This window comes from Onychomys torridus, chromosome 14 (genome assembly GCF_903995425.1).
Source record: "Onychomys torridus chromosome 14, mOncTor1.1, whole genome shotgun sequence".
NCBI classification, from domain to species: Eukaryota; Metazoa; Chordata; class Mammalia; order Rodentia; family Cricetidae; genus Onychomys; species Onychomys torridus.
In genome coordinates, this window is record NC_050456.1 from 80,197,641 (window position 1) to 80,268,122 (window position 70,482).

The 70,482-nt window shown below is 48.4% G+C and overlaps 4 protein-coding genes across 7 annotated transcripts in view; 1 reads left to right on the forward strand and 3 right to left on the reverse strand.

The window, feature by feature from the left end:
* Positions 1–1,520, reverse strand: part of LOC118595305 (protein AHNAK2-like) — a 23,473-nt gene extending 21,953 nt beyond the window's left edge. The window contains exon 1 of the mRNA XM_036205660.1: positions 1,466–1,520. Coding sequence (XP_036061553.1) covers positions 1,466–1,520 — 55 coding nt within the window. The remainder of the gene's footprint in view (positions 1–1,465) is intronic.
* A 6,266-nt stretch (positions 1,521–7,786) lies between these two features.
* On the forward strand, positions 7,787–15,383 carry Clba1 (clathrin binding box of aftiphilin containing 1). The gene is made up of 5 exons (XM_036206655.1): positions 7,787–8,674; positions 9,822–9,967; positions 11,217–11,346; positions 13,464–13,580; positions 14,665–15,383. Exons 1-5 carry the CDS (start codon positions 8,255–8,257, stop codon positions 14,824–14,826), a joined length of 975 nt encoding a protein of 324 aa, XP_036062548.1. The 5' UTR covers positions 7,787–8,254; the 3' UTR covers positions 14,827–15,383.
* Positions 15,384–19,045: 3,662 nt separating this feature from the next.
* On the reverse strand, positions 19,046–30,104 carry Cdca4 (cell division cycle associated 4). Of its 4 annotated transcripts, none has more exons than XM_036206210.1 (3): positions 29,898–30,104; positions 21,755–21,964; positions 19,046–21,081 (listed from the first exon to the last, which is right to left on the reverse strand). In XM_036206210.1, the coding sequence occupies exon 3, from the start codon at positions 21,073–21,075 to the stop codon at positions 20,362–20,364; it is 714 nt and encodes a 237-aa protein (XP_036062103.1). In that variant the 5' UTR covers positions 21,076–21,081; positions 21,755–21,964; positions 29,898–30,104; the 3' UTR covers positions 19,046–20,361. The 4 variants fall into 4 exon arrangements, with proteins under 4 accessions (XP_036062103.1, XP_036062104.1, XP_036062102.1 ...); XM_036206211.1 differs by lacking the exon at positions 29,898–30,104 and adding an exon at positions 29,404–29,891; XM_036206209.1 differs by lacking the exon at positions 21,755–21,964.
* A 26,406-nt stretch (positions 30,105–56,510) lies between these two features.
* Positions 56,511–60,860, reverse strand: Gpr132 (G protein-coupled receptor 132). The gene is made up of 2 exons (XM_036205572.1): positions 60,833–60,860; positions 56,511–57,637 (listed from the first exon to the last, which is right to left on the reverse strand). The coding sequence occupies exons 1-2, from the start codon at positions 60,858–60,860 to the stop codon at positions 56,550–56,552; spliced, it is 1,116 nt and encodes a 371-aa protein (XP_036061465.1). The 3' UTR covers positions 56,511–56,549.
* Positions 60,861–70,482: the final 9,622 nt, after the last annotated feature.

A 70,482-nucleotide genomic window follows, 5' to 3' on the forward strand; every position in this document is an offset into this window, starting at 1 on the left:
GGGAACCAGCAGTTAAAAGAGAGAAGAAACACCCTCGAGTGGAGGCACACCCTTGTGGAATAAGGTACAGCATGTGCATGCGGTGGTCCCTCAACCGGAATCTAAGGATAAGGAAGCCACTTGTGCACACTGGAGACAGAGCGTCCTATGAACCTGGGCTTCTTCGCTCTGGGGAGGCCAATCCGCAGTGACATGGGCCAGGGCCAGCAATGGGAAAAGAGGAGAAAGTGGGGGTCCAACACTCTCCCACTGCTAGTGGGCTAGTCAGGGCCCTTGGGCTCCCATCTGTATGTGGGAGAGTCTCAGCAAGAGAACTCCTGGGATAGCAAAAGCCAGTTCTCAAAGAGTCCCAGGCTCCAATCCAGCCTCAACCCACACTGGACAAATAGGCCACAGGAAGGGCTATGGCAGCTCCACTGAGTGGAGAAGATGCCAGGCAGGGCCACCCCTCTGCATAGCACTCTGCATCATGGGTGGCCTCATCGCCATAACTGTCATCAACTTGTTTTCTTCCACAGGGAGGGGCTCCAGCCTGTACCAGTGCAGCGCCTCTGTCCCAATCCCCTAGCCAGCGGCTGGCCAGGTGCCCTGGGTGTGGCCAGGCTGCTGCATAACTGACCCAGAGTCTGAAGGACAATTCCTTGCTGCCCCACCCTGCCCTCCAAGTCACTAGAGGTAGGTCCAGGACGAGGACCATCACATAAAAGCACCAGGTACCCACTCTGCAGCAGATGCTCAGCAAGAGAGGCACTGGCCATGGGGTGGGGTCAACCCCCTTGATTGGAGCAACAGGACCCTACTCGGGCCCCTTAGGAAGGAAGCTCCAGACCTCAAGCCTAACCCTGCCCCAGCCACACCTAGTTGGCCATCCATATACATAGTAGCCACACAGTTGGCCATCCATATACATAGTAGCCACATCCAGCACAGCACATAAGCCTGGTAGCCCCAATCTAAGCCCTGGTCTAGCCAGGACGGTCCCCCCAAAAGCAGGTCAGAGGCTAGATCTCTCAGGTCTCCTAGCCTAGGACTGATGACTGATCACCTGGGCCTCTTCTATCCAGTATGAAGCACACATGCCTCTATAGCCGCCTTACTGGGCAAAGCAGCGTCCCAGGAGGTTACAGGAGGACCGTAATGAAAAGGTGAGATAGGAAGGGACAGCGAGCAAGTCCGGAGTGCAAGGAGCCACACAGAGGAATGCAAACCCAAGAAACAAAGTGAGCAGCAGAGATGGAGAAAGAAGTGAGAAGAACGAGGCAGGCACAAGTACGGGCGAGATGCAGAGACCCACAGAGCCAGCGAAGGACCAAAAGCACGGGAGACCCGCCCGCCAGCCCCCATCCATCTCCTGCCCTTCCTCCCACGCTCAGCTTGTCCCGCACTGCGCGCCCCCGTCACGCCCCGGCGCCCGCAGAGCCCACCCGCCCGAGGGAAGTGGGCTGCAGGCGGGGGTGAGGCGCACCGCTGCCGGGGGCTCCGGGCCAGGTGGGCAGCACCACGTGGAAGCAGTCGCACATCTTGGCGGCTGGTGGTGCGGGCCGGGCGGCGGCCCTGCGCGTCCAGTCAAGGCCAGGAGCTGATGCGCCTGGAGAAGGGCGGAGCCCACAGCTTCGGTACCCTGTGCTGCCGCGGGCAGCCGGGCTGTGACTGCGGCTTACGAGCTTGGGGTACCTCCAGACCTTGGCTACCGCCCCGCCCTGGTCCGCCCAGCCCGCGCTGACCACTCGGCAGAGACGGCGCGGGCGGTGCCGCCGGTCTCATTCAGCCCATTGGTTGCCGAAGCTGAGGCCCCGCCCTATAACGGACCCGCCCCGTCGGACCCAGGCCCCTGTCGTCTGCCCTACCCCCAGCTGACCTCATCCCCTCCCTCCTCCAGATTGAGTTTCTAGGGCAGAGATTTGTCAAGTTCCTCCAGGGGCCACCAGATCCCTGCACCCGGAATCCAGGGCTTCCTTGCAGTGGAGCATAGGCAGTCAAGGGAAATGACAGCTTGCGATCTGAGCTCCTCAGGAGAAGATGGGGTCCAGGGGGCAAAAGAGAAGAGACAGTAAAGCAGATGCAAGGACAGGCTAGAAGCCACTAGTTTGGACATGGTGCCCTGGGCAGATCCCCCGTAGGCCGTCCAGGAGAACAGCCAGCATTGGAGCCATCCTACAGCCCCAAGGCAGGATTTGTCTTTTCAGTGTTTTTTGTAAAGAGCCTGGCACCTGGGACCTGGCCATGACAGGACTCTCCTGGCTTGGCCCCTGGGCTGCACGACAACGCAGGTACAGTGGGGGCAGTGCTGGATGGCTAGGGAGGGCTCCTGGAAGGTCCTGGCAACCTAGGGAGCTGTGAGCAAGACAAGTGTGGGAACTATTCCTGTCAGTGCAGAGACAATATGGGTTCTCAGGATGGGCAAGAGAGCAGGTACTGAACATGGCCTGCTGGGACTGTTGGGGGCTCCAGGTCGAAGCTTGGGGGAGGCATTCTGAAAAATCAAGAGCTGCTGGACAAGGGCAGTGAGGTTGGGTGGGATGCTGACAAAGAGGACTGGGTAAGGGCTTGATGGGAGAAGGCAGGATCTCACCAGCCTCTACCTGGGCACCGTGCAGGAGGGAACACATTTGGGGGAGAGAAAGGCCCAAGTTCTGCTTCCACAGAAGCAGAGTTGGCTGACCCCAGCCTGGTGCAGATCTGAGGGAGAAAAATGTCCCAGACAGTGCACTGGCTGTGCCAGGTGGACAGAGAGGGAGGTATGCACACCACTTTTTCTAGGGTAAGAAGATGGGGTGGGAACCAGGGGAGGCTAAGCCACAGCAGAAGAGCCACACAGACACAGGAACAAAACCATGTACTCAGGCCAGCACACACACCACAGGCCACCTTGGATTTGTCCCCGTATACTCAGACATGCACACACACGCACACACCCCCAAGTGTAACAGGACACAGATGTATGTGCACACTGGTGCACACAGTCTTAGGTACAAGCGGGAACTCCCCACAGAAGTCAGGGCCCAGGTGAGCCAGTGAGCATTGGGATGACTCACTCTCGGCAGTTCCCGTTAGCTGGGCTGCAGTGCTAGGCAGCCTGCCAACAACACAGGTCAGACAGACACCAGGCACTGCTGGGAAGGAGCCTTGGCAGCCTTCCCCTCCAACTGAATAGGCCTCAGCCCTGCCTTGGTGGGACACAAGTCCCACCGTGTCCCCGGGGAAATGCCCTGGATGAAGAACACTACCTTGTCTCTGGGTATAAGGGCCTCTGCGTTCTGGGGTACATCTCGGTCTGCTGGGTAGGCTGGAAGGTCTCAGTCTGTCAGTCCAGTGTATCTGAATCTAGCTTCAGGATCCAAGAGCAAGGGCCTGGGAACAAGGCATAGTTTTGTATAACCAAAGACCTTCGAGTGCAGACCCAGCTATGTCCCTTGTCTCTCGGCAACGTCGTTCAAGCAAAGTGGTCAGATTGTCTAGCATGATCCACGTAGGGCCGTGGTGGTGCCCATCAGCTTTGGGGGGATGTGGATGTTGTCCAGGCTACCCCAGTTCAAACAGACCTAAGGCTATCATGTTAGGGGCACAGGACTGGGTAAGGGGTACCTATGTATGTATGCCAGCACTCTCTCATTTGCCACTGTCAGTATGAGTTGTGCTTGGTCATGAGGCCTCCCTTGAGACACCTGAGACCCTTTTGAGCTTCCTCCATGGGGCCTGTACACCCTTGACCTAATGAGAAGGTGACCATGCATGAACCTGGCCGTGCATGGTCAAAGCGTCTGTGTCTGCTCTGGGGCTTGAGAAAAAGGCAAGGCTGCTCACTGCCATACTGATTTGCAGCCTTCAGGCTGCTTCAGGGTTGGCTCAGGCCCCAGATCCAGGATGTGGGGTAGGAACCCAAGGGCTCTCCCTTCCTTCTCTCGCCCACTCTGACTCAGGGCTGGATGGACTGCAGCTTGATGTCAAGGCAAGGTGAGGCCTAACATGGGGAGTCCAGCTGCCGTCTCCTGGAAGATCCCCCTTGGACTAGAGGTCAGACCAGACACTGTGAGGGACAGACACCTTGGAGTATCTGCCTAGAGAGCTTTTCCACCCCAGGGAAGAGCCAGAGAGAAAAACAAGACCATGCACTCACACCAACACACATGCCACAGACCACCTTGGATTTGTCCCAGTATACACAGACACGCACACACACTCCTGCACACACACTCAGGCTCATGTGCACAGAGATGTACACACTCCTGAGTAGTGATCCTGGGGCCTCATGGTTGTGGCTGACTCACTATGCCTTTGGCAGCCCCTGTTATGGAAGCCCCTTACCTGCATGGGTGGACCAGCCACAGTCAGACTCTCTCCCCAGGGCCCAGCTAGACCCCCCTATCACTACTAGTATTCTGAAGCCTAAACCTAGCCATGGGGTCACAGTGAACAGCAGCAACGGTAGGGGACCTGCTCTGCTCCGTGGGCTGTCCCTTCCCCCAGCCAGAAGCCTGGCCATCTTCTGCTGCAGAGCGATACACTGCCAGGAGTTCCCGTCACCACACTCCGGCCCCAGCCTCCTCCCCATGTCCTCCTCTGGGAACAGATGTCCTGCTGGGGAAAGGCCCCTGCAGCAAGTCTAGCTCAGGACTTTATACCCCCTCCCCAGCATGTCACAACCACGCCCAGCACGCAAAGGCTTCACACCTCCTCTAAATGTCAGCTCAGGGGTGTTGTGCAGCTCTGTAACACCCATGATCTTTCCCCCCAAAAGCTGGGTCCCGGGGACTGGAGGTAAAGAAAGGATGGGATCTGATGTGGTCACGTCTATCTCATGCTCTGCCCCTCCCCCCCCCCCCCGGCCTGACCCAATGCTCCACTGCCTCTCCAGGAAGGCTGACCATGATGCCCAGAGCATCAATGATTGATGTATCCTGCAGCAGCCGCAGCAACATGGCAAAAATAGTTTTGCTATCATCATGGCCCTGCCCCACCTCAGCCCACAGGCATGCAGAAGGTAGCGGCATCTGTGACCACTCTCCCTGCGGCCACCCCACTCATCTCAGTCCTTTGCTTAACTCTTTGTTCAGACCATGAAGAAGGTTCCAAGCCTTCAGGTCCAAGAGGCTGAGGGCTGTCATAAGTAGGTGGGAGCCCCTTACCCAGAGCCCTCCATTTCCATGACCCTGCCTCAACTTCCTCTTCCTCAATGCTGAGTACTTGTCAGGTCTGGGCATGGTCCCAGGTCCTCCCAACCCCTGCATCCAAACAGCTCAGCACACAGCCAGGATCAGGAAGCAGGGAGATGGGGCATACTGGAGTGTTCTGCTGCCCCTATAGCAGTAGAGTAAGCAGGTCCACCTGGGACTTGAGAAAGCTCCGGACTATACAAACCACAGGCGCAGAAGCAGGCATGTGACTCTCCCACGTCACTGGAAGACACCAGTGGTTTCTAGGACAGTCTGTTCAACCGGTCCTTACCATCAGGTGACCTCCGGAGGCACCAGGTTGACTGCAGGCTTTGGGCGAAGCAACACTACCCTAGGCAGAGGAACTGGGGGCTGGAGAAGGAGAAACAGGTGAGGGGTAGAGGGCTGTTCGGGCTCTGCCATTTCGCAGCCCCACGGGCCTCAGCCCATCCTCTCACACCTTAACTTTAGGGGCCGCTCTAGCCCAACCTGCCCTAACTTAACCAAGAAGAGCTGCTGCCTCCTTGGCTACCTACCCAGGGCTGTCTGACCTGCCCTTCAGTCAGCACTAGGCACCCCTCCCTCACGGCGGCCCTTCTTTAGTGGGGTCCCCAGGGGTCACCCAGGCCTGTCGGTCACCACGTTTGCTGCAGAAATATCACTAATGGACTGGGCTAAAGTGATCCACACTTGTTTTGCTGCCCCCCCCCCATCTCCAGCAGCACAGGCCTTCACACACATACCTCTTCATCCCCTTCTCTCCCTCCTCCTGCTAGATAGATAGGTCACACCATTTAGCCCAGGCTAGTCTCAAACTCACTATGTAGCTTAGGCTGGCTTCTAACTTCTGATCCTACTCCATCAGCTTCCCCAGTGCTGATATGACAGGCCTGTGCCACCACACCCAGGGCCTCCTTATAAGGACTTGTTTCCCCGGGGCACAGCTACAGGACCCAGGACTGCCTCCACATCTCCAGATCTCCACTTGAACCTCACACAGCAGATCTATCCATTTTCTAAGGTGTCATATCCATGGCTTCTGGGGATTAGAATGTGGACATCTTTGGGGAGCATCATTCAGCTGACTCACTGTTCACACAGGCACCCCAACCTGGGCCTGTGACTCCAGAACTAGACCCTTGTGTATCCTCAAGTCTTCCCTCCTACCTGACAAAGCTGAGGCCTAGACACACTCGGGAGGTACTGGGGGCAAGAAGTCTGCTCCAGCCCCACTCTTTTTTCTTTTTTGGTTTTTCGAGACAGGGTTTCTCTGTAGCTTTGGAGCCTGTTCTGGACTAGCTCTGTAGACCAGGCTGGCCTCGAACTCACAGAGATCCGCCTGCTTCTGCCTCCTGAGTGCTGGGATTAAAGGTGTGTGCCACCACCGCCCGGCTTTTTTTTTTTTTTTTTTTTTTTTTTGGTTCAGCCCCACTCTTTTTCCCAGTCTACTTGTCCCACTTTGAGCCGGGCCTCAGTCTTCCTTTCTCCTTCCAGCTCCCTGGACCTCAAGGACAGCAAGGGCAGTGGGCAAGGGGAACTGGAGCAAATGGAGAGGAGGACCCACTGGGTCATAATGAGGCCAACAGAAGCCAGTGTCTGTAAACACAGACAGTGTCTGACCCCATCCTACCGGGCCACTCAGAGCTGGAATGGCTCAGCCAAGACCTAGTCCTGAGCTCTCTGCCCGTCTCAGAGAACAGTGCCAGGCTGGTCTGCCCAAGGGAATAGGGAAGGCTGTGGTCCAAGATGCAGAGAATGATCTCATCTTGTCACTTTTAAATCAAATTTTCCAATAGTTCTGAGGAGGCTGGGGATGCAAGACCAAGTGATTCATGCAAGGGCAGGGCCCAGGGAAGTCCAGGGCAGGGGGAAATCTGTGTATGGAGGATGGGGCTAGAACCGGGTTTAGATGCAGGCCTGACCCACCTGTTTCCCAGGGGAGGTTGGTAATGGCTGCTAGTCCAGGAAGGCTTGGGTAGAGATGTGACACACTGCAGGTTGACTTCATGAACCTCAGAATGGGGACAGATGGGAAAGGGCCAGGGATTTCTGTGCCTGGGGCCAAGGCTGGTTCATCGGGGCCCTTCCACACACAGCTGGCCCTGCTCTGCTTTGAGACTGGCTGGTGACCAGGCCCAGACTGTGAGCACATGAGAGAAGACAGCGGCTCTCCTGATGACAGTAGACCCTCATCCTCACTCAAGGGAGAGTGGTCTGAGATTTGGGCTAAATCAGAGAGACACTTTTTCCATCGTACCCATGTGGCCTCCAGTCTTGAGAAACCATTCAACAAGAGCACAGAAACCAGGCCCAGGCAGGGTGGGAGGGTGCAGGCTGAGGGGCCAGCAGCCTGGCAGTGGCTTTACTCCTGGGCCAGGTGTGCGACTGCAGGGGACACATCGAACACATAAGCACCTGGCGCCATAACAAAATGAGAACCGCTCATTTGTAGGGCGGAGGAGGCAGGAAAGCCGGCCGGGATAGCAGGCTGCATCCCACTAGCTGTGTAGTCATGACCCTCGCCTCTACTCCGCAAGTTGCGGCCCCGCCAGGGTCCAAATGGGGCGGGGCATGGGCGGGGGAGCTGTTGGCCACGCCACGCGGCGGCGTGCTGACGCCACGCGAAGCACGCCGGAAGCCTGCGGGCGCGCACCGTTGCCGGGCAACGCGCGGCGCCGGCTGCGGGCTAAGCTGGCTGTGGGTATCTCCCGGCCGGGCGCCTGGAGGCGCGTCGCGGTGGCTAAGGTGGGCGCGCGCCTTGTGGGCCTCTGGGAGCCCAGGACCTCCTCCGATCCGGCCTTGGACCTGGTCTCGGAGCCCATGAGACTCCCGCCTGGGACGCGATCCTCGAGCTCCCTGTCTTCAGCCGGTGGCCTCGCAGACCCAGTTCTGCGGCCCGTCTGTCCTCAGGCCTTCCTTGGCCTCTCTTGTTTGGCCCTAGGACACGCCCCCGTGCAGGACTGGCCACCCGCGCGTGCCAGGGGGGGTCGACTCCACAGAGGCACGTGAACACTCCCAGGAAGCCTTGGGCAACTCCCGCTCAGCAGTTGCATGTTTTCTGAGCAGCTTTCTTTCGGGTCGGCTGGCCTGGCCACACCGAGATGCAAGGCGGGCTGGAGATGAGGAGAGAGGCAGTGAGTGACCTCGCACAGGAGCCTGGAGAGGGGTCCCTCCACCAAACAGCCGGAGGACAGAGTGGTGACGGTGTGGAACGGAGGAGAATCTGCTGCGATGGTCCCCTGGCTCTGCCTGACGCAAAAGCTGGCAGCTCCAGTCTGGAAGAGGGTCTTCCCGCCTGCACACTCAGCTGTCCACACCCGGGGGAGCTCAGCGGGGGGTGGGGAGAGTTCCAAGGCTTCCGGGAGTCTTCAGCTAAGTCTGAGCAGTTTTTTGAACTCCTGGGAAGAGCCGCACAACAGCAGCCGCTGAGAACCCCTTCAATCCCAAAAGAGCATGGTTCTTGCCAGGTGCAGCAGGGTGGACCCTGGGTGACAGGAACAGCTGCTGGCCCGTCTTCAGAGGTATTTCTGTGGTTGAGTGGAAAGTATTTTGTATAGCCATTAGAGTTTGCCCAGGCTTCTGTGTGTTGAGGGCGTGAGGGTCTTGCCAGCCTTTGAGCCCCCTCTCCTGGTCTGTCTTTTGCTGTGTGGTTGGCTGTTCTCTGCTTAAGGGGGGGCGGGGACAAGGAATGGAGGGCTTGGCCAAGGGACTCCGAAGAAATGAATCTGAACAAGGCATCGTGGGGTCCAAGCTCGGCAGCTTTCTCTGAACTTTCTCCTGGGGCCTGAGGCTGCACTTGTATGGTCCCGTTCAGGGCACATGGGGAATCCCGAATGTGCAGGCTTACAAAGTCTCAGACCTGAACGTCAGAGCGCACAGTTCAGTTTTGAGTACTGAACCAGGTCATGCCAGTCCAGGGTCCTCAGCCCTCAGAACTGACCACACCTTTGCCTCCGTGACTGCCTCTGAGCCCTGCCTTTCAGCCATTCTCCTCCCCCAGTGGCTCGCCCCAAACACGGGTGAACAAATATGGTACAAGTAGAAAGAATGGAAGGAAAGGGTGCTGCTGCTGGGTAGACACTGCTGGTGAGGCCTGGCTCCTTGAACCTCCAATGAGGACCATTATTACTGTAGTCAACTGCACCTTAACATTTGTTCTGAATCGAGGACTTTCTCCACCATGTTAGAAACGTCAGAAAACATTTGTGCATAACAGGGATTTTACATAAAACACTGGATGAGTGTAGGAGTGTGCTGAGCTGCTGCACACGGGCATACCTAACACTCCCAAACACTTGCCAGCCCCCTCTGCTACCACCTGGTTCAGACCCTGTCCACACCTCCTCACCTAACTCAGGGCGTGTGCAAGGTCAAGTATGTTTCCACTGCCATTCCCGTGGACTTCTCAGCCCCTTGACATGGAGACGGGCAGTGCTGAAAGTCCACCTTCTCCACACGTCCTGACAGAGTTTGAGGTGTGCACTCCTTTCCTGAAGCCCATGGCTTTCACTGTATTTCACACAACCTGGAGATTCTGAGGAGTAATATCAGCAGTGATGGCAACACCAACTGAGCATGCAACCAGGGACAAAATGCATTGATATTAAAGTCAATTATTTGGAATAATGTATACAATGCTCCTAACATTGGAATGTTCTTTCTTTCCAGTCCATTCTCAGCTATGAGAAGGTTTTTAGGTTTGCGTTTCAAGAAGTCCCAGTGGAACGGGCAACTGAAGACATTTGCTCTTTAGACCATTTCTTAGAAATGAGCAGTGAAGAAAATGCTGGCCTTGCATCTGTGCCTAGACTGTGGTAATGAACTTAGATTGGAACCAAGGGTTGTCAAAGCAACTTCATTTTTGTCTCCTAAAGTGATTTCACAAAGCTTTTTGATTGTTCCTAGAGAGTATAGTGTCCCTGTAGCCACCTGTAGACCACAGTATTCTAGAGGGACCAGCATTCCAGATGGTGCTCCTGGTGTGGCCTCTCAGGGCTGCTGCTAAGGACTTGGCTCAGTGGCAAGTTAGGACCCATATGACCCTCAGCCACAGTTATAGGAAACACCCCCAAGAGCCATCACTGACCTTTAGGTTTACCTTGTGTGTGCTTCTAGAGAAAATCACACATACAGTAGTGTCTGGCTGGCCACTTGTTGGGGATGTACTCTCAACTGACAGTAACAGTGTTAAGGGGCCAGAATACTAAAGAGAAATTGTCTTGAGACACTGCATGAAGAGAAAGTATGGTGAGCAGGCTGTCTGCCACCCAAGGCTCAGGGAAAGCTAGCTGGTATGCTTTGGGTTTCTGCATGCCTGAGCAGGCCTGGGCATTGTCAGAGCTCTGCAGACTCTGGACTCATCTATCATGACCACCATGTGGAGCCAGCCCAGAACCTGCCCAGAAGACCCTCCACCAGGGCCTGGGGATTTAGGCCTGGAGTCCAGGGGCTATGACCAGCAGTACCCAGCTGCCTGGTGCTCCTATAAAGTGTAGCCTATCAGGAGCACCTGCCTCAGGGCAGCCCCAGCTAGAGGTGGATGTGCCAATGTCAAGTTCTTCAGAGGCCCAGGTGGCCCAGGTGTGAGGGGGGATGGGTATTGCTTTAGGGTGGAACACTCTTGTATGTTCAGAAGCATGTGAGTGTTTGGGAAAAGATGACCCAGCATTTGACACATCCTGTATGGCCTTGCAGTTACTGGGTGCCATTTCACTTCTCACAGGCTGTGCTCATGGCACACAGCACTAACATGGCCACAATCAACATTCCCCTATAGATTTCTTCATTGACGCTCCTGAGTATGCATCCTGTATTGTATGCACCTGTTCTGTGACCAGTACAGTTGTAGACACTTGAGTGAATAACACCAATAAATGTGGCCTCAGGGCTTCTCCAAGAAGATACATAGGTAGAGGACATGTTGTTAATAAATGTTTGGGTTTACAAGAGAGGAGCGCCCAGTCCTGAGTCCTCCTGAGCCAGTGCCTTCTGCTGTGGGGCTGGGCTTCAGTGTGTGGGGGGAAGTCTTTCAGGCCCCATGTTGTGACTGCATCTTTCTCCCAGCTCTGAATCTAGGAAACTCTGGAGAGCTCTTCAGAACACCGACTCTGCATCTGCTTCACAGTGTCTCTGGAGCGAATCTCACTGTCGGGAAAACCTCTTTCCTGTCCTTGGGGTAGATGCTGCTCAGAAGGTAAGGAGGCTTGCTACTGTGCTGACATGCCAAGCAGAATACCCAGAGGGAAAGAAGATTTACTTTGGCTCATGCTTTAGCTACGTCAGCCTGTGGTGGGCTGTTTCCATGTTTCTGGGCCTGTGGTGAGATCAAGGGAATCACAGAAGCAGAGAGGAGCAATAACAAGCAGGGACCAAGGCAAGACAGAGCCTCAAGGACACACCTCCCATGACCCACTTCCTTCACCCATTGGTGGATTAATACATGCATGAAGTTAGGGCCTCAGGATCCAAACACTTCCAAAAAGCCGTAAGCTGGCAATAAGCCCCCAGCACAGGAGCCTGTGGGTTTTGGTTTGTTTGTTTGTTTGTTTGTTTTGTTTTGTTTTGTTTTGTTTATTCAAGAAACTGTTACAGGGAGGTGGAGACTACACTGTGGCCAGTCACGCTGGCATGGCACACTTTGGAGACCACTGACCAGGGACAGGGTGGGTGGTGTTAAATACAGACTCTGTAGTAAGGATACCTAACTGCCATCAGCACTGGGAAGACCATCTTCCACAAGGTTTTGATTTACTTCTCAGACTGGAACAGGGCAGAGTTGGGGAGGGCAAGGCATGGCATGAGGGTAGTGGGGTGGGATGTCCTATTGCTCTGGGGTAGCATGCTGTCCTTAGATTCATGTGCGTGACGCCAGCAGGAGTATACACCAGCAGGCATGAGGAGACAAGGTGTATGTGGGTCAGGGTTGCATGAAAGGAGGTGATACCAAGTCATAGCAGAATGTAATGAAGTGCTACCCTGTCTGTGGTAGGCCTCTTGGGAGCCGCTAAAGGAAACAGAAGCAGGTGAAGAAGAAGGATGGGCAGGAGCCAGGTGCCTGCCAATGGGGGTGCATGTAGAGCCGGGGCTACAGCAACACACAGAAAGGGTTGGGAATGAGGGCAAGTTCTGCATGGATATGTGGCTTGTGTGGGGTCAAGCACATTTGAGACACCTCAGCGATGTAGTGGGTGTATACCTGAGAGGTGGTTTAGGTGGGGGGTCGAAGCCATCAGGTGCCCCCTAAACATATGGTGGTCCCAAGAGGAAAGCCTGATGTTTGAGATGGGAGCCAGCTGAGTCCACGGCAGAGCAGCAGGAGAGAAAGGCTAAGGAGGTGGCTGGAGAAAGCAGTGGGCAGTGCCCAGGGAAGCATGAACATGCACAGGTCAAGCTCCTGAGTTTCCAGAGATGCTACACCTCAGAGCCAGAGGTCAGGTGGCCAAGATCTTCTCATTCTTAAATATTATGCAAAGCTTTAACTAGAGAAACTTAAAGAGGCAAAGAAGGAAGGAAGCTTGGCCCTAGTGAGGGCAATAATGTGGGCTGGTTACCTTATCAGCCCAAGGTCATCAGGCTGGTCAGGAAGTGAGTGAGGAATTAGAGGAGAGAAGGGCACCCTCCCAACCCCTTTCCCACCCACACCCCACATAGGAGGTCAGCCTGACCTTATGATGCAGGAAAAATTGAACCTGAAGGCTGGAAACAGGGTTCCTGGGTGTCAGGCTCCAGAGGGACAACTCTAGGCAATGGAGGCAAAGGGGAATTCCTGGAGGTGACTATGAAGATATTCTTTTTCTGTTACTGTAACAAAGTACCTAACACCAGTTAGTTAATAACATTCACACATTCATGTGAGTCATAGTTCTGGAGACTGGAAGTCCAAAAATATGGTGCTGATACCTGCTTCAGCATCTTGTTCCATTATAACATGGCTCAGCATCATGAGGGAAACACAGCAAGCATGCCAGCTCCAGCCTCTGCTCATAAAGCCACTAATGCCACCATGGAGGCAGCATTCTCAACCTCCTCTAGACCTAATCGCCTCCCAAAGGTTCCCTACAAATGCAGTGAACTTAGGAATTCGGTTTATAACACCTAACTTTTAGAGACACAGTTTAGCCACATCTGGAAGGTTGTGGAGCACCCCGGTTCTTGAGGCGCATGAACCAGGTGATGTTCAGCAGGTGGCAGGCAAGGGTGGGAGGGAGGCCATGGGTCTGACCCTCTGAGGGACCCAAAGTATCCAGAATTACGATTACTGTGATCTTAGAATGAAATTGGCAATGCTGTAACAGAGGTTTCTTTCCTTAGAGCCTTTCTGGAGGCCAGGGTCATGTTCTAGAAGGTTCTGACCTCAGAAAGCCTGAAGAGCTGCTGGCAGTCAGCAGTTTCCGCCTACACCACTGCAAAGCTCTGATTCAGACCAAGGTGAGCAGTCAGGAGCCCCATCCCTCAGAGTGCCAAGGATCATGGACTGTTAGTCAAGAGCATCTGACGACCAGGATGCGTGTTGAGAGGCCAGGGTAGCTGTAACCATTGGGTCAGAGGCTGGCAGAGGTTGCTACAGGTCTGAGGAGCAGCACTTCTCATGCTGAGGGTCCTTCTGCAGCCACCCCATCAATCCATTGCAGCAGGGCCCAGCAGGAAGAGGGGTGTGCACAGGAAAGGGGCCTTGTTCCTTCCCCTCTCTTTTACCAGGGAGGAAGAGCAGGCCTGTCTGGACTGGATCTTGTACCCACCTTTAACCAGACATTTCAGGAAGGGCTCTCTGTATGTGTGCCCAGGAGACAATCAGTAAGGCAATGACTGGAGTATATGCCACAAGGATCTGCTTTGTAGTGCTGGGAAGAGGTGGCAGGAGGGGAGGGCATGGAATACAGCCCTGTGTCTCTGTGGAAAGCCAAGCATCAGGGCACAGTGTGGTGCCTGGGCCCAGCTGAGGTGGGCTGCTGCCTTGGTTGATATGTGGGGCAGATGATGGGTTCTATGGCACTCAGGAAAGGGCATCATTATGATAACAGGGCATGATGCCAGAGGTCCCAGAAGAGTGCTGCAGTGGCCTTTAAGAAAGAAGACAATTAGATTGTTCATCCTTCACCAGAGTACTTGGAGGATGTCCAGCAGCAGCTCTGAGGGTGGATATCTGTGAGGTCCACCAGATGGAGTCTGGAGTCAGGAGTGCAAGGGCTGAGGTGGTAAGATCCAGTGCGAGGGCCAGGAACACAGGAAAACAGACTCATCTGCTTTTGGACAGCAGGGCAGTCACAGAATTGTAAGAAACCTGGCCTGGCCATATGGGAAGTTATGTGGCAGTAACTAGATACAGGGAGAAGAGGCCAGGGGCAGAGTGGATAACTTCTTGTAGCCTCTGTCCTCATCCCTCTCGATGGTTCTCTGGTTGAAGTGCACATTGAGGCCAAGAAGGGAATCCCGGGGGCCCCAGGATGTGCAGGGAACCTATCCAGGTTTCTTTAGTGTCTGATCTAGTACCTGATCACCACTTTCCTCTCAGCTCTCAGGGACATCTGGCAGCAGACAGGGCAGCCTGATTACCTACAGCCTGTTTCTGAAGACACCACTACAAAGAAATGGGCACTACATCACCATTCCACAAAAAAAGATCTTTACTCCACGCAACCTAAAAATGGCATTCTTTAATAATGATGTCTGCTAAAAGCAGGAACACTTTGTACCTATATGAGATATTTTACACTCTCACTGGTTTTAGTACTGAGAACTGTTCTATGGCATTGTTTCCCAGATCCATGTTCGTTTCCTAGGACTCTGTCAACCTGCTCTATCCTAATGCACTCAGATCTGATGGGGTGCACAGAGGTAATGTCCTAGAGCAGAGCCAGTCTCCATAGAGTTTCTGGGGATACTGTAGGCTGGCACCAGGTGCCCAATGACCCCTGCCTGGCTCATAGTTGGATCCATGAGTTCAGAAGTTGGGAGACAGCTACTCATCACTTGAAGGAACCCACCCTGGCCCTGGCTTCCCCCGTGCTGTTTCCTAAGATGTTAATGCATACCCCTGTGCTGGATCCTTCCCTCACCCAGCAGCCTTGAGACAAGCTTTTCTCTTGAGTAGAATGGTGAGTGGGAAACCACACTGGGTGTCCCAGGGGACTGCTGGATGAGCATCTGCTGAGAGAACTTTTTTCTTCTAGGGGCTTACACAAGCAGGTAGCACTGAATTTTGTAAACTTTTATTAAAAAGAAAGGACTGTATAAGCCTGTGTTCTTATTGACTCATTAGCCCTTGGAGATGCTACTGTAGGGCTGACTTGCTCAGGAGACAGTAGCTTCACTATTGACTGAACTGACCAAGTTGTCTGGAACCAGACAACAGTCTAGACAGGATGTATGGAGTGTTGGAACTGCTCCCATCAGTAGAGGAGAAGAAAGGTGCTGTTGATATATCTGATCCTTGTACTCAGCCACCACTAGGTGACATGTAGTTTGAGGCTTATAACAAAAGGACAACCCATTATTTTTCTTTTATGTGGGGAGGGGGTGTTTGTTTTGGGGAGGGTGCCAGATATTTAGGAAATGCTGCTTTAACTTTGCATTTTCAAAAGGCAACAATAGCCAGCACATGGCCAGAGGAAGCTACAACTTCCCTGTGGCTGCAGATGCAGAGGTACTGCTGTCTGGAAAGGAAGCAGTGTGTAAGTTACTCAGACTACCCAGTAGGAAAGATAACTGGAGTAAAAATGCTTCTAAAAAAACGTAAATGAGGGCTGGAGAAATGGCTCAGTGGTTAAGACCACTGACTGCTCTTCCAGAGGTCCTGAGTTCAATTCCCAGCAACCACATAGAGGCTCACAACTATCTGTAATGAGATCTGGTGCCCTCTTCTGGTCTGCAGGGACACATGCAGGCAGAATACTGTATACATAATAAATAAATAAATCTTAAAAAAAACCAAAAACTTAAATGAAAAAAAAAACATGCAAATGGCCAGTAGGCATATGAAAAACATGATGGTATTACCATCATCAACCATAGAGAAGTGCACAGGATAAAGATGAGCTGGCAAGGACACGAAGAAATATAGATGAGAACAACTATTATGGGAAACAGTATAAAAAGTCTTTTTAAAACAACTACCATGTGATCCAGCAATCCTACTGCTTGGGGGCATATCCAAAGGAAGGAATTGTCTGGAAGAGCTGTTTGTACCCTGTTCAGTGCAGCCTGGTTCAGTGTCCAAGATGGCGTCATCTGGGTTGTTCTGCATTGGATGAGTGGATAAAGGAAGAATACTGTCTATCCAGAAAAAGATGAAACCCAGATACTGCAGCAACATGGATGAGCCCAGAGGACATTAGGATGAGTGGATAACAGGTGCAGAGACAAGCAGATGACTCTTCCAGGGGGGTCTTAAAAAGTGAAACTCCTGCAGTCTGCGTGGCAGTTGGCAGGGCCTGGTGGGGACGGTGCCCACCACAGACAGTGTCAGGTCAACATTCAAGACTCCTGAAGTGGGAACCCTGGAGTGTTTAACAATTAATCACGAAGCTGGGAGTGGTGGTACATCCCTTTATCCAGGCACCAGCCTGGTCTACAGAGTGAGTTCCAGAAGAGTCAGGCCTATGCAGAGAAACCCTATCTTGGGAAAAGTGAATGTTCTCAGAAATCACTGAAAAGACTTAGCATTCTCATTACTCAACTAACTGCTGAGGTGATGCTTTCAGTCACCAGCTCCATTTAGCCATCCTAGACATCTGAAAACACCATATGCCTAAATGTATGTAATTCCTGTCCACAAAAGCAGGAATGAACAACGTAAGGCAGAGCATGCTGCAAGTACTCTGAAATGCACTCTGCTCTTGGGCTCCTAGCAGCTGCCGTGGGGTGAAGCTGCCAGGCCCTTCTCAGAACACATGAATGCTGAGAGCCAGGGGTCCAGCTACCTGGGACAGCCAAGCCTGAACTGAAGACAACACCTGAACAGCACAGCACAGGAGCGCAGCAAGTCCTCCGCAAGGCCCTTGCCCTTCCCACTCTTCCTCATCAAGAAGTGGGCTTTGAGACATACAGGCAGGAGCCAATCCCCAGCCTCACTCAGGCTCTGGCCAAACAGGAGGTAAGAGGCTTAGGTTTGAGGCTTACTTGCCTGTTAGCTTTGCTTTGGGTGTCACTGTGTGCCTGGCTCCTGTTCCTCACCCTTCTGCCCTCCTCAGCATGGTGACTAGTCCTGTTTCATGTCTTGTACAGAGCTGAAAGGGCAGGGTGGGGCCTTGGCAGAGCCTGAGCCTCCTGGGGGCCGGCTTCTATCTGGCCTGCTTCAGCTTAGGGGCAGCAAGGGTTCCCGCTGGGTTTGTGTCCTGCACTCTGCTCTGCTGTCACACTGGTGGGGTCAGCAGTGAGGCAACATGCATGGAGCATGTAAGAGGGCAGGGGTCAGCACAACACTGCTGTCAGTCAAGTGTTCTCAATCAGCTGGACAGTGTTCCACTCACCACACCGCAGCTGCTTCGAAATTAACTGTCTGGAGGGATGCAGTGGGAACTGAAGGACAGGTAGAGGATGCAGCTCATATATCTATTTTATACATGTAGTCATTTCATCCCTCTTCCTCTGAACCCTTCTTCCCCCATCTCCTTACCTCCATGTCTTTTTTTAATGTGACTTAATTAAGTTGCACAACCATGGGAACATTATTGGAGAATGGGGACCACCATATCAATGGCCACACTACTTAAGAAAATGATACTCCCTCCCCCAACCTTTAACTGAATAGATCAGATGGGTAGAGCCTCATGGACCCCACCCTATCCCTTATGAAATGTTGGGTCCGATCTGGTACACATTTGGGGTACTTTACAAAAATGAGGTACATGCAGTCCTAAGCATGAAAACCTTGGGATAGCTCTGACCTGAGTGCCTTTGAGCCCCGTCTGCACAGAAAGCAGCTGTGGGGCAGGCTGCCAGGAGCACCTACATTCCTGGCCTGCCACTGACCATGCGGTTACTCAGAGGCATACTGGCCAATGATCCCTACCACAGGCCTGCCTTGATACTACCTAGATTAGCTTAGAATTTCTGGCAATCCTGCTTTCTCAAGTGCTGAAATTTTTAACACTGCATTCCTAGTCAAGTATGTGTAAACAAAATTAGTGAACACATTGGAAATTTGCTGCTAAGCAGTGGTCAAATGTATATCTAATCTAAAAATGTCACCCAAAGGTGCTTGGGAAATTCAGCAACTATACTCTTGGGGCTTGCTGCCTTCTGAGGTCATTCTAAGGTCCAGGCAGAAATGTAGGATGTGGCAGGGTGAAAGGTCACTCAGTCTCAGGTCTCCCAACAATTTTCTAAAAAAAAGCATCTTAAAGCTGACACACCTCATTCTCCAAAGATCTTACTTTTTAAGGCTGCCAAGCACACTGTAGCTACCAGAAGGGGCAGAAATGCTTTAAACAAGCAAACCCTGTTTTAGAGACTGGACAGACTGCTCAGCTGTCTGTGGACCTGAGTCCCATCCCTGGGCCCATAGGGAAAGCTGACTGAGAAAGATGTCCTCTGACCTCCACATAGGCACTATGACAAATACATCCCACCATAAATAAAATGTAAAAGAAAAAGCCTGCTTCAGGTTTATTTAGTAAAACACACCCTTTTCAACTAGCTTTTGTAAGGACACAAGATCACTGTCACAGACCAGGGCTCAGCCAGTCTGTACAGCTTTTTAGAGTCCTTAGGCCCAGGAAGGCAGTAGGGGCTGAAAGGTAAGGGAGAATTTTGCCTTGGGAGCCATGAGATCAGGAAAATAAACCCATTGCCTGTTTAGCACAAAAAAGTTCTTTTGCCTACATTACAAAGCATATAAAATGCTGAAACCACTGAATGCAAACACAGTAGAAGGATTAGGAGGGAAGAAAGTTCAGAACACATTCCATTTGCTGGACACTTTTAATAGGTTTACATTGTTGATATTAAAGAATACTTAATACAAACAGGAAAAAAAAAAACAGCAACAAAAAAACCCTCTTAGGCTCAGGCGGGGAAATCCAAAAAAGCACATGAGAAACAGGAAAACATGCATGGGGAGAGGAGTCTGACACATGATCAGGTAGCAGAACCTTGAGATCCAAGTAGACAGCATAGGGGCCACTCTAGGATGAAGGGGCCCTAAAATTATATGAACTCAGGTTGTTTTTAACTTGAAGATGTTCGAGCACCATTTTAGAAGCAAGCAAGCACGGGTGTTCCCTACTGAGGACATGGGTGAGGGTACCCTTTCCAAGCACAACCATGCCTGGTACCCAGCAGCCTCCATGTACACACTTGACATGGAACAGGAGGCGCTGGGTGTTGTTAGGATGTCATGTCTTCCTGTCACACACAGTGCTGTGCTGGGAACCAGAAAATGGCCAGGGACAAGACCTACATAAGGCACTGCCTAAGATCTGGTGGTCTACTTTCCAGACATCTGACTTAGCCTTCAGTGGCATTTACATATAAATAGGCATAAATAAAACCTTCCCGCAGGCTGAAGCCCAGGAAGACAACACTTGCAGAACAGACCCAGTGAGGGGGCAATGGAGCCGCGCATGCTCATTTCAGGCACGCTACTAGAATGCAGACCACAATGGAGCCTCTCATGTAAACACCTGGCCAGCTACATTTACACTGTTGCCTTGGGATTTGTAGAGACTCATCACCAAAAAAATACTTTCTATTTAAACCTTAAAAATGACACACACCAATTGTAATTATTTAGGTTATAAATGTTTCTAATGTAGCAGCAAAGGATGTTTGTAGAAAAAATATACTTTTAAGAAAATAGCTGAAAAAAATCTAAAGTATAAAAAGTTTAAAAAATATATCTTAAGACAAAATATTGCCCAAAACATATAAAACTTAATTTTAGAAAGTTTGCCTACCTAATTTAAAATGGACTAGACACAACTGTGGCACACCATCCTCCACAGTGATCCCACAAACAGGAAAATGAACCCAGGGCCCAAAAGCCTTCAGAGAGCTCAGTTCCTGGCAATGGCTTGCTCTGTCCTCAGGGATATAGTCCTGAGGCAGCTCCAGGGCTGCAGCCTTGCAGAGGAAAACCTGTCCCAGGATATTTTCAGAGTCAGAGAGTCAGAGCCCCCTTAGGGACAAGTGCTTGTCTGTCTCTGGATCATAGTACATGTGAGCTCTGTGAGGTGTGTGGCCTTGTCCTTGGCCCACCAGGGGCTTCTTCTCAAGTCTCCACCAGAATCTCTACTACATGGTCCAGCTCAGCCAGGTCAGACTTGCAAGTGGAGCTGGGAGGTGGGGCAGCTGCAGCAAAGCCCTCAAGGCCACTGCAGAGACTGGGCTTGGTACCACCCATCATTCCTGTTAGCACCGTGTCCAGGTCATAGTAGGAACTGTCCACATCTGAGAAGAGTTCCTCCACTGAACTTGGGTTTTTGTTCTCCAGGGTCTCAAATATCTGGTCCAGTGACTTCTGAAAGCTTCCCCGGTTTTCTTGGGGGTTGTCCATCTCCCAGAGGCTGCTCTGAGGGTTCCTTTGCCCCTGTGCTGAGCTGACTATGGGAAGCTCGGAAGCTGAGCTTTGCAGGGGACCATCTTCCAGTTCAGGATTGGGTTGCTCCCCGTCAGCTCCCCTGGCTGTACGACACAGGATCTCTGTGGAGACGAGGCGGTCAATTGGTGCCCGTTCTACATTCTGGGGTGCCATCCCATGCCACACACCATCCCGACTCATTTCCTCCTGGATCTGACGGACTGTGTTGGCGATGAGGACTGAGCGGCAGAGGTTGGGCTCCACTAGCATGTGGCAGAGCTGGAGCTTGACCAGGGACATGTCTAGGAGTGACTGTCGCTGCAGGCTATAGGAAGGGACAGTGCCAAAGCCTTCTACTCCCTCTTCCTGGTCACCGTATTTCCTCTTCAGCCCTCTAGCAAACATCGTGTCCTGTGGGGACCAAGGAAGACACCATTTAGCACACTTCAGCCTCCTGGCTGACAGTACTGAGGGCAGTTTCTAACAGCTAGAGAAGTGACAACAAGTACCAGAGACACCATCTGGGAGGCTGCTCAGTCAGCCAACAGAGCTCCAAGTTGTAGCAAAATCTCCATCACCAGACAAATGAACACAAATAGGAGAAAGATATTATTTGTATAAAGCAGTGTTGTTGCTTTGAGATAAGTATCTTGCTATATAGCCCAGGCTGGCCTTGAACATGTGACCCTCCTGCCTCAGCTTCCCAGAGCTGAGATTAAAAGAGTACACTACTACACCCATCTACAGAAATGCATTTGAAAGAGAATAAAAATCTGGGTACTGGGATAGGAACTTATATTTGTGTGACAAGGTCTTTTAGCTGCTGAGCCATCTCTCCGGTTTTTAACTTTTTATTTTAAACAATAAATTTGAAAGTAAATGCCAAGTTGTTCTTAACAGAATCTCCTAAGTATGTAAACTTTAGGATTTCTTTACAGACACAAAAAGGCTACCTTTTCTTCTTCCTTTCAAAGTCACAGACCTTTACATAATTTATGTGACCTCTTGAGTATTTATTCCAATGAAATGAAAGCTAAGGTTCATGTAAAACCTTGTACAAGAATGGTCATAGTACTCTACTCACAGTTGTCCCAAACCGGAAATAATCAAGTTGAAATGACCGGAGCTCCCATTGGAACTACAGACCAGAGAAAAGCCAGTCGCCAGTCTCCAGAGGCCACACCCCAATCAATTCCATCCTCCTTATACTCATGCAGGAGATCTCAGGAGAGAACATGCCTGGACAAGTGTGCTGGCCGCACAGTGCCCAGCTCCCAACACATCCCATGCAAGCCTAAGTGAAAGACAAGTGAAGAGAGGAAAGCAGAGTCTCAAGTTCTTTTGCAACTTCATATAGAAAACTTAGAATCTCGAGATAAAAAAATTAAGAGACCTAATGCCAACAGCTTCTTTTTTTCCGATGCCCAGGAAAGCAAGCTGCTGTTCCTGCCCATGCCACCCCTCAAGTTTTATCATCTATCTCATAGTGAAGTAAAGGAGCTTACCACCAAAGTACAAATACTATCAAGAGAGGCCAGGCTCAATTCCCAGTACTTACATGGTGGCTCAAAACCATCTATAACTTAAGTTCCAGGAAATCCAATGCCCTAGTCTGACCCCAAGAGCATCAGGCATGAACATACATAAATACAGGTAATACACAGAGAACATAAGTCTAAAAAATAAAAGAATGTTTCATGAGGCCAGGGCAATAATGGTTCAGCAGGTTAAATGCTTGCCACACAGTGAGGATCAGTGTTCAAATCCTTACCACCCATATAAATGCTAGGCAGGTATGATGGCTGAACTCTAATCCCAGAGCTTGGGAGGTAAAGATAGGGGATCCCTGGAGCAGGATAGCTCTGGACTCAACTGAGATCCTGCCTCAGTAATTAAAGTGGAGAGCAAATGAGCAAGATATCAGACATCAGCCTCTGACCCCCATATATATACACACATACATGCACATAACACCAAACACAAAACAACTAAATTGCTTCTGGTAAGAATATTCAGGGTTATGATGTTTTTGAACCAAGGTCTCACTAGGTAGTCCTGGCGAGCCTGGAATTCACTGGGTAAACCAAGCCAGCCTCTGCTTTCCAGGTACTGGAATTGTAAGGTATGTGACACCATGCCAGGCAAATTCTTTCTAAACTTCTGTTCGATTTGGAGCTGGAGATGGGGATCCTGATTCTATTCCCAGCACCTATATAATGGCTCATAACCATCTGTACCTTAGTATCCAACAGACACCCTCTTCTGGCCCTCTGGAGGCACTGTGTGTATATAGTGCAGCCATACATGCCGACAAAATACCTACACACATAAAATAAAATCTTTTAAAAACAAATAGCCAGGTGGTGGCAACACACCTTTAGTCTCAGCACTAGGGAGGCAGAGCCAGGTGGATCTGTGAGTTCAAGGCCAGCCTGATCTACAGAGCGAGTTCCAGGACAGGTACCAAAAACTACACAGAGAAACCCTGTCTCATAAAACAATAAATAAATAAACATAGGTTGGGATTAAGCACTTGGTCCCCAGCTGATGGTACTGTCTGGGAGGTTACAGAACCTTTAAGAGGTGAGGCCTTGCTGAAAGAAATGCAAACCTGGGACCGGTTTCGAGTTGTATAGCTTGGCTCTACTTTCCATTCTCTGCTTCTGTGTGTGTATGACGTGTGATTACTCTGCTCCCTTACTACCAGGTTGGCCTCAGCCTTCCATGATGGACTAAAGCATCCCTGCTATAACTGCAAGCCCAGACAAACCATTTCTTCCCTAAGTTGTTCTTGGTCAGAGTATTCTATCACAGCAACAGAAAAGTAACTAATATAACTTTGCATTACAGAAATTTCCGTTTTGGTGGTGGTAGTGTGTTTAACAGGCTGTTCTCTCAAGAGATCCTTCTGCCTCAGCCTCCAGAGTGGAGGGATTACAAATGTGGGTCCTTAAGTCTAAATTAGATTTTTTTCAAAAAAAAACAAAAAAAACAAAAACAATTACATGTTTAAAGCCACTTGGCAGTGTGTGTGTGTGTGTGTCTGTGTGTAAAACTGCTAAGTTTATTGAGAATTAATATACCATGTCAAGGGCTCGGCTGTGGTGGCACACGCCTTTAATCCCAGCACTTGGGAGACAGATGCAGGCAGATTTCAGTGAATTCGAGGCCAGCCTGGTCTACAAAGTGAGATCTAGGACAGCCAGGACTGTTACACAGGGAAATCCTGTCTCCAATATATATATATATATATTTAGGCAAACTATATCAAGAAACCCTAGATTAGGTGGTGGGAAATCCCAAAAGTTCCTTTTTGTTTCAGAGTTATCTCTAGAATTTCAACTCTTCATGATTTAACACAGATACCAAACCAAACTTGCTCATGTTATGAATTAAACCGTTTCACAGACAGAATACCTAGCTGCCCACTCTGACCCTGAGAATCTGAAAGACAACCCAACTGGAAGGCAGACCGGTCCCAGGGAGTGCAGTATGGCCAACCAGAAGCTGCATGCAGTGGGGAGAACTCACAAAAGGACAGAGAAGAAAAACAAATGGGCTCCTGAACTGGAAGTTTCCAGAAGGTGGAGTACAGGCTGAAGAGAGAAGTCATCAGTGGTGCAAACTAGAATACCAATCTCTAAGATAAAAGATGCTCACTGGAGAGACTGGCATGACTGTTATGAGATAAACAACTGCTTTCTGTTTGCATCTGCTCCACAGGACAGAATTCATACCTGGTACTGTGAACCTGGTCAAAGGCCCATGATGCCCAAACTATCTTTTTTTTTTTTTTTTGGTTTATTTGTTTTGTTTTTCGAGACAGGGTTTCTCTGTGTAGCTTTGTGCCTTTCCTGGAACTCACTTGGTAGCCCAGGCTAGCCTCGAACTCATAGAGATCCTCCTGGCTCTGCCTCCTGAGTGCTGGGATTAAAGGCGTGCGCCAACAACGCCGCCACCGCCACCCGGCCTATCTTCTAAATATATTTAAACCCTTGGTCAGAGCAGCTTCCACCATTTGCAAAAGACCATATTTAATGCAGAATAAGGAACTAGTGAGCGCTTAGCCTTAAACCAGACATCTGTATCAATGCTCCTTGGCTCCAAGGCTCAGGAAATACCCTGCAAGTGGGGCACAAAGAATCTAAGAGGTAGATGGAGAGTTTTGTGAAGTAATAATGTCTAGACATGACATGCTGCTACACACATGAAATCACAGCAGCTGTGGTTATGTGCACAAGATGGGACCCTGTTAACACTCCTTCACAACTGAGGGGAGGTGCTCAGGAAAGGTGGCCAGGGAAGGGAGCCACCAAAGGTTAAGTTGCCCGTGCTCCAGTAAATAACTCCTGCCCATGGTCATGCAAACAACCCTGATCAAACTGAGCGTCACAAAACAAACAAACAAACAAGTTAAGCAGGCTTCAGAGACTCACACTTCACATGTGGAGACAGATCAATGGACATTAAAGCCAGTAACACATGCTTTTGAACCTTGTATTCAGGAGGCAGGATGATCACTGGTTTAAAGCCAACCTGGGCTACATTGACACCCTGTCTCAAAAAAAAAAAAAAAAAAAAAAAAGTTAATACTGAGCACAAAGTCCCTTGGTACCTCAAACCACAAATTCCTGGGTGGGTACACCCAATGAAGAACACCCAATTCTGAAATCCAGACAGGGCTCTCATGCCTCTTTGGGAATAAAAAGTTGACTTTGTACTGAGCCACAGCCAGATTGATCAGCAGTCAGTAGAGTTAAGAATACACCACTGCCAAAAAAGAAAGCCCAGAAGCACCTATGAACGTATGCTCTTATAAGAGACAAAGTACAAATGCTTCTGGCTGGAGCAGAGGAGACAATTCTGAACCATAATCTGCAATGACCAGCTCAGAAGTCTCACCTATAAGAACAGCTGAGAAACCAGCAACCTCTCCAGGATACTAATTGGTAACTGGCCAACAAACACCCTATAGCCAGGATATAAAAAGACAACAGCATCTTGTAGTGGAATATTATTTAACTAGGCAAAGATGTGTTACTTTTGTTTCACTTTGCCTGCCTAAGGCACCTGATTGGCTTAATAAAGAGCTAAAAGGCCAATAGCTAGGCAGAGAGAATAGGAGAAATCTAAGCTCAGAAAAACAGAAGAGGAGAGAAGGAGGGATGTGCCCTGGGCAGGAAGGCAGGCAGCCCCAGCCAGCAGACACAAGCAGTGAAAGCAAGATCTACAGAAGGAAGGTAAAAAGCCCCAAGGCTAAAGGTAGATAGACAGACAGGTTAATTTAAGGTAAAAGAGCTAGCCAGAAACAAACCTAAGCTAGGTCAAGCATTCATAACTAATTAAGTCATGATTTGGGAGCTGGTTGATGGCCCCAAAGAAAAAGCCTAGTACAGCATCTCTGGTGCCATCTCAGGACTAACCAAAGTGGCAAATACCTGCTACAGCCAGCCACAGGACCTAAGAAACAAATGACAGTCTTATTTATTCATTCATTCATTTAATTTTTTTGGTTTTTTGAGACAGGGTTTATCTGTGTGTAGCACGAGGTCCCTGTTTTTCCTAGGTGGCAGCTGGCCCTGCTTGTCTAGGCCCCCTTAGTTCATCCTAAGGTTGAAAAGTTTCAGTCTGCCACCAAAGTCCACAATAAGAAAAGGAGGGACTCTGGAACCCCATTAGATGAGGCTTTGCACTCTGATCCAATTCTAGGGACTCCATCAAGCAGGCTATGCTAGACAAATGTGAAGATTTTCTCTCTGGAGAATCAGCCTAAGGGAAAAAGACAGAACTGTAGAATGTGATAAAGCCTTTAAATCCCAGCACTAGAGGCAGGTGGATCTCTGCCGGTTCAAGGCAAGCCTGGTCTACATGCAAGTTCCAGGGCTGCCAAGCATACACAATGAGACTGTCTCAGAAAACCAAAAGGGCGGAATTTTTCACCAGGAACTTTAAAAACTACTCCTTGTGCCAAACTGAGAAGCTATTTTTGCTAGGCTGACATCTGTTTCTGTAGAATCATAAAATTAAAACTGTTTTGCTTTTTAAGTTTGTGACTACAGAATGAAAGTGTTGTTTCTCACATAGGAGATGCTTATCACCTAGTCAGCCCATCCCTAGCCAACCCACTGCAAAGCTTTCCTCAAGACTGCAGAACTGTGATGGGACCGACCAACTCCGAACTATAGAAGCTCTGCTGTACGGAAAGCTTCCTCCTGCTCTCACTTGTTTGGTTGCTTATTTCCACAGCTCACTAGGCAATCTGGAAGAGAATCAAAAATCACAAACAAAAATGTTCCACAATTCTAACCACTCAGAGAAAACCTGCCATTCTCTAGATTCCTTTTTCCCAGCCCTTTTCTTCTTCCTAAGCACTAGCTTTCACTTGTGTGGAGTCCACAGCAAGTTCGGTTTATCATGTTATGTAACAAGTGGGTCACTTCTGGTGAGTGCCTACTCGTATGCACAAGCATACCAGGCAGTCTACAGCCAGGACCATGTACAGCTTCCAGTCACAGATGTTTTCTGTTCTCGGCACTTGGTTTCTATACCCTTAACTCCTGAATTAGTACTAAGACTCAGGGCAGAAACATTTAAGGCCCCTGATAACCTCATCAAACTGTTTTCTAGGGAGCATAAAAGTCCTCACCAATTTCTTTCCACATTAATTTTTGCATATTTGCTATCAAACTACCTCTCCCGATATACTAATTTTGCAGGTTAAACACTCTCCTCTGTCCCTTTTTCCTTAGGGTACATATAACTCTTGCACAACAGAGCTTTAACCTGTTGTATGGATTTTAAATCGGTCTTATAATAAAGAACCCAGAGCCAGATATCAGGGTGAAAGCTGAAAGATCAGAGAAGCAGAGCAGCCAGCCACTAGTTCTTCCCACTACAAAATCCTCAGTCTCAAGAGAGTGAGTTCCTGTTTCCTCACACCTTATATACCTTTCTCTGCCCTGCCATATTACTTCCTGTGATTAAAGGAATGTGTGCTTCCCAAGCAAAGGCATGAGATCTCAAGTGCTGGGATTAAAGGTACATGCCACCACTGCCTGACCTCTATGTGGCTGGCTCTGTCCTCTTGATTCTCAGGCAAGTTTATTAGGGTACACAATATACCACCACATTAACCAACACTCCTTATCTTTGCTAGGGCCAGATGCTGTCCTTCAGTCTTGTTCACCATCCTCAGATTTAGAGATTTAAAACAAGGTGGGACTGGAGAGATGACTCTTACAGATGATGGAAGGTTGGGTACCCAGAACTCATACGATGGCTTACAACTGCCTATAACTCCAGTTCCAGGTATCCAATGTCCTCTTCTGGTCTCCGAAGGTACCTCCACACAGATGGTGCACATGAACTCATGCAGGGTTGAACTCACCCACACATACATTAAAAACAAAGGGGGTTGTGGGGGGTCCCACAAGATAAACTGTAGGGTATTCACAGAACAAAAGACCTGGAATGAAATATCCAGTTGTGGTTTCTTACCTGTTGCTCTGCAAGAGGAAAGAGAGAACTTGAGGTTGAAGGCCTCTATCACCAGCACATGTTCTGACCAGCCCTAAATGGTTGAGCCCTAGGGGGCTCTCCTAGACTGGCCTGGGTACAGCTCCCTGTGGCCACCTGTGTGCCCATCCTGAGGTTGCTTATTCTACTGAAGGATGACATGCAGCTTCCTGGGCTCTGACCATGAGTTTAGGCAGCCATCAGTCTTGGTTTTACCTGAATAGACCTATCACAACCAGGGCTTGGACTGTAGCCACAATTAAGCACTAATCCGGATGTTGCATTTTTAAGGTGAATCAGGATTTAGTGATTTCAGAGCTGGGCATAGTGGCACACATGTAATCCTAACACTGTGGAAGCAGAGACAAGAAGATAAGAGTTCAAGGTTATTTCTGGGTAGTGTCAAGTCTGAGGCCAGCCTGGACTAAAGGAAACCCTGTCTCAAACAACAACAACCATAACTGCTTTAAAATACTTCCTCAAAAAGGGAGGGGGAGGAGGGAACAAGTTGGGAAATTGCCGGGGCCAGTAAACTTGGCGGCTATTTGATGGAATTTATTGTCCCACTATTTCTGCTTGAGATTTTGTATAAGCAGTTAACTAAAAGGTCCTTATTAACGTTATCCTTGGAAGGACCTGTCGATTTCTTATGCCTGGAGGTAGGTTCCAGTGACAACCTGAGGGCAACTTTCTGACCTCCTTTTAAGACTAGCACCTCTAAAATGGGGAGGGGATTCCTCACTGCATTTTAAATTTCACCTATAAAACCTCGAGGAAGCTGCATGCAGGAGGCTGATGGGACAGTTTCCTGTGGATCAATTAAATCAATGGCTAGCTCAGTCCTGCCATCTGGTAGTCAGATACAACGGCCACCAAGAGACAGTATAAGGGTTCTGCCTGGACCAGTACATCTGTCCCAGGTTCTCGGAGGTCCCCCTTCCCTGGTGACCCTATTTGGGTGAGAGAAACTATAGAAAAGGTCTCCGGCACTTATTCCCATTTAGCCTCGGGCCAGATCAGGGAAGACCAAGCTGGCTTCCAGTCGATTCCCAACGATGCCAGTGTAGGCAGTAGCTACTGGGCCACAGATGATCAGTTTAGAAGGAAGTGGGGTCTACTATAGTAGGGGAAGAGCAGGCGACACAAGACACTTGGTAACCTTCTCAGGGGAATTAAAATTCAAGAAACAAAGGAAAAGAACTCAAGGCCAACACTCACCAGGCAGGAGGCTGCAGGGAGCCCACCCTGACCTCTCGGAATCCGTCCCTAGCCAGCAAGCAGACGCTCGGAGCTCGGCGTTGCTTGGAGCCAGGGAAAGTCCACTGCCCCAAAACTGCAGCCCACGCGCAGTTCTGAAGACAAACGCACAGCAGTGGGCCAGGTGGGCCACGGACTGCGTGTGGGGTGGAAGACCGACCCGGGGTAAACCAAAGGAGGGACGGAGGAGAGGGGCAAGGAGAGAGGAGGGCCGGGGAGGAAGAAAGGGCGGAAGCTAGGGAGCGTGGGCGGCGGGCGGGAGGGCCGGCTCGTACCCGCCGCTCCGGCTCTCGGTATGTGTCACTCAGCACGCCGCAGCGTCACGGACGCCAAAGGGCGGCGGGCGCAGGCGGAGGCCCGGGGACCCTGGCGCGGCCCGGCTGCCCTGGAGGTGTTCTACTCGGCCGCCGCCCGGGCCGCAGAGGCTCAGAGGAGCCAGCAGCCCACCCGCTTACCTGGGCCGCGAGGCAGGCCGCTCCTCGGTCGGGAGGCGAGGACAGTCAGCGGCCACAAAGGGTCGCCATGGCGCCGCCGCACGAGCGCCAATTGGTGGAGTGCGGGGCGGAGCTCCGTTCAAACCCACGCCAGGCGGAGCCTCGGCAGGGCGGACTCCCGCGCGGCGTCTTCAGCCGTTAGGCCCGCGCGCTGGGCCGCTCCGCCCCCCGTCCCCATACCTCCCGGGCCTCGCCCCGCCCCCGCCCCTTGTGTCCCGACGGCTCCCAGGGTTCCGCGCGCTCGGGCTCCCAGCATCCTCCGCGCGCCTGGCTGCAGCCGCGGTTCCCCGTTCTCCGTGCGCCCGGCCCCGCCCCCGGCCCCCCCCTCCCCGGTTTCTCGCGCTCGTCCCCTCCACCCCGTTCCCAGTCTCCTCCCTCCTGCCGGCGCTTCTGGCTCCTGGCTCTCGAGCAACCTGCCGTCCTACCGTTGAACCTAGTGGCGGCGGCGCTGTGCACGGCCGGCCGCACTCCGCGCCTCCTTTGAAGTGTAGTAGAAGAACGAGTCTCCGTGGTGGAATCCCTGCACAGGTCCTGGTTCGAACTCCCAACACCGACACATATAATGTCCTCGTAGTGCACAAGTTCTTACTACAGGACACCAAGTCCCGACGCCGTTGTTTAGGGGAAGCTGAGTGGATGCTGAATTACCACATTAAAGCATGAAACGAGCTTGTTTGCGGGGAAAGACTGGAAACCTCCCCACCTGGTGCCAAACGAGAAAATATATCAGTGTCCTATAAATGGCTATACACATCGTTGCCCTATGTTTTGTGGGCAACTCACTAACCCACTCCCATTCTTGGGCATACTTTCCCTTTCTTAATCTGCTGGAAAGGAATGTCCTCTGAATTTAGACCATGCTTTTCGTTTTCCTTTTCCTTTTTAATTACTATTTTTTTTAAATTTACATTATTGCATTAGTGTTGCGCCTGCATGTATGAATGTGTGCTTGCTTGCAGATGTCACTGGCAAGAGGTAAACTCAGCATCGCAGCCTGAGGAGCTCTGCCCAGGATCTTAATGTACACTGCAGGAAGGTTTCAGGAATCTGTGAAACAAGATTGGGAAGAGTGCACACCCAAACCTCTGTGTGTGTGTGTGTGTGTGTGTGTGTGTGTGTGTGTGTGTGTGTGCGCGCGCGCACTCGCTCGCACACAGCTCAAGAGAGTCCTACTTGAGTATCATAACAGCTGTCCATAATTTTGGTGGCTTTTGAAGTTACTTTGTTCAAAGGATATAATCTAAAAGATGAATAACGCGGTTGGAAGGTCGGGACTTCAATTCTAGCCCTTAGGAGGCAAAGGCCACCAGATTTCTGTAAGTCTATGGAGAGTACCAGGCCAGCCAGGCTATGGAGTGAGACCCTGACTCAAAACATTTTTTGCCAGGACTGACGAGTGATTAAGAGTCCTGGCTGTTCTTCCAGAGGACCAGGATTTGAATCCTAGCACCGACATGGTGGCGCACAACCAGGCATGCAAATAGTGCACAGACATGCATGCAGGTAAAACCCCTATACAAATAAAATTTTTTTAAAAATGGTTTTTGTCAAAAGGGTTTTGGTTGGTTGGTTGGTAAGGTTGTTTGTGAGACAAGGTCTCACTAGGTAGCCCTTAGCTGAACTGGACCTTGCTGTGTAGACTGGGCTGGCTTGGAATTTACTGAGATACACCTGCCTCTGTTTCCCAAGTGCTGGTATTAAAGTTGTGTACCACCATCACACCCAGCATAAAGATTTTTTTTTTCTTGGTTTTTGGTTTTTCAAGACAGGGTTTCTCTGTGTAACAGCCCTGGCTGTTCTGGAACTCGCTCTGTAGACCAGGCTGGCCTGGAACTCACAGAGATCTGCTTGCCTCTGCCTCTGCCCCTGAGTGCTAGGATTTAAAGGCCTGCACTACCACTGCCTGGCTAAGTGCTGTGGGATTTATTTGTATGCTGTGACTATGTGTGACTCCCATTGGATAATAAAGCTGTTTTGGCCTATGGCAAGAAAGTGTACAGCCAGGCAGGAAATCCAAGCAGAGATACAGAGAGAAAAAGGGTTGAGTCAGGCCGAAGGAACAAGATGTCAGCAGACTGGTAACACCACAGCTACGTGACAACATTTAGATTTATAGATCTGGGTTAACTTAAAGTGAAAGAGCTAGCTATCAAGAAGCTGAAACCATAGGCCACATAGTTTGCAATTAATATAAGCCTCTGAGTGATTATTTATAAGCAGCGGAGGGACCTGGGGTGGGAGAGAGTCAGCCCGACTAAGGGGCAAGGCAGGACGAGAGAAACTTCCAGTTACAGCTGAGTTGTTTTTTTTTTTTTTTAATTTTTATTTTAAGATTATTTTATTTGGTGTATGAGTGTTTTGTTTGCATGTCTGTAAGTGCACTGTGTTTGTACCTGGTGCCCTTGGAGGTCGGAAGAGCGTTGGATCATTTGAAGTTGCAAATGGTGAGCTAATATGTGGGTTCTAGGAACTAAACCCACATCCTCTGCAAAAGCAGTAAGTACTCTTAACCACTGAGCCACCTCTCCAGACCCCAAGATTTTTTTCTTTGAAAGTGAGATTATAAAGAGGTATGAGGTGTGTGAGAAACAAAGATCCTCACTTCATGCAAGAGCACTGGAGACCGGAGTAGCACAAGTGGTGATTTATTTTACAACCTTCCAAAGCCCACTTAGCCTAGACTGGCAGGCTCTCTCTGACTGAATGCAGAGAGCAGTTTTCATGACCCTCATACAAGCCCCTTGCCGCCTTTCTTCACAACTGAGTAGTCGGGAGGGTACAAGCTCTTGTGTCATCTGGGCTTTGTTCCTCCCTCTCCTGCTCTTCTCTCTGGTGTTTGCCTTTTCTCAACAAAAATGATGACTGGGTTCTGTATTCGAGGGCAGTAAAGAAGCCACTGAAAAGGCCATTCCATAGGTGGAAGGTTTTTATTGTGATTAAGAGAAAGAAAATACCCAGGAGCATCTGGAGCAGAGAGTAAAAAGAAGCAGACTGGGCATGGCTCAGGCTGTCTTCAAGAGAAGGGAGCAGAGTGGGGGCAGGGAGAAAACTTAGCCCTTATAAAGAGAACAGGGGTGGGGTGGTCCTGGAATAGCCTGTGGCTAGGATGGTGACAAGGGACAGAGGATAGCTTGGGGGCTCGGGAAGTATACCTGGTACTTCTCAATAGGAACTGAAGGAGCTTGGAAGGCAGCACGGGATTTGATATGCAACCACAGGTATGTGCCAGTGAAGAGCCATCTGTCTCTTCTCCCAGAGGCAGCGGAAATGACTGCTTTTGGTGAACAGAAACCTGTTCCACAAGTTCCTGAGGAATGCTGGCTTTTGTCTAACCACCAGAAATCCTGTAGTGCAGCTTGAACTGGACCAAGACTGTCAATTTTAGACACATGCACTACCTGAGCTCTAACAGGTTTACCTCTATCTTATCAGATACATGACCTTGTTATGTCTGCAGGCCTTCAGGCAAGCTTGGTTGGAACTGATTTTTAACTCTAAACTTCTAGTTTGGGTAAGGGTAATACTAACAGAATTTGTGTTGTTGGTTGTTTCTTTACTTTGGGGGCTCTTTTGACTCTTTGGGTGACTCAACATCCAGCTCCCAAATAAATCACACGTGGAGTCATAGTCTTACTTATAAATGCCTGTCCTTAGCTTGGCTTATTTCTAGCCAGCTTTTCTTAAAAAATCTTGACTACCTTTGCCTCCGTGCTTTTTCCTTTTCTTACTTATGTATATCACTCTTATTCTGTGGCTGGCTGTGTGGTTTGATGGCTGGCCCCTGGAGTCCTCCTCTCCTTGTTCTCCTGCTCCGTGATCCTTCTCCCCACCCCAGATTTCTTCTATTTATTCTCTGCCTGCCAGCCATGCCTATCCTTTCTCCTGACCAGCTATTGACCATTCAGCTCTTTATTAGACCAATCAGATGTTCTAGACAAAGTAACACAGCTTCACAGAGTTAAACAAATGCAACATAAAAAAAAAATGCAACCTTTCATCATTAAACAAATGTTCCACAGCATAAACAAATGTAACACATCTTAGAATAATATTCCACAACAGATTTGGGTGGGGGTAACTAGCTTAGACTATCACCAGGGTTCCAGAGTTTCTATTTATTCATAATTAGACTTAAGTTGACTCAAGGTAATTTTATTTTAAAAATGAACCATCAGTGTTGTGGAATAATCTTTTTGCATACTGTGAAGATGTGTCACTTTGGTTTAATAAAAAGCTGAGTGGCCAATAGCTAGGTAGCATTTTGGGGGCAGAGAGGACACTGGGAAGAAGAAGGGAGACACCAAGAGACACAGAGCAAGCAGAATGGGCAATACCGAGAAGAGAATAAAGTCATGAGGCAGAAAGTAAATTAATAGAAATGGGTTAAGTTGTAAGAGGTAGTTAGAAATAAGCCTAATCTATTGGCTGCACTTTCATAATTAATAATGTCTCTGTGTCATTGGGAAGCCAACAGTCCCAATGAAAAGGTCCAACATGGGGACACATATTTTCACATAAGACTTGAGAAAACTTAAAAACTGTCCTAAACACAAAAATGGAGGCAAACATGGCTTCCTAGTCCCATGGTCTCTCATGAGGGCCACAGTACAGAGATGTGTCTCTCGGGCACTGCCTGCTGGCTTGAGACACCAGTGCACCATAAGCTAAGCTGCGTGGCTGTTTAAGGTTTGCCTGTGCAGACAGAAAAGGTTACAGATATTCAGTAAAGCAGGTTTAGACAGAAAAAAAGCCTCTAAACAGGTTACAGTGTGTTTAACAATGTGTGTAGGTTAGCTGGGCAGTGGTGACACACACCTGTAATCCCAGCACTCAGGAGGCAGAGCCAAGCAGATCTCTTGTGATTTCGAGGACAGCCTGGGCTACAGAGTGAGATCCAGGACAGGCACCAAAACTACATGGAGAAACCCTGTCTCAAAAAAAAAATAAATAAATAAAAAGGGTATAGACAGTCATAAAAAAAGTAGTTGTAAAATAATAAAGTCTTTAAAGAGAGAAGTAAAGTAATAATTAACAAAAAGAATAAGCCATGTAAAAGAATGGGGACTATATCAAACAAAGGGAGTTTGGACTTCATATGGTGCTTTGTTAATTTTGAATTTTTTTTAAAGATTTATTTATTTATTATATATATAGTGTTCTGTCTGCATGTGTGCCTGCATGCCAGAAGAGGGCACCAGATCTCATTACAGATGGCTGTGAGCCACCATGTGGTTGCTGGGAATTGAACTCAGGACCTCTGGAAGAGTAGTCAGTGCTCTTAACCTCTGAGCCATATCTCCAGCCCCTTGAATTTTTTAAATGCTAATGAACAGACAACAGCTGCTGGACTGTGGAAGGGACTGCTGAATTAAACCAACCTATATATTTCAGGAATGCCTTAACTTTAAAATGGAAGTAAAATATGTATTACATTGAGGAGAGGTTGTGCTTTTTTTTTCCATATGAAACAAAAAGCTATGGATCCAAGTTAATAAAGATCAGATTTGACCAGAAGAGACCACCTGAGGATCTTGGCTGCAGATGTGAGGGAGGAAGCCAGGAAAGACTGCAGGACAGTGGCATGTATGCTGATCCCTCTACATGGGAACAGCTCTGAGACTGGATGAGACTTGATAAACCTTATTGGCTAGAGAGTCCTCATAACAATTTGATTATACAGGCAAAAAAATTTATAAACTTAACAGATACCTTTTACCTGCTTAAATATAAATCATGTTTAGCTGACATGTGCATGCCACACATTCCGTACTTGTTTTAATACAGGTATGTATGTTACCTTTAAAAGTCTGTATGTTTCCAGAACTAAAGGACTGGACACAAATAAAGATAAGACAAGTATCCCAAATGATTCAGCCTCTCAAAATGCCTCTGTCACAGTTTCCTCAAAACTCTGCATCCAGAACAACTTCAGCACTGCTAGCTGAGATGGTCCAGCCTCACAGATTATCCAGCCAGGACTTCAGATGAGCCCTGTGCTTTCCCGTCACAGAGACTGGACAACAAATGAGCTGGCACCTCCAGGACTTGACCATTGTCCCGATTTTCCCAGCACCCCCGGACAACAGGGAGCAGTCTAGAGAGCATGACACCCACAAACCCAAGAGGTGGGGTGGGTGGCTTTTGGTCATTCAGTGGGTTATGGATGTTTGTCATCATTTAAAGGGGTTGGTATCAGTTGGTATTGGAATGGTCAGGAAAAAAGCTAAACAAAGGAGGTTAGATTCAGGGATCTCTTTCTGAAAAGAAAAGGGGACATAAGAATGATAGGATAAAGGGTAGATCATTGAATCTACTTTCAAACTAAAAAACTATCTCAAGAATTTACGTTGGTATGGATTTTTGTGTATTGATACAAATTTAAGGTTATTTTTGTTAGTACATACTGTACATATGTTCCTACTCTTGTTTAAGGTATTGTACTTATGTAGCTCACTTTAAAGGTTATGTAAAGTTTTAGTCTTTGAAAGCCATTTAGGATATTAAAGAAATACAGCTTAGTAGTCAGTCATCTATAACAATTAAACTTATAGTCATGTTAGGTTTGTTTTCAAGGTCATACATGAGAGGACCGAGCAGATGCCATAACAGGCTGCTCAGTCTTCTCCCAGAGATCAGGCCTCGATTTCAGCTTCCTAAGACTGAACAAGCAGTTTCTGAGGAAGCCACAAATGAATCTCAAACACCCCCAACAGCAAGGACGAGGAGGCCTGGTACATGCAGTACCAGACCAGACCAGGCCTGAGCCACATCAGTAAGTTCAAGGTGATAACCAAACAAGGACAAAGCCTAGGACTTGTCCAGCCCTTCCCCAAAATGAAAAACCCCTGACCAGCCCCTGACTAGCCTTGGCCAATTAGAATGTACTAATAGGATTGCCACTTGCTTAAGCCAATCATATCTAAAATGACCTGACTGACTTAGACCCTCCCCTTGGCTGTGCTTAAATGGAGCCTTCGAGCTCCTCTGGGGTTATTGTCATTTTGCTTTTGTGTGGGATGGCTGGCCCTAGTATGCTGGGATCTTCCCTGAGGTAATTAACACTCTTGATGATTGCATGCGTGGATGGTGGTCTTTTGTGGGACTTCTCCAGGATCCTAACAATAGAGAGATATATTTTAGATAGATAGATGATCTTCAAATACTTCAAAGACCTACAGAATAGGATACTTATAATGTTTTAATAACATAAAGCTTCTCATTACATCAAACAAGGATGATAGGCATCAAAGTGCCTCCGTATGAAGTTTGCTTTCTTTGTGGCAAATCTAGCCATTTGGGAAAGAGGCCACCCTTGACACAACTGTTGACAGTATGCTGTCCAAACTAGACAAACAGGACACACAGAAAGTGACTGCTGAACTTTGCCAAGACAAGGCAGGACAGTCTTTCAAAATTCCTGCTTTACAGAAAAGTCTGTCAGATATTCTAGGCCTGGAGGCTGAAGACAGATGCCACAACATTGCAGAGGAACGTTGGGTGACTGTCCAGGCAGCCAGATGTCTCTGTCATTTCTATAGTTCTGGAAGTTGCTGTCTCTGCACTTCCTGTTTACTCAGGTAATATTTTATCCTTCTTGGTCCTCTGATGAGGATTGAAAACTAGATATAGTTTTACAGTTTTCCTCATTACCAAATTCAGAAAAGAAACTTACAAAAGAGATACAAAGTTTATAAGGTTGAGAAACATAAAAGCTTAAGTTGTTTATCTAAAAAGATGTTTTAAGGTCTAAAAAGATATATTTAGGATGGTAATACAAGTTATGACAAAAAATGGTTTAGGTTTAAAACTTTGGACTAAGATAGGACAGATAATGAAGTATTTTCTCTGAAGTATAATTTCCTTTTTATTTAGACAAAAAGGGGGAAATGTTGAGGAATAGTCTTTGTACATTGTGAAGATGTATCATTCTGATTGGTTTAATAAAAAGCTGAAAGGCCAATAGGTAGGCAGGGTATTCAAGGCAGAGAAGATGCTGGGAAGAAGAAAGGAGATGCCAAGAGACACTAAGCAAGCAGAATGGGGAATAGGGAGATGAAGTAATAAACCCCATGGCAGAAAGTAAATTAATAGAAATGGGTTAATTCAAGTTATAAGAGCTAATTAGAAACAAGCCTAAGCTATCAGCTGAGCTTTCATAATTAGAGCATGCTTTTTTTTTTCTTTTAAAGACAGGATTTCTGTGTTTTACCCTTGCTTTCCTGGATCTTGCTCTATAGATCAGGCTGGCTTTGAACTCACAGAATCAGCCTGCTTTGAACTTTCATAATTGATAAATTGCTATGCCATTATTGGGGAACTGATTGATGGTTCTGACAAAAAAGTCTGACTACACATCAGAGTTTATTTCTTACAGGTGTACCATTACAAGTTGATAAGATTAAAAACAACAGCAAAATTTGGTCAAAGTCAAAGGAATTCTTACTCCAGGTCATAAGAAGGTCAAGACATGTTTTAAACAGAATTCATAATCTTTTTTTTTGGGGGGGGGGTCAGAGCTGAGGACCAAACCCAGGGACTTGCACTTGCTAGGCAAGCACTCTACCACTGAGCTAAATCCCCAGCTCAGAATTCATAATCTTATGAAATTTTCTCAGGCAAGTACAGGTTTTGGGTTTTTTTGGTTTTTTTTTTCTGGGGTGGTGGGGTTGAGACAGGGTTTCTCTGTGTAGCCCTAGCTGTTCTGGAATTTGCTGTATAGACCAGGCTGACCTCAAACTCAAAGGTCTGTCTGCCTCTGCCTCCCTGCTGGGATTACAGGTGTGAGCCACCACTGACAGCAAGTACAGGGGCTCCAGCCCAAGGGACAAAGAGCCAGGAGGCAAACAAACATCCCCATCTCCCCACCTTGTTGATGGGAGCCAGCATGGAAACCCCAGGGTGTCCAGAGCTGGGAGCCCCCACAGCCCCCAGGACAAAGGTCATCTGAATGACACAGCAGTAATGGGAAACTAGGACAAAGGTCATCTGAATGACACAGCAGTAATGGGAAACTGAGTCAAACTCCGGTCTGTTTTCAAAATGCTCTTCTGACAGCCTGTCTGCTCCCCTATCACTGCTGTACCAAGAAGACAAATAGCCCAAACCTGAAGGGAAGCCTTGGGGTGGGGTGGGGGGTTGGCTCTCTCCCTGTCCTGCAAGTCTGACAGCTGTTTCTTGATCTGTCTTCATTCTTCATGTCATCTGCACACACACTCGGCCAGTCAGGACCCACCTGGCTCTGTATAACCTGGTGTCCTGGCTCTTGGCAGAATGGACCACTTCTCAGAGAAAACAAGAATAAAGACTGTTCTTGCTTTTAAGAACTGAGACAGGCCAGGCCGTGGTGGTCAATGCCTTCATCCTAGCACTCGGGAGGCGGAGGCAGGCCAGAAACTAACTTGATGATCCCTGCCCTTGAAGATCCACTGACTGTGAGGCCTGCCCTCTCCATGGACTTGGTCCAGGAAGAGCAGCTGACACCCTGAGGCTTGCCTAAGCACCTAGAGCTCTAACTTTTGCTGATAATCTCTCAGCTGAGGTCTGTCCCACCATTGCCAAGACTACTGGGCCTTCTCTTTTGCTCTGCTTGGGTTGCTCTGTCCTGATTCTGCTGTTGCTCACACACAAATCAAACCTCCCCATTTGCTCACTCTTTTCTGTCTGCCCACTTCATTCTTGGAGAGGGCAAGATAAGAACCAGTTGGAGACAGGAAAGTTGACAGTGGCAATACAGTAGGTGAAAGGCAAGAGGCTTGGTAAAGGTGAAAACTTACACCTGAGCATGTGAAATAGAAAGTCAATGACAAAGATCCATTTCCTAATACACAGTTGTCCTGCACTTGGAAGCAAGATCCACAAACAGATGGGGTGGCAAACAAAATAAAACATACCAAAGCAACCTCCAGAGAGGCTTGCCTTGTTAGAACGGGCAAGGCAAATTGGCCACGACAGATGCTGCCTTCTGCCTATCAAGCTGGCAGAGAAAGAAAAAGCATGTAATTTATTGCAGATTGGAAGTGCAGTCAGGCTCAGGTGTGAAAAAAGAATGATTGTCATTTCCAGAGGAAGCCAGACTGAGAAACATCATGTTTTCTATCATGCAGGATCTAGATTTAAACATTGCTGTTGTGGAACATCAATGGAAGATGTGTTACATTCGTTTATGCTGTGGAATATTTGTTTGATGATACAAAGATGTGTTGCATTTGTTTAACTATGTGAAGCTGTGTTACTGTGCCTGTCTAAAACACCTGATTGGTCTAATAAAGAGCTGAACAGCCAATAGCAAGGCAGGAGAGAGAAATAGACGGGGCTGGAAGGCAGAGAGAATAAATAAGAAGAGAAGAGAGGGAGGAGCAAGAAAGGGAGGAGAGGAGGATGCCAGGGGCCAGCCACCCAGCCACCCAGCCACCCAGCCACACAGCCACACAGCCACACAGCCACACAGCCACACAGCCAGCCACAGAGTAAGAAGGGAAGCAATACATACAGAATAGAGAAAGGTGCTGTGGGATGTTCGCTATGCTGTGAATGTGCTGCTCTGATTGGTTAATAAATAAAATACTGATTGGCCAGTAGCCAGGCAGGAAGTATAGGTGGGACAAGCAGAGAAGAGAATTGCGGGAAGTGAAGGCTGGGAAGGAGAGACCTGCCAGCCACTGCCATGACAAGTGAGATATAAGGTACCAGTAAGCTATGAGCCACATGACAAAGTATAGATTAATAGAAATGGGCTGAATATAAGAGTAAGAGCTAGTCAATGGTAGGCCTGAGCTAATGGCCAAGCCGTTTAAATAATATAAGCGTCTGTGTATTTATTTTATAAGTGGGCTGTCAGACTGACAGGGCTTGGAGGGGGCTGGAGAGAAGCTCTCCAGCTACAGAAAGGTAAAAAGCCCAAAGGCAAAATGTAGCTAAGGAGAAATGGGTTAATTTAAGTTAGAAAAGCTGGCCAGACATTCATAAGAAAGAATAAGTCTCCATGTATTTATTAAGGAGCTGGGTGATGGGCCCCCAAAGAGCAACAAGTTAAAAAAAAAAAAACCTACAAAACAAGATTTAAAAAAACAACAACAAAAAAACTACACATTGCATTTTAAAATATTCTATGTAATGACACAGAAGCAGGAGGGGACCATTTGGGGAAGAGGGTAAACAGAGGAGTGTCATGGGAGAGTAGTGAATGTAAGCAAAGCATAATCATATCCTTGTGAAGATTTCATGAGGTCTGGTGAGATAGCTCAGCCAGGAAAGGTGCTTGCCTTTTACTTGATTTTAAGTGCCCGTGCTTACTTATTGGGCCAAGATTATCTGATACAGCGGGTGAGAAATTAAACCAGGCTCAGGTTGGAGGGGCCACAGCAAGACTGGGTCTATGACAATTGTATTGAGAGCAATCAGACTTTTTATACCCTTATCAGAAACAGAATCAGTTGCCAGGATCAATACAGTCGTCATTTCCAGGATACAAAGATGTTTGCAAACTTTACAGGGTACACAAGATTAATGTCTAAGACCAATTGTCCCATCAGCTCCCATGCTTCCTTGACTTCAAAGGGAACTTATAGAGAAACACAATTTGGCATAAATGCTCTGCTGCCTGAGGGAGTGCCTTGATTTCTCAGGAACTGAAAGACAGACACATAGTGCCCCAGGAGCCATGGACTCTAACCTGAAAAACCTATGATGTGTGCCTCCCAGGCAGCTAGGCCAGGGCAACTCCATGGTTCCTTCACTTGATGACCTGAGTCTGAGTCCCGGAATCCATATGCTGAAAGGACAGAACTAATTCTCATGGGTTGTCCTCTGACCTCCACAGGCATGCTATGACATGCACTGGCCATGCCTCCAAACAAATAAGCAAATAAATGTAAAAAAACAAAAAACAAAAAAAAAATCATAATGAAAACCACTGTTCCCTATGCCTAAGGTCTTAGCTTCTTTTCCTGTTGTTATTATAAAATACTCAGCTGGGCAGTGGTGGCACATTTCTTTAATCCCAGAACTCAGGAGGCAGAGCCAGGAGGATCTTTGTGAGTTCAAGGCCAGCCTGGTCTACAGAGCAAGATCCAGGACAGGCACCAAAACTACATGGAGAAACCCTGTCTAAAAAACTAAAAAAAAAAAAAAAAAAGATAAAATTAGAGAGAAAGACTTACCTTATCTCACATCTCAAAGTACTGCCTGTCATGGTGGGAAGTCTCGGCACCAGAGCCTGAGGGAGCTGGTCACAGTACATCCACAGCTAGGCAGAGATGGGTGTACTGGCTGGTTTTGTCTATCAACTTGGCACAAGCTAGAGTCATCAGAGAGGAAGGAGCCAAAGTTGAGGAAAAGCCTCCATGAGATCCAGCTGTAAGGCATCTTCTTAATTAGTGATCAATGAGGGAGGGCCCAGCCCATACTGGGTGGTGCGATCCCTGGGCTGGTGACCCTGGGTTCTACAAGAATGCTGAGCAAGCCATGCAGAACAAGCCAGTAAGCAGCACTCCTCCATGGCCCCTGCATCAGCTCCTGCCTCCAGGTTCCTACCCTTCTTGAGTTCCTGTCCTGACTTCCTTTGGTGGTGAACAGCAATGTGGAAGTATAAGCTGGATAAACACTTTGCTCCCCAACTTGCTTTTGGTCATGGTGTTTCATCACAGCAATAGAAATCCTAGCTAAGAAATTAGTGCTCAGTTTTTCATTGTACAACCCAGGTCTTACCCACAGTTAAGATGGATCTTCCAACCTCAACCAACACAGTCAAGATAACCCCCCACAGGCATGGCCAGAGGTCTATCCTTTGGGTGATTATAGATTCTGTCAAATTGGCAATTAATCCCATCACACCAACTTTAAAAAAATTGCTCTCTGGAGTAAAAATGTGTTCCTTTGTCCTTCATTTCACCTCATCTACCCTTTTGAAATATCTATAATTTAATCACATATTAACAGGCGTTCCAGGCCATAGGACCAAAATGACAGAAGAAAAAGATGGCAAACAAAAGGAAAAACAAACAGTGTGGAAACAGATTGGTGGGTGACTCTGATACAGAAGTTTTCTGGTTGTAATGAGCAGTGATCAGTGTATTCGGGGAAACTGAAGAGAAACATAACCAGGAGCTATGGAAACTAAAACAGTCTTGCACTGCTCCCTTTCCTTTCCTGCTTCTGGCTTCTCTGCCCATGTTGCCTCCTTCAGGTCCTTCAGAGCTGCCTCCCACTGGTCATTGCCTTTGCAAGCCCGCCCACTCGCGCCTGCAGCAGACAGAGCCCCTTAAATGCACCGTTGCTCAGGACCCCCCAGTATCCCCATTTCTGGTGCTAAGAGGAAACCGCAGCATTGGTGCCTGGCTTTCCAAATTGCCAAGCCATGTCCTATTCCCATGGTTCCCGCCACCCTCCAGGTACCTCATGTGTGCCCTGATCCGGTCTTTTGCCCACGCCTTGCCTAGACCAGCTGTAAGCCTTCTTTCCTGCCTTCCCAGCTTGCCTTCAAAGCATCTACTTTAAGAGACCACCCTCTCTGGCAGATAACCACCATTGCATTACTAATTCTAATTCATCTTTAAAACAAAACAAAAACAGTGACCTTCCATTGTCTCACAAATAAGGACAGTAAGACAGAGAAATTGGGTGAACTGTTCAAGATCCCAGAAAATAGTTGGTGGCTCCAGGGTCTAAGCTCAGCTTCATGGTCTCAGTGTATGAGTCCTGGACATCCACAACAGGTATCATATCATGCTCTTTGCTCTTTCCAGGGCATGGAGTGCAACAGATTTGTTGGACAGACGCAGGCTGAACAAAGTCCACTTTCAGTCATAAGCAGCTACCCCACCAGAAACACACTGTAGCCAGTGCAGACAGTAATAAGAGGGCTAAGAACCAAGAGCTCAGGAAAACCCAGCTTTGAGCTCTGCACTATTGGATAGGATGCTGGATTTTGGCTTGATGTCCCCCAACTCCAAAGCAAACCAACTTTGAGCCACATTATTAAAACACACACACACACACACACACACACACACACACACACACGCACGAAAACTACACAAGATATAGCAGTTTGTGTAAAAGCTAAAAAACAAACCCATTTCCTCAGAGAAGTGAGTGTTCAGTGGTTCCTATGCTTAGACCTACCTTAAGTAGCAGAGGTCTGGAACAATGGCATGCTCACCTGGGGCTTGGGCCATGGTTGGGATATAATTTGTGTGTGTTATCCAAAGACTTATATGTGGAAAGCTTGGCCCTAGTGTTGGGAAGAGGTGGGACATTTAAGAAGTGGGAGCAGAGAAAAGTAAGTAGGTCTTTTGGGGAGTGGTCCTCGGAGCATGTCCCAGGATTGAGAGTTGTGAAGAAGCAAAACTGGCCCCTCCCTACATTCTAGCTTCCTGTTTTGACATGTGATCTTTTTATGTGCTTCTACATTATGATGTCAGCTTCTATAAGTCCCTCACCAAAGCCAGACCAATGCTGGCACCATGCCCTTGAACTTCCAAACTATGAGCTCAATAAACTTTACAAGGACCAGCTTTTAGCCTACCAGCCAAGTCAGAAGTAGGAGGTTGGAAGAGCAGGATTTGTTGAGCAGACAAACACACATTGTGGAAGAAGAATCTGAGGAGTCTCACTGTTAAAGAAGGGAGTCTGTATTAGTCAGGGTTCTCTAGAGGAACAGAACTTATAGAATGAATCTATATAAAGCTGTATATTTATACATCAAAAGGTGATCTATGAGAATGGCTTACAGGCTGTGGTCCAGCTAATCCATCAATGGCTGCCTGTGAATGGAAGGTCTATGTCTTAGGGTTTCTATTCTTGTTGTGAGACGCCAAGACCACAGCAACTCTTATAAAGGAAATCATTTAGTTGGGATGGCTTATGATTTCAGAGGTTTAGTCCATTATCATCATGGAAGGACATGGTGACGTGCAGGCAGACACGGTGCTGGAGAAGAGCTGAGAGTCCTACAGGAAGTGAACTGAACTAGGCATAGCTTGGGTATATATAAGACCTCAAAGCTGCCTCCACAGTGGCACACTTCCTCCAGCAAGGTCATATCTACTCCAAAGCCACACCTCCTAACAGTGCTACTCCCTATGAGTTTATAGGGGCCAAAGTACATTCAAGCTACCACAGTCCACGAATCTAGTAGTGTTCAATCCACAAGGCTGGATGTCTCAGCTGGTCTTCAGTATACAGTGGAATCCTGAAGTAGGTCCTAATGCCAGTGAAGGAGTGGACTTGCTAGCAAGACTAAGAGCAAGCAGGCAAGGAGGAAGCCGGTTTCCTTCTTCCTTACACAGGCTGCCAGCAGAAGGTGTGGCCCAGATTAAAGGTGGATCTCCCACCTCAAAGATTGGATTAGAAGTAGGTCTTTCAGGGGCTCAGTGGTTAAGAGCCCTGGCTGCTCTTCCAGAATACCCAGGTTCAATTCCCAGCACTCACATGGTAGCTCACAACTATCTATAACTCCTGTTCCAGGGGATCCAACACCCTCATACAGACATACATGCAGGCAAAACACTAATGTAAATAAAATATAGATAAATCATTAAATAAAAAAAGTTGTGGGCCTTCCCACTTCAGATGATTGAATTAAAAAAAAATCCCTCACAGGCATGTCCAGCCATTTGGGTTTTAGTTAATCCCAGATGTAGTCAAGTTAATAACTAAGAATAGCCATCACAAGTCCATCACTTGTCAACCTGACACACAACCATATATCCTTATGTGATGCTTGATTTCCAAATGAAAACAATAACCAGGTCATAATCATGCTTAACATGATGTAACTACCCCATATACAGTAGCACAAGCATTATAAATTTAGACTATGTGGCAGTGTCCCTTCAGAGATATTCTTTCAGTATCTCAAACTTAAATATAATCACTGAAGTTCTCTTAATTGATGTTACATTTTATGATAAATAAATCAAAGAAAGAAAACACAAATATTTTTACAAAGACATTCTTAACAAATTATGACAGAATCACTCATGAAAATTATAATCATTTCTGCAACTGATCACATGGCCTTAGCCGGTATTTATACCTACCTTTCTCTACTACCCATTCTGTATTTCCTCCAGGGATGCAATACTGTTTCTAATTCACTATTTTTCCTGGCAGATACAATTCTAAAGGCTTTCATTTAGTCTTCCCATAATAGCCCTCAATCCACAGGTCAGGGAACCAATGTGAGAATTCTGCCTATTTCTAAGTATATCTATCCCAATTACACATTCTGGAACTGGGAAAATAACCACAGGATGAGTTCAGGGACCCACTGGACCTACTGTGATTTGGGCTTCAACCAAATCTCCATTAATCACTTGGCCTCCATAAACTCCTACTGTAATTGGAGGGACACAATATTTCTTGGGGTCTCCCAGAATCAGCATTAATTCAGAGCCGGTATTCAATAGACCCCATAAAGTCTGATAATTTCCTTACCCCAGTGTACAGTTACTCTTGTAAAAGGCTATAGTTCCTTCCAGGAAAGGACTGGAGAAAGGCTAACTATAAAACTCTTGGGTATTTTATCAAGATCCTTCCTCAGGGAACCTGACCTTCCCTTCATACAAGGAGTTCTGCATCTACAAACTGGCTCAAGTCTGGAAATTGGTTCATGGACCAAGGGACTGAGATTCTCTTTTGCCATGATCTAGTGGTACCTTTATTTCATTTGTTTGAGCATTTTCCCACTTATACAGCTCAAATAAAAATGCAGTAGCATTCTTATCTACCTCATGCCAGGGACTGGGATACTGCTGTGACAGGCCTGACCATGCTGTTGTTTAGAGAATATGGAAGATTTTAGATTAGAACAGCAGTTGGACACTAAGTGGGGCTTAATGGGCGATCCTTGTAAGAACATGGAAGACAGTGCTGAGAGCAATTTGGACTGTGGGAGCTCAACTCTGGAGGTTTCAGTAAGCAGCCCAGATACTGTTCTTGTGATTTTTTTTTGACAAAGAATGTGGCTGCTTTCTGTCCTTGTCCAAAAATTCAACCTGAGGCTAAATTGAAGAGGTTTATATTAATGGTCTTGACAGACGAGATTTCAAGTCAGCCAAGTATTGACTGTGTTATGTGCTTACTAGTAATCACTCTTATGCAGCTTTATAATGAAAAGGAGCAAGCTGAACAAAAAGAAATACAAAATGTACAGTTTGAGGAGAAAAGGAGCACCAGGAAGTGTAATGGAGCCAAGTCCTGTGGAGATATGAAGATAAAAAGTTCAAAGGAGGGGCTGGAGAGATGGCTCAGTGGTTGAGAGCACCAGCTGCTCTTCCAGAGGTCCTGAAACCAGTGCAGAAGGCATGTTCTAGGGGATGAAGGTTTTCAGTCCTCTGATCTAATCCAGTAGAGAATTTCCACACAGGACCTGTATATATACACGAAGTTACAATTGAATTTTAGGGACTTGGGAGATGGGTCTATGGGTAGAATACTTATGTACAAATGTGAGGACCTATGTTTAAATCCCCCAGAACCATGTAAAACCATATGCAGCAGGGCGTCTGTGATTTCAATGCTCCCATGCCAGGATGGAAGGCTGAGAAGGAGACTTTCCAGAAGCACTTGGGCCTGCTAGCCTGGTGTATGCAGTGGAAAACAAGAGAACTTATCTCAAATAAAGTGAAACTCAAGGACACTTGGGGGTCCCCTCTGAATTCCACATACATGCCACATGCACTTTCTCCAGTTAAATTAAAAAAAAAATAGGTGCAAAATGTAAAGCCAGGTATGGAGGCTCACACCTATAAACCCAGCATTCAAGATACTGAGGCAGGAGAATTGTCAGAAGTCTCATGCTATGCTAAGGCAGAAGAAGAAAGGAGGAGGAGGAGGAGGAGGAGGAGGAGGAGGAGGAGGAGGAGGAGGAGGAGGAGGAGGAGGAGGAGAAATCAAATAATAAATTTACATTCAGAAAAAAAAAGTGTATGTAAAACAAGACTCCAGGCAGGCAAGTGTTTAAAAAAATGTTTGAAAGGGTGTGTCACAGAAAGGAAAGACATTGGCCTGCTCTGGCTTGGTGATGCTGCCCCCTGGTGGCCCTAGCAGGACTGGTATCTTAGGGTTTCTATTGCTTTGATAAAGCTGCAAGACCAAAAGCAACTTGGGAAAGAAAAGGTTTATTTCATCTTACAGCTTGTAGTCCATTATCAAGGGAAGTCAGGACAGGGACCTGGAGGCAGGAACTGACAGGAAGACCATGGAGGAGTGCTGCCTACTGGCTTGCTCCTCATGGTTTGCTCAACCTACTTTCTCAATAGCATCCGAGACCACCAGCCCAGGTGAGGCACTGCCCACAGTAAGCTGAGCCTCCCCACATCAGTCAATCAAGAAAATGCACCCAGGCTTACCCACAGGCAAATCTGGTGGGGGAATTTTCTCAACTGAGGTTCCCTCTTCCAAAATGGTCCTAGTTGTATCCAGTTGACATAAAACTAGCCAGCAATTTGATACACAGACACATCACTATTCAACTAGAACCTTTCCTTTCTCATTTGTCCCCAAGATGACATGTTAATATTATGTAGTAATGTAAAGCACAAATAACTTTAAAAACTACAGTCTTTAAAAGTTCAGTTTCTTTAAAACAGCCAAAATCCCTCTCAAAATTTAAACCTCTCTAAAATATCCATAGTTTCTCTAAAACTCCAAATTATCTGTAAAATTCCAAAGTTTCTTTAGAAGTTCAAAGTCTCTCAACTGTGGGCTCCTGTAAAATAAAAATAAGTTAAATATCCAGGCACAGTAGCACATGCCTTTGATCCTTGTGCTTTGGAGGCAGGGGCCAGCAGATCTCTGAGTTCAAGGTCATCCTAATCTACATAGTGAGTTCCAGGACAGCCAGGGCTACACAGAGAAAACCTGTTCAAGATGATGATGATGATGATGATGAGGAGGAGGAGGAGGAGGAGGAGGAGGAGGAGGAGAGGAAGAGGAAGAGGAAGGAGGAGAAGGAGAAGCAGCTACACGCTTTCTTATTCAAAGAAGGAAAAAAAAACAGGAAAGTTACATTCAAATAAAAACAGAACCAAAGTCCAACAGCATCAAGATCAGCACCAGACTTCTGAGACTCACAGTATTTCAGGCTTCAAAGGGTTTGCCACAGGACACGAATCTCCTAGGCTCAAGCCAGCTCCAGTCCATGTCTGCACCTTCCCCTAAAGGTCATCCCATGGTACTGGCATTTCCCAAATGGAGTTTCTTCTGCATCTGGCCTACATCTTCACCAACAGCCTCTCCAGGTCTCTCTTCAGGGACTCTAGCTTCGATATACAGTGCCACACAGTGCCAAGCCTCAGCTGCTCTCCATGACCTCTCATGTCTTCAAATCCAACACCACCTGAAAGACTTACACATTACCAAATTCTGCTCCCAGCACAACGTACAGCCTTGCCCCCCTGTGGACCACAGCTTCTGTGCACTGACCCTAAGGAGTTGCCAGGTGTGATGCAGCATGTCTTTAATCCCAGCACTTGGGAGGTGGAGACAGGTGGATCTGAGTTCAAGGCCAGCCTGGTTTACAAAGCAAGTTTCAGGACAGTCAAGGTTACATAGAAAACCCTGTCTACAAAAACCAGTAAATGAATGAATGAATGAATGGATAAACAAACAAACAAACAAACCAGGGAAGGAAGGAAGGGAGGGAGGGAGAAAAGAAGGAAGGAAGGAAAGAGGGAGGGAGGGAGGGAGGGAGGGAGGGAAGGAGGGAGGGAAGGGAGAAAAGCTGAATATGTCAGGTAGAGCAAACCAGTAAGCAGCACTTCTCCATGGCCTCTGCTTCAGGTTCTACCTTTCAGTTCCTGCCCTGACTTCCCTTCATGATAGATGGTGATCAGGACATGTAAGCTGAAACAAACCCTTTCCTCCCCAAGTTCCTTTTGGTCCTGGTGTTTTATTTCAGCAACCCTAAGGTACTCCCCACTGTCCATCCCTCCTGTGTGCCCCCAGGATGGCATGATGACCTTCACACGGCCGGCCTCCCTCACTACTGGACTGCAGCGGCACTTTGTGGAGTGGACAGACCGAAGGGGAAGGAGGAAAGAAGAGAAGGAAGAGTAGCAGTGTGCAAGACACCGAGGAATGAGGAACAGGGGAGAGTTAGCAAGAAAGGGAGGAATGGGGAGCGAGAGCATGGTATGTGAGAAAGGAAAGAGGGACGGAGTAAATGAATCAATGAGTGAGTGAGCAAGTGAATGAGTGTGTTTGTGGTGAGTGAGGGGTGAATGAGTGAGGGAGTAGCTGAGTAGGTGGAGAGCGAGTGAAGAATGCAGAGGAGGGATGGAGGAAGTGAGCATCTGACCCACTCACTAGGCTCTTAATAACCCCAAGCTAACTCCGGAAGTTTCCACCACCAGATGAAGGTGTTTGAAAGTTTGTGGTCAGTGATGACAAGACCCTGACTTGATCTTTGCTAACATGAGGGGAAAGAACAGTAGTCAAGAGGCAGGTGAATGGGCTGAGCTCGCACTCCCCACCAGCCCCTCCACACCAGCAGAGCCATGCACTCCACAGCTGGGCATGCAACAGGCGTGTGGCTTGTAGCCTGGTACATTCCTGGATGGACCAGGCCCTTGGAAGGTGGAAGGTTCCTCTGGCTACTGCCCCCTTGGGTAAGCACCACCCTTTCTGCAGGGGCTATGCTTTTGTCTCCAAGCTGGGGAAGCCCAAGCTGGTTGGTCTGTAGATAGCTCCCGTGTCCAGACTGCCAGATCCATCTGGGTCTCCTCAAGCACCCATTTTCTAACTTCCCCTGCCCGCTCCATGCATCCCTCATAAGAACCTTGAGACACATCTACGGCGGCCCCTTCTGGTTGCCCTCTTGGCCCCACCCTCTGTCTGTCTCCAGCCTTCCCTCACTGTTGACTCTAGCTGCTTCCCTGACAACCCAGCAAAGTGGGGATTCCCAGCTGGGGATTTAGCTCAGTGGTAAAACAATAAAAATGTCTGTACTCAGTCACTCACACATGTGCACACTCATACAAAAGTGGGGATTCCCAGCCTGGTTGAAGAGGTAGCCCTGGTTCTACTGGGAAATCCCTTTGGTGGAATGTACCAGCAATCACCCACACAGTCGGCAACCAGTGGGAACATTTTCTGGAATCTTTTGTCTTTTGTGTTTGTTTGTTTTGTTTTGTTTTGTTTTCGAGACAGGGCTTCTCTGTGTAGTTTTGGTGCCTGTCCTGGAACTCGCTTTGGAGACCAGGCTGGCCTCGAACTCACAGAGGTCCGCCTGCCTCTGCCTCCCGAGTGCTGGGATCACAGGCCACCACAGCCCGGCTCCTTTTGTCTTCTTAGTCTTTCAAGAATATGTGCTTTTGTTAGAAGTAAAATAAACTCCATTGGTGTTTCCTTAGCGCTCTCCCCACTGTGTGTATTTTCCTGATCAGGACCAAGATGAAGAAGACCCACAAGGGTGGGAGTCACCTGGGAATCAGCGGAGCCTCTGGTCACCTGCCTTCCCCCAGAGACTGCCCAGGCCAGCCCATACTGTCCATGCAGGATTCCAATGATACTGTTTTTCTGGGGTGCTGGAGGGGATGCTGACCCAGGGGTGATGTCAGAGCCCTAAGGCTGAAGGCAGGAGAGGGGCTAAGGCAGGAAGAAGCTGCCAGAAAGGACATCTGGGGCCTGTGGAGGAAGGATGGAGGCCCCGGCCCAGAGTGGGGTCAGGTTAGTGCTTTAGAGAAAACAGGGCGTCTGGCCCTTGCCATGCTCTACTTTGTGGATGACTATGGGAATGAGAGACTGTTCAGTTCCACTTTGCTAAGGGCAATACAAAACCACGAGGCCCCAAAGCCTGTTCCACCTGCCTGCCCTTCACCACTGCTACAATACTCTTAGAGTCCTTGGTCCTGGTCCCCATATTCCAAGGGTTCATCTTCCAGTCCTAGGTTTGGCCCTCCAAGAGGAAAAAATATCTACCTAGAGAGGTAAAAATATCTTATTTTAAAAAGGAAATAGGCCAGGCAGTGGTGGCACACACCTTTGATATCAGTGCTTGGGAAGCAGAGCCAGGTGGATCTCTGTGAGTTCAAGGCCAGCCTGCTCTACAGGGTGAGATCCAGGACAGGCGCCATTATAGGGACTATTCTATTACTAATCTCAATTCTTTGATTCTATTCTGATTCTTTAAACATGTCTTAAAGTATGAAATTTATATCAAAATTTACAAGATATATATTAAACTTTGTTAAGATAATAATAGTCATATAGAGTACTAATTAATTTTAGAAAAAAGGCTTCAACTAGCTGCCTATACATGTCTTTGTGTTCGAGTCTTTTTTCAGTTTTCTGCAGGAAATCACCGCCAGGCCTAACATCAACTGAAATCTCCAGGAAGAAGATGGGGCCCCACAACGACAATTCCACGTGGAAAATAATATCACTAAGCTGATAAACATCATCTACAGATCAGCTTTGGACTACAAAGTGCTTAGAGCAATTCTGAGATGGCTGGCTGAGATGATCTAGTTTCAAATACTACTTGAATAAGGACTTGAGATAAATCCTGAACTTTGAAATTATGGATAACAAAGAATATAGTTACCTTTCCTAGAATTTGTCAATTAACCCAAAATTTTTCTTTTCAGAATAAAGATACCTTTGCCCATACCCAGCAGGAAGCAATTTTAAGAATATGACACGCACATTCCCAAAGGGGTGGTGTGGGGTGGGTGGTTTTTGGGTCTTTTTATGGGTTTTGTGTCTGGGACAGTTTTCATTGTTTAGGAGGGTTGGTTACAAATTGTTAAGGGTTAATAAAAGGGCTAGGCAAAGGAGATTAGATTTAAGGTGCTTGTTTAAAAAAAAAAAAAGGACAAAAAAGAAAAAGATAATTACTAGTTTTAAATACTTTACATTGGATTGGATTGTTTTATATTGTATACTTATTTATATATATACATATACATATAGATAGATAGATAGATAGATAGATAGATTAATAGAATATGCCATACACATATTTCTAATCTTGCTCAAGATATTGTACTTATACCATTTATTTAACAATGTAATGCAATTTGCTAATCCTTGAGTGTTATTATTACCAACTATTAGGATATATAGAAATGAAAGTTAGTAGTTAGATATTAAAATTGAACTTGTAGTCATATTAGGTATGTTTTCAAGATTGAACAAATATATTTTAGATAAACAGGTCATCTTCAAACCCTTCAGAAATCTACAGAATATGGCATTTAAAATGTTTTAATAACTTAGGAACTTTTCTTTTTTGCTATGACTATGAGACATGTCTGCTCCTGGCAGTACCAATCTACTTCAGAGAAAATATGGGCATTGAAGAAACTGCATATGGAATTAACTTTCATGTGGCAAAAGTTAGCCACTGGACAACAAAGTATCCTCGAATCAACTGCTGACAAACAGGACAGACAGGACATGAAACCAAGGACTACCGATTCTTGCCAAAACAAGTGTGGTTGTGGCTTTAACAAAAGGCATCTTCTGAAGCCAGGACAATATGGCACCATCCCTGATGTGAGTGGCCTTTGCAATCTGTAAATGGCACCGTGCCGTTTTCTTCGAAGGCAGCTGAACAGGGAGTGGGCCGATGGCTTCTGGTGCAATGGAACAGCAGATGAAACAGTTATTCTTGAAGAATAACTAAGCTCACTGCTCTCAATAGTAGACTGGTGTTTAATAGAGAGATGTGGAGAAGAACAGGATGCCGAGATGAAGCCACATATACACAGCCAAGAAAAATGGACAGCTGGATTGAAAGAAACATCAATAATTTCCAGAATTTAAAATCCTGAATCATGACATGACACTAATGGAAATCAGGTGTTTCTGGTACGTGGACTGCTCTCACCAAATGTGAGGTCAAACTGTTGACCCTGTATACATCCTAGTTCACAAATGAGTCTGTCAGATACGCTAAGCCTATAGGCTGAAGATGATACCCCAACACTGCGGAGAAACCTCAGGTGACTGACCAGGCAGCTGGCTGTTTCTGTTAACTCACATTTTTTTTGGAAGCTGCTTGCATGCACTTCCTGTTTTTATTTTTTATTAGGTAGTATTATTTCCTTCTTGGGTCTCTGAGGGAGTTGAAGATCAGTTAGTTATAGTTATAGTTTTCCTTGTTAAGAATTTCAGAAAAGAAACTCACTAGAGGTATAAGTGTATAAATTTGAAAGACGTTATAAGACAGTTCCGTTAGTAATATAAGTTAGGATAGAAAGTGATAGGTACATTTTGGACTTACCAAAATAGGATAGATAATGGAATTATTTTCTCTGAATTTGTCAAATGCAAATGGACTAGACATTGTTTTTGGTATTTATTGCTTGTATATATGGTATATATAGTTATTGTACTTTTGTATATAGTTTTTCTTATATTAGTTATAACTTTTTTCCTTTTTATTAAAATAGAAAAGGGGAAATATAGAGATATTTTATTTGTATTGAAATGTGATTTTATTTGTATGTTAATAAAGTTGCCTTGGGGTCAGAGCAAGCCATAGCAGAAGCTGGGCGGTGGGAGGCAGAGCTAGGCGGATCTCTGTGTGTTCAAGGACATAGCCAGCTTGGCGACACACACCTTTAATCTCAATACCAACCATAGAAGACCTTGAGGTCTGTACAGACAGGCAGTGACAAGGAGGTCATGTGGCTGGGTTTACAACCAATGAGAAGGCAGAACAGAAAGTCTATAAAAAAGAAAAAACACACAGAAGTAGCTCTCTTGCAGAGAGGAAAGACAGCAGAAGCAGTGAAGGGTAAGGTTTTCAGCTTTCAGCTATTGCTCTGACCTCTTGGCTTTTAACTCTGCAATTGGCTCTGTGTTTCTTATTTAACAAGACGGTTACATCTACACTGTCTTAAAACAAACAAAAGGAAATAGAGAGGCTGGGAATGTGGGTCAGTTCAAAAAGTGTTTGGTACACAAATGAGGACAAGAGTTGGGACCCCAGCACCCACATAAAAGCTGAGACTGGGGCTGGGAGTGGTGGTGCACACCTTTTACCCCAGCACTCGGAGGCAGAAGGAGGTGGATCTCTGTGAGTTCTAGGCCAGCCTGGTCTACAGGGACAGTTCCAGGACAGCCAGGGCTGTTACACAGAGAAAGAAAAAAAAAAAAAGCAAAAAGCTGAGGCACGAGCACAAGCATGGCGGCCTGCCTGGACTGCCTTTCTGCTTGCCAAGCAGAGATAGGGATTCCTGGAGCAAGTAGGCTGACTAGTCTAGCCAAATTGGTGAGCTCTGGGTTCACTGTGAGATCCTGTCTCAATAAAAACAGTGGCAAGAAATCCAGGATGATATCAGGTGTTAACCTTTGGCCTCCATACATGTCACAGACACACACACAGACACACACACACACACACACACACACACACACACACACACACACACACACACACACACACAAGCAAACAAAAACACAAAAGAGGGAGTTAGGAGCTGGTGCTTCGTGCTTGTGATCCCGGCTTATCCTCTGCTAGTGAGCCGCAGGAAACCCTGTCTCAAAAACATAAAAGATAAGCAACAACAACAAAAGGAAGTTAGGATCAACGTCCGTTTTCATGTTCTCATTCTCAGGTTTTCTCAGTATTTCTTACAATGAAGAACAAAAGGTAACCTCAGATGTCATTTATCTCTGTGCAACTTCTGTGAGGCGCGCTTCACAGGCATCGGCTCCAAACCCGCTAAGCTTGTTGCCTCTAGACCTTGTACAACAAGTATGTTTGGAGTCTCTTGGGGAAGGGGGGATCAGCCCCAACAGTGAGTGACCCAGTGAGGTAGCTAACAAAAGTAAGCTTATGACTGGGCAGAGACACGGCTCTTAAGGAGCAGCTGGATTTGACTCAGAGCCCTGAGGTCTCCATCTCTGATCCAACGCTGGGCAGAGAGGCTTGCTCCTGACTTGCTCTTTCAGGAGTCCCAGCCTACTTCTCAAGTGACGCCAAGGCCAGAAGTCGCAAGGCACAGAAAGCCATGCCAGATGCCAGATACACCCTTATTTGCTAGCAGCTATGCCAACCTCGTTCTGGGGTGTCCACTAGCAGTTTCTAGAGTAAATGGTAGAGGGGGGATATATGGGGCTACCAGGAGCTGGATCAACCGGCCACCATGCCCCATGGCTCCCCTAGAAGACAGTTATGCCTACGCAGAACAAGCCCCACTGGGAGCCCTATGGCTCTTTGGCTGTGTCACAGCCCCTAGGCACCACGACGGTAACCTTAGGTGCAGGTCATGTCCACCTCTGTGGAAAGTCCCACTAGACACTGCAGTAGACACTGGACAATGCAGGAAAGCATAGGAAATAAAGTCGTCATCCAGTGCTCTGCCAAGTGCCCTGCCGATGGTTCTCCTTCCAGCCACATCCCCCCCTGAAGACCCTGGCAGCCAAAAGTGCTTTCAAAACATGGCCGCTTTCCACAGAGGGGAGCCTGGAGGTTCTGGACATCCAAGGGGTAGATATCTACAGAGTTGAGTGGCCTTAGGAAGCAAAGCTCAGCAGTGTATCTTCCAGAAAGGCATCTACCACGTGTGGACACTCCAGATGGCGGCTCAGAGGACCAGGAATATGTGACTGGTGCTGGTTTCCAGGCTTAGCATCCTCCCCTGAGGTGTAATTGGCTTAGCAGAATTCCTCAGGCAGTCTTTCTGGGGAGCACTGTAAACCCAGCTCAGTCGGCTGTGACCCTGGAGGATGCACAGGCTTAGGGAAGGTGTAGGTGTGTGCTAGTGTTGTGGGTGAGCGTGTCTCCTCTGAGTCCTTTAAGTATGTAACCTCTGTCTTTGTGGACCACTTTTTCCACCCCATGTGGATTCTGGACACTTCTTGTCGAGAATGGTCTGTAACTAGCACATAGATGATGGGGTCAGCCACACTATTAACTGTGGACAGGCACAGGAACACCACAGAGACAGTGTACAGACTGCTTTTAAAGGCACACACAGCATCCATGGCTCCTCGGAAGAAGGAAAAGCTGACAGCCTTGACCAGGAGCACCAGGTGGTAGGGAGCAAAGCAGACCAGGAAGATGGTGACGACCGCGAAGGCGGAGTGCTTCACCTTAGCCTTCTGTACAGGGCTCAGGCTCGTGCTCAGCTTGATGCTCCTAAAAACCTGGTAATTGGTGAATGCTAGAGTGGCAAGAGGGATGGCAAAGCCAAAGGTAAACCGCAGGTAGTGGTAGGTGGCTATGGTAGTGTTCATCCTCAGGGGCTCAAAGCAGGAGCTCTTCTCCACCGGCAAGTTAAACACTGGGTAGTTCACAAGTCCAACAAGAGCAAACACACCAGCAGAAATGAAGACGGCAGTCTTCTGGTGGCGGTGGCCTCGGCTCTCCAGTGCATAGACCACTGCCAGGTAGCGGTCGCAGGAAATGCAGCACAGCAAGAGGATGCTGATATAGATGTTGCAGAAGAAGATGTAAGCCGTCACCTTGCAGGCCTGTGGACCCAGGTTCCAGTTGTGCTGGTTCTGGATGTAGATGATCCACAGTGGCAGCGTGCTAATATAGAGCAGCTCGCAGAGTGACAGGCAGAACAGGTAGACCGCTAGCACATTTCTCTGCAGCACCTGCAGCAGAGTCAACCATGCAGTGAGGCAGTTGGCCGGCAGGCCCAGCATGAACACTGCACTGTATACCACTATCAGGATCGCTCTGCTCTCCTCATAGGGTGTGGGGCAGATCTCAGAGGGCCCCAGCGTGCTGTTTCCTGGGAGACAGAAATGACAAGGTGAATGGGAGTCTATGGAAACCCCAGGGAGACTTATACTACCAAGAAAAAGTAAGACACTCAGTGGTGGTGGGAGTGTAGAGGTGACGCAGCAGGGAAAATGCACTTGCTGCCAAGCCTGGTGACCTGACTTTGATCCCAGGAGCCCACAGGAGAAGGAGAGAACCAACTCCCGAAAGTTGTTCTCTGACCTTCACATGTGCACTATGGCAAACACATGCCTGTTAGACACACACACACACACACACACACACACACACGCACACACGCACGCACGCACGCACGCACGCACGCACGCATGCACACACGCATGCACGCACACACACACAATAAATAAACATTTTAAATAGAAGCTCCATAGACTCCAGACTAGACACATCAGGATTTCAAAAGGATTCCAGCTGGAGGGAGCCAGTGGGACCAGAAACTGGCTGGGACAGGCACCAGCCCCAGGCCTTGACTGCTGTGGTTCTTTTTTCTCTGGCCACAGTGGCCATCTGGTGGCAAAGCCCTCAGCCATGCTCTGGCTCAGATTTAAGGGCCTCAGGGACACTCTCTTCTGCTCCCAGGTTGAGATCTGTTGCTTGACCTCCCACAGGATTCAGGGCCCATTAATCCCTTGACCTCTACATGGACATCCAACTGTCCAGAGAAACAATGTGTCCCACATGCTGGCATGGCTCTGGGTGTTCTGGCCAGTTGTCACAGACTCCCTGTGACCTCAGCTGCCCACGTCATCATCCCCAGCCTGGACAGATTCCATAAGGGCAACTTTGGCCATATGAGTGGTCATATGAGATGTCACAGTGGTCACAGATGTCAGCTGAGAACTGTACTGTCCCTCAGGTGAGGGCTCCTTGTCAAGAAGCTTGTCCCCAGACACAGAGCCTGATACCTTCTAATGTAAATCATGTATTTTCCAGGCTTGTTTTTTAAAAATTCTGATAAAATGCACATAGTACAAAATATTCTTTCTGAGGCATTGCCCGGCATGCAGTTCACTATCAAAGTACATCCACAGTGCTGAACCCGGCCACTACCCACCTCTGGATACTTCTCAGTCTGCAGACCAAAGCTTTTCTAGAAACACTGATACCCCCATCCCCAGTTCCCTTTCCCCCCATTCTCCCTAACTCTGTAGAGGGCTCACACAAATAGAGTCTTCATTAGTGCAGATTTATTCTACTGAGCGTAGCGTCCTCACAGTTCATCCACCTTGTAGGGGATGTCAGAACATCTCTTCTTTTTAAGACAGAATAGTACAGCATCAAGACACTCCGTGCAGGATGACATTCCACAGTACACATACACTTCAGCATCCGTCATGTGTCCATGGACCCTAGGCTGCTTGCCACCGTTGGGCTACTATGAATAATGCTTCTGTGAGCACGGGGTACTCTGATTTTTGCCCCTGATGTCTCCTTTTTGGGTATGCACAAAAGCAAGCTTACTAGGTCACGTGGCCACTCTGTGTTTTCTCTTGAGGAACCCTGTGCTACTTCCCCACCCACAACACTCAGGGCTAGCCAGCATCTGTCTTTTTTTTAATTCCTTTTTGACAGTGGGCGTGAGATGCTGTCCTCTCACAATCCAGGTGCCCTTACTCACCACCCAAGGTATGCTGTTATCACATCTGGATAGAGAAACTGAGACTGAGGTTCCAGAGGTGGTGAGCTGCCCTGGACCCCAGTGTCGAATCTTGGCATCAGAACCAGCAGGCAGTGAGGGTGAGGAATGAGCCGCAGGCAGCCATGAGGGTCTTTAGAGGACTCCTCGCCTGGACAATTCCCTTACCACTGTGAAAGCAAAGCACCCTCAGCCACGCGTGGGAGTCTGTTCACTCCCTGGTTCAGACACCCCTCTGTCCTTCTGTCCTGTCTCCAGTTTGCCACTTGATCCCAGTTCAGACACTCCATCTCTGTCCCCCACCCCTACCCACACAGTCTTACTGAAATCTACAATAAACACAATCTGGGACCAACCTGGGCCCTGGCATTTCACAATACCACACAGTCCAGCCACAGATTCCCTGGCATGGCTCTGTCCCCTTGCCACCAGATCAGGCCCACATAAGCCTTCAGGTCTTCTCTATGGACACTAGGTCCTGTCACTTAGACCATCTGAGCATGATTGTGGCCCTCACAACCCCACACCCCTGCAGGTGACCTTGATAAACAGACCTGGAGTAGGGAGGAGCCTCTGGAGTGGGAAGAAGGGTGAGAAGCCCATGGGAAGCTCCTGACGGGTCTCTTGGGCTACCAGATGGCTCATGACTCACCACTGGTCACTCTCATAGGAAGTAGGCATTCAGAGTACCAAATGTCCCCTCACTCCTGTACCTGGCTTTTTCTAGCACTTATGAAGTGTGTGTGTCTTGAGCTCTATTTATTGAGTGATTGTTATTTTGTTATTTTGGCTTTTTTAAAATTTTTTCTAGAGCTGAGGACCAAACCCAGGGCCTTGCGCTTGCTAGGCAAGCGCTCTACTACTGAGCTAAATCCCCAACCCCTTGAACGATTAATCGATTAACTGACTGACTAGGCTGGCCTCACATGCACTATTTAGCTTGTACCACTTACCACACATGATTTTATGTGATGGTGGAGACTGAACCCAAGGCCACATGCATGTTCAACAAGCACTCTACCCAGCTGAGCCACATCCCAGCCCATTGCATCTTGAGTTTGTTTTGTTGTTATTTTGTTTTTTTGTTTTTCAAGACAGGGTTCTCTGTGTAGTCTTAGGTGTCCTAGAACTAGTTCTATAGACCATGCTGGCCTCGAATTCAGAGATCCACCTGCCTCTGCCTACTGAGTGCTGGGATTAAAGGTGTGCGCCACCACTGCTCTGCTTGAGTTCTTCATGGAACATTTCTGAGTCTGTTTTTCAGTATATAAGTCTGCACATTGATTTTTTTTTTTCTGGTTTTTCAAGACAGGGTTTCTCTGTGTAGTTTTTGGTGCCTGTCCTGGATCTCTCTCTCTGTAGTCCAGGCTGGCCTCGAATTCATAGAGATCTACTTGCCTCTGCCTCCCGAGTGCTGCGATTAAGGTTGTGCACACCACCACCACCACCACCCGGCTGCATGTTGATTTTTGAATGGTGAGACCAGGTATACCACAGAGGAGTTCCTGTGGCCTTCTCATGTGTCAGAGTCAAAGGAGACTTTCTCACCTGCTTCACTGGTGGGCTCCGTTCTCATGGCAGCTCCAACGTGGGTTTGTGCCCCTTGTGAAGGTGGCTCTGACAGCAGCTTAAAGGGGCCTGGAGAAAGGGCAAGGCGAAATGGATTTAGGTGAAAATGCAAAACAACAAGAAGAGTCAACAAACCTACCAGCCAGGCAGCTGTGGTGCTGCATGCCTGTAATCCCAGCACTTCAGATTAAAGCACACGGTTGATTCATTTCAACGAAGACTCTAGAGCATCCCACCAGCAACAAAAGGTAACCTGGTAGAGACAACCAGGCACCAGGGAAGCCAATGAGCATCAATGCATCACCCTGGCTACCATAGTTAAAACTGTTGTTTGTCATAGTTAGCAAAGCTGGAAGGCACAAGAGCATCTACAGAAGAATTAAGGAAAGCACCCCAAAGGCCAAGAAATACAAAAATAAGCATGAGGAAGAGGGTTCTTGTTTTTGTTTTGTCCTTTCTTCCTGTCAGGTTGGCAAAAATAACTAAGTAAGTGTTCTGGAGACTGGAGACATGGTGCCCTGAAGCTCTATGATGGGATTGTCACTGGGTACAAATATTTCAGAGCCCAATATTGCAGTCAGTTTCCAACAACCTTAAGAAAATTTAACTTTTAACTTGCTAAAATTCTTCCTAAGGGAATTTTTTTTCTCTGATTAAATAATGACCCAAAAAGTTAAGTATGTGTAACCCAAAAGCTATATTTAAGCACATCATTAATGTGAAGGAAATGAGGACCACTCCTAGACCCTCTGAGGGAAATACCACCAGTGCACAGAGCTGTGGACTGGAGAATCCAGTGGATCCTTCTCTGACTGGCAGGGGTGCTTCTGGATGGGCTCTATGTCACCTAGGTGAAGAGGTTTCAAAAGGAGGCTCTCAGTGCATCGTCAGTGTTGGGGAAGCCTCATCCAGAGACCCCAAAGCCCGAGAGACAACTCAGGCCTGTCAAGACCCATGTGTTCCACAGGCCTGCAGATGGAGGGCAGGGGTTGGCCTCGAGGAATTCCTCACTGGATTCAGCCCGCCTATTCCTACAACACAGTGCATGGCTGCCCCTCAGTCAGGCAGATAACCACAGTATATGCCCAAAGCACATTGGGCCTTCAGGAGTGGCCACTGGAATTCTCTGGAAGCCAGTCCAAGTGAAGCTGAGTCCACATATGTCCACACCAAGCCCTGCAGCTTCACAGGTGGAACTACCAGTTCCCAGCTCCCCTGCTCCTTTCTCAACTGTTTCTGAAAACTGGAAATAACAAGAAGCCAAACCATTCACCTGAGATTACAGAAGTCCACCAACCTCTGAAGAAGTCTGAAATAACACCTCAGCATCATTAAAGAGAGGCGAGGCCAGGAAGAGCAGGAAGAGCCATTGCCAAGCCATGTCCTCAGCAGGCTCCTGTGTCTTCCCAACAAACGCCGACCTGCTGAGCACAGAACAGGTGTCTGTCTGTCCCTCTGGATCTCAGGCCACTTCCCTGTGAGGCATGGTTCAAGGAGCCTGCCAAGGGTCTATAAGACCCTCACATGAGCTCCGGGGGCTGTGACAGAGGCTGTCCCGGCTGTCTCCAAGGCCTAGCAAGAGATTTGAGGCTCTTTTGCTACTCCCAAAATTGGAGTTCCAGGGTGAGGGAGAATTGAGATGCACTACAGGAGTCCCCAAATATTGACAACAGTTACATGGGCCAGGACCCTCAAGGAAAGAGCTGAAGGGATCCAGTCCTACCTGGGATCAGCACAGTCAGAGTTTTTGAGCATAGAGGGAGACATCACCTCAACCAAGCACCACCCTATCTGGGGTGCCACTTTGTCTGATGTATTGCTCTACCGAGGGTCACACCACATGTCACCTGGAGTCCCACTTCCTTCCCAGCCGCTGAGCCCCTGAGCCCCTGAGCAGGCTGTGCACCTTAAAGGCCTACTGTACATCTGACACAGCAAGATGCCCTCTCCTTCCAAATTCAAAATAACAGTAATCATGACCCTCACTCTAGTGAATGAACACATCCCCACACGGACCGGTGCCTGAAGCCCCAGAGTGCGCAGTGGGAGCTACACAGCACCTGCCCTCCTCAAAACTAGAATTAGAGTTCTGAAGAGCCAGCCAAGCCAGCCTAGAGAGACAGGTCTGTCCCCTGCACCAAACAGCCCTGAGGATGAGGAAGAGGGTGGTGCTTAGTTTTCAACCACTTTGCAGAAAGAGGCCAGAGGAAGCAGGGGCTTAACTGAAACGTGACACACACTTTCCTCTTGCGGTGAGGACACACGGGTGGAGACCGCCCGAACTGCCAGCCAAGTCCCTGTCACCTGTGGACAGAGCAAGCCAGGGAGCTTGGGTAGGCCGCTGGGACTATCTGCTCAACCTAGACAGAGAAACACAAGGCTCCCATATCCACATCTGGTCATGTCCCTAAACCCCACGGCATCAGCATCCATATCAAAGGAGGTCAACCATGAATCTCAGGCAGGAGCAGCCTGGAGCACCACAGAGAAGGGGCCTCTTGAACCCCCATGCTATGATGTGCCCCCCCACACACCACGGCTGGCTTTGGGTACCCCCAGCCCTGACACAGTACTGGCCTTGAAGTCTGGTCAATGTCTTGCTCTCAGAGCACACTGTGCCTTGGTCTTGCCCCTTTCCCAGCCCACCAGGCTACACACCATTTCCCTTTCTGTGGTCAGGCTTCTCCGTTATAAAAGGGATCTTGCTCAGGACCCTCAGGGCTCCTCACCTAACCTCCCAGCATCCCTAACCCAGCTAGATCAGTTATTGTGGACATCTTGCAGTAACTGGGCTATTTCTTCCATAGGAAGGGCCATGGGTCTATAACCCTATGCTCCATGCTTGTCTCAGAGAGTACAGCTGGGCCAGGCCACCTTATGAACCCAAGCAGAGTGCTTAAAGACCAGGGAGAGAAGGATCCCAGTGTCTGTCCACTTCAAGAAGTACACACTGCCCTCTCAGCTTACTGTGGGGGTCTGGCCTGGCTGTCAGTAGTGAATTTTTTCCTCTTGACATCCTGGACCACCTTTAGGGCTGTATCTCATTTGTGAGAAAGTTGAGAATGGTTGACCCTTGATGGGAGACTTTCATTAGAACTCAGCAACAGTGTGCTTCCAAACCTTCTGAGAATCTGGCAGAGGAGGGTCTACCATAGCCATGGGGCCCACAACATCCACCAAGACCATGGCCACATGGTTTACTGTGCTCATGATGTCTGCTTGGACTTGGTGGACTCAGTCCCCCTCCTTGGTCTACACTCAGAGGGACTCGTGACAGACTGAACCCCATCAGGTGTCAGCAACACCACCGGCCTGATGACCTGGGGACATCACTTGTTTCACCGTGGCCACCACACTATGTGATGAACGGCCCTCGTCACCCGGATGTCCCTTTCTATCTGCCCTGAGTTCCAGCCACACCTCTACTTCCCCTTGTCCAGGCTGATGCTATCTAGCCTGTCTTCAAACCACACCTTCCTCCTGGTCGCTTAGTTCTCAACATCCTTCCCACTTCCACCTTCCTGTCTCCAGCCTCCTGCAGAGCCATCCCTATCCCACGCAGCCCTGTGGCCGCACAGCCCCTTATGTAAACCCACCTTCTGAGGAGAGCGGTGCTTGGAGCCCCCGAGGCATGCACAGGCAGCAAGCCCCATGTGATGTCCACAGCCCTCGAGCCCTGCACTCTGCCTGCACTGATGACTGTCCCTCCGGTCTTCAGAAGCGTGCTTGCCACCTTTGGATCTTGGAGCTTTCCAAACAGACAAGAAAGCACAGAGGAAGGACACACCTTGTCTCTGTCACCTGCTGGTTCTACCTGCTTGCTTCACTTGGGACTTGAGAGGTGGGTAGTAGCCGAGGGCCACTGGACCGTCCCATTGAGTCACCAGCATGCGGTGCCCCATTCCCACGCTACAGGCGTTTCTGGTTGTTTTGGTAATTCACTTTCCCATCCTCCTACAAGACTCTCCTGGGGAGACAGCTCAGTGGTAAAAGTGCTCGTTGAACATGGGTCCAAATATGAGGACCTATATTTGGATACCCAGCAACCATGTAAATGCCTGGTGGGTGTGGGTGTGGCAGTCCACATTCCAGCCTTAGAAGGTGTAGATGAGATCCCCAAAGCAAACCAGCTAGCAAGACTAGCCATATCTGCAGACTTTGGGCTTGACTGAGAGGCCCTGCCTCAGTGAAGGAGGCAGAAGAGCAATTGAGGACGGTTTTGGACATGGATCTCTGGCCTCCACATCCATGTGCATGTCCACTCACATGTGTCCACACACATGGAAACATACACACACACACACACAAAGAAAAAGGCAAGAAAAAAATCTCCAACCTCATTTCTGTCCTCAAATTCAGAATGCCCTTTGCGCAGGAACTGTGAAATTACTAATGTCGACCATATGTCATGGGGAGCTGCTGGCCCACCCCCACACCATGCTTCCCAGTTTGAAAGGTTAAAAAACTGCCCATTTTAAATGCGCATTTCAGTTTGACTGACATCTAAACAGAGCGCCTGTGGCAGCTCGTCTAATTCTCCCCCCCTCAGCTACCTCTGCTTTCAGTCCTCTGCGTGGTTAATCCCCTAAGAGGTTGTGCCATGTGCCCTCGTCTGTAAGACCAAGACAACTGTTTGCCTCACTCTCCAATCCTTGGTGGCTAACCTACTTCACGAGTCTGTCTGGGTGGCCTCACAAATCCAGCAGAGGTTACAAGATCCCCTCTGCTGGGCACGCGGAATGCCTGGCCTCAGAAGTCTGTTAGTGGCTAGTCCCAGGATCTTGCCCCATGACCAGACAAACTACTGCCTATCCCAGCTGAGCCTCCCCTGTCCTGTCCATCCCTCCTCAGAACCTGCCTCCAACCCTAGGTAACTCCTGGAAAGAGGACCCCCTCACCCCACCAACCATACTGCCCAGGATGTTGCTAAGGCCTTCGTGGCCCTCAGTTCCCTGTCAGAGGAAGCCTAGTCTCTCCACTCTTGTCTGTACCTACAATTGGAGTAAGGATCTTCCAGAAGGATCCAGGTAGGTCAGGTCACAGGTAGTATGATGTATGCTATTATCCCTGTGCCCCAACATGGGTGAGTATGGTGCCCCTGAGTTCCCTCTTGGGGACCGACCTTGGTTAAACACTTTGCACCAAGCCCCATTATTGTACATCAAAGCACATCTCTCTCCGACTCCACTGTGGAGGGACTGGCTCCCCCAGGCCCACTCTCCAGACCTAGAACCCGCTGACTTACCTAAGCCCGTCCTGAGGCAGCACTGAGCAGGCCCGTCCCAAGGTGCTGAACACCCGTGCAGGCCCAGCTGAAAGGTTTCAGGAAGTAGTGGGGGTCTGAGCATGCTCACTCTGAAACTCCCCTAACCACAACGCAGGCTGAACCTAAGGGTTACATCACTGTGATGACAACGGGTTGGGATGACAGGAAACAGCTCCAGACTGGTTTGATCTTGCTCTGATGACACCCTCAGCAAGGCCTCATTTCGCTCAGGAACTGAGAGCTGAGAGATGGGGGCTAAAATGGCTGGGCCAGGCCGTTCTGTAGGACCGGTCCTCACCTGCTCCTCAGCCAGACAGGGCAGGTCACATGGCCGGCATTGGGAGTTCCTATGACAGGAGGGCACTGATTGGGCACACTGCTCCTTGTTGGAACACCCACTTGGTGCCCTGAAAGTACCCTACCATCCTAGCCTATTCCTTCCTGGGGGCAGAGCCCTGCAAGGGTCCACCTCCACCCTGGCTTTGTTTGAGAAACCATCCTTTATTTCAGAACAAAGCCCTCACCCAGTCTCTCTACATGAGAGCCCCATGAAAGCTGGAGAGTAAGCAGAAGGCATTACTGGGGCAGCCTCCTACACCAAGGGCTGCCTGGGCTGGTGGGCACGGCAGCTTCTTGGGCTCATACACCTCACATCCAATCGTAGCCCATTTTCCCCAGAAAATGCTAGATGGAAACTGTTGTGACCCACCCCAAACTTAACTTGACTCCACCCAAAAGGCTGGCTCTGGGCCTGGGGGCACTGGCCCCATCCCTTGTCAGCCCTCGATGTCCCCAGTTCAGTCTTGGCTCTTCCAGTAGCAAAGGCAAAGTTGGCCCTGGAAGAGCGTGTGCAGGGACACCTTCAGAAGAGCAGTCAGAAAGGTCATGACCCAGACATCACATCCCTGGGTGAGTCCGAGGATAGGAGTTTCTCTACATCTCCACTCCCACCCCCGCCCAGACCCATGCCAGGCTCCAAGGCTGTGCAGCTGGAGGCCTCTGTCTCTTTCACCCTACCCCTAACAGACATTTACATATTTGTGTGGGTGGCAGTACAGTCCCTAGAAAGCTGGCCCTGGGGGGTAGGGGAGGCAGCTGACAAATGAGCAGCAGAGTTCATCGGAACTTTCAGCTGCTCATGGGCTGTGACCTTCCAGGAATCTCGTGCACAAGCAAGGTTCTCCTGGGTCCCTGGCCATGACACCACTGCACACCCCCCCTCAACAACCCTCTCCTTGGAGTGCAGAAGGGTTTAGTGGCTGAGGCACAAGTGGACATGGCCTCCTGCAACCTGATGGGCCTTCCTGGGAGCTCCACCGTCCACTCACAAGGAGTGGCAGCTGTCTCTTCTGATTCTACAGGTGGCCGTTAGCATCCTTCTCATGTTTACTAATTCTTGTGAATTGGGGTGAGCCGCACTCTTGCCTGCCTGCCCAGAGGTCTCAGTGTGGCAAACACACAGCTCTCACAGCATTTAACTTCCACAAGATTCATTACAAAAAGTTTATTTGACCACTCCTCTTTTTTGTTTTGTTTTGTCTTGTTTTTCCCAAAACAGTGTTTCTCTGTATATCCCTGGCTGTGCTAGAATTCATTCTGTAGACCAGGCTGGCCTCAAACTCACAGAGATACAGAGATCCTCCTGCCTCTGCTTCCCGAATGCTGGGTTTAAGGTGTGCACCACCACCACACCGGCCATTTGACCTTTTTTTTTTTTTTTTTTTGGTTTTTTCGAGACAGGGTTTCTCTATAGCTTTGGAGCCTGTCCTGGACTAGCTCTATACACCAGGCTGGCCTCGAACTCACAGAGATCCACCTGCCTCTGCCTCCTGAATGCTGGGATTACAGGCGTGCGCCACCACCGCCCGGCCTGTATTTGACCACTCTTTAGTGAGCACTTCCAGTATCCACCATCATTTCCAGGACTTTTTCACTTTGTAACACTGAAAGTCCTCATTCAGCAACACCACCTGTGGTAGTCTGAATGTAACTGGCCTTGTCGGAGGAAGTATGTCACTGTGGGGGCGGGCTTTGAGGTTTCCTATGCTCAGGACACCACCCAGTATCTCAGTTGACTTCCTGTTGTCTCTAAGATGTAGGACTCTCAGCTACTTCTCCAGCACCACATCTGCCTGTACACTGCCATGCTCCCCGCCATGATTATAATGGACTGAACCTCTGAAACTGTAAGCTGCCACCTCAGTTAAATGTTTTCTTTATAAGAGTTGCTGTGTAGCCAGGCGGTGGTAGCTCACACCTTTAATCCCAGCACTTGGGAGGCAGAGCCAGGCAGATCTCTGTGAGTTCGAAGCCAGCCTGGCCTACAAAGTGAGATCCAGGACACGCACCAAAACTACACAGAGAAACCGTCTTGAAACAAACAAACAAACAAACAAAAGAGTTGCTGTGGTCATGATGTCTCTTCACAGCAATAGAACTCCTATCTAAGACACCACTCTACCCAGCTGTGGCCACCATGATTCAACCTCCTGTGTCTACAAAGGCAACCAATCTAGGGACCTCAGCATCAGTAGCATCAGACACTATTTGTCCCGTGTGCCTTGCTCATGTTGTTCATTATAGTGTCCTCTGGTTTCACCAGCTACAGCAGGTGTCTGAACACTTCTTCCTTATGACTGGATACTGTTCCACATAAGATGAACGCATGCTGCTTATCTGTTGTCTATACATAGACCCGTGTCCTCCACGGATGGACTCATGGGCCACTTCTCCACTGGGGCCTCTGTCTTTGTCGGGGTTTCTCTTGCTGTGATGAAACACCATGACCAAATGCAAGCTGGGGAAGAAAGGGTTTATTTGGTTTACACTTCCACGTCGCAGTCTGTCATCAAAGGAAGTCAGGACAGGAACTCAAGCAGGACAAGATCCTGGAGGCAGGGGCTGATGCAGAGGCCACAGAGCGGTGCTGTTGACTGGCTTGTTTCTTATGGCTTGCTCAGCCTGCTTCCTTATAGAACCCAGGACCACCAGTCCAGGGATGGCCCCACACACAATGGGCTGCCCTCCCCACACCAATCACTAATTACAGCTGGAGCTCATGGAGGCATTTTCTCACTTGAGGCTCCCTCCTTTCAGACGACTCTGGCTTGTGTCAAGTTGACAGAAAACCAGCCAGGACAGCCTCTCAACAGGAGTGCAGGATTGATGGACTTTTACTCTCTTGGTATATTCTTGTCAAACAAGAATTATTCTTCTCCTCCTCCTCCTCCTCCTCTCCCTCCTCCTCCTCCTTCTCCTTTTTTTAATGTGGGTGTTTTGCTTTCACATGTATGTCTTTGTATCATGTGCATTCCTGATACCCACAGAGGCCAAAAGAGGACATTGGATCTCCTAGAACTGAAGTGACAGGTCTTCTGGAACTGGAGTTCAGAAGGCTGTCAGCCACCATGTGGATGCTGGGAATCGAACCCAGGTCCTCTGCAACAGCAGCCAGTGCTCGTAACTGCTGAACCATCACTCCAGCCCCGGCAGTCATTACTCTTGATGATACTAAAGTGGCCCCACATTTGACAAGCTCCCTCTGTGCTGATGATCTCATGGTCTATCTCCTTAGGTTCATCATCACGTTCATTTGTTTCCAGACACCCGGCTGTCTGTTGGGTGTGCTGTGGGTTAACAGGGCACCTGATCCCACAGCAGAGATGGGAGTCCACAGGATCCAGTCTCAGCTCCTCTGCCTTGTTCTTGGCATCATCTGTCCCCCCAGGAACAGTTCTGCCCCTGCTTTTCCCACCTTTGCATCTTACTGATGTCAAGGGGCGAAGGATAATGGAGTTTTCTGTGGAGCTGGCCCTCTCAATCACGAGAGGGCGGCAAGAGGTCTCCTGTCTCAGCAAGGGAAGTGTCGAAGGGACCCACCCAAAACAGAAGAGGAAGGAAAGGAAAGGGGCTTTTGAGACCCACGGGCTTGCCAATTCTCAGCGTCCTGGTTCCTTTGAGATGAGTGCATTCCAAGTATGAATCACAAGTCGGCTCTGCTTTCGACAACATTCCACCGTGTCCCAGCTGGGCCCAGGCTGCCCTATCCCTGGAAACTAGCAGCTATGCTAAGCCACAGGGGTTTCTAGTCAGTGCTGCCCTGGTAGCTTCCAAGACCCTCAGAAACCAATCCCAGGTCTTTATCTCATGATCAAAGGCAGCTACTTGAGTTCTGGCCTTGAGAGCTGTGTTCCAAGTGTTAGGAAAGGAGGGAGCAGAGGATAGTAAGGCCTCTCCCCTCTGAGCTGGCCAGAATCTCTCAGCAGCTCTATTGCGGCCTCCTCAGCAAAGTGGTTAAGGGGATCAATGGATCGGGGCCAGAGGAAGCATCCAAGGGCATGGAGTCACTGCCTGTGTCAACTCA

Excerpts from the sequence above, each read along its gene's own strand:
- Cdca4 (XM_036206209.1), bottom strand. The coding sequence starts at position 21,075 with ATGTTTGCTAGAGGGCTGAAGAGGAAATACGGTGACCAGGAAGAGGGA.
- Clba1 (XM_036206655.1), top strand. The coding sequence starts at position 8,255 with ATGCAAGGCGGGCTGGAGATGAGGAGAGAGGCAGTGAGTGACCTCGCA. Across the intron at positions 9,968-11,216 it reads GCATCTGTGCCTAGACTGTG|CTCTGAATCTAGGAAACTCT; the intron begins GTAATGAACTTA and ends TCTTTCTCCCAG. Across the intron at positions 13,581-14,664 it reads AAGCTCTGATTCAGACCAAG|CTCTCAGGGACATCTGGCAG; the intron begins GTGAGCAGTCAG and ends CTTTCCTCTCAG.
- Gpr132 (XM_036205572.1), bottom strand. The coding sequence starts at position 60,860 with ATGAGAACGGAGCCCACCAGTGAAGCAG. Across the intron at positions 57,638-60,832 it reads GGAGCCCACCAGTGAAGCAG|GAAACAGCACGCTGGGGCCC; the intron begins GTGAGAAAGTCT and ends TCTGTCTCCCAG.